This window comes from Hyaena hyaena, unplaced genomic scaffold (assembly GCF_003009895.1).
Source record: "Hyaena hyaena isolate Hyena2069 unplaced genomic scaffold, ASM300989v1 scaffold_66, whole genome shotgun sequence".
Classification (NCBI taxonomy): Eukaryota; Metazoa; Chordata; class Mammalia; order Carnivora; family Hyaenidae; genus Hyaena; species Hyaena hyaena.
The window spans coordinates 2,520,917-2,593,005 of record NW_024080696.1 but is presented as its reverse complement, the minus strand read 5'-3'; the positions used below and the strand labels follow the sequence as shown (position 1 = coordinate 2,593,005).

At 38.5% G+C, this 72,089-nt stretch overlaps 1 protein-coding gene across 3 annotated transcripts; it reads left to right on the top strand.

Annotated features, from left to right (window-relative positions):
* The first annotated feature begins 15,811 nt into the window (after positions 1-15,811).
* CASP8AP2 (caspase 8 associated protein 2) lies at positions 15,812-53,653 on the top strand. Of its 3 annotated transcripts, XM_039232173.1 has the most exons (11): positions 15,812-15,864; positions 28,385-28,467; positions 31,170-31,238; positions 34,931-35,031; positions 35,586-35,660; positions 37,095-37,210; positions 42,211-44,423; positions 45,019-48,130; positions 50,344-50,443; positions 51,443-51,495; positions 53,046-53,653. In XM_039232173.1, the coding sequence occupies exons 2-11, from the start codon at positions 28,413-28,415 to the stop codon at positions 53,047-53,049; spliced, it is 5,898 nt and encodes a 1,965-aa protein (XP_039088104.1). In that variant the 5' UTR covers positions 15,812-15,864; positions 28,385-28,412; the 3' UTR covers positions 53,050-53,653. The 3 variants fall into 3 exon arrangements, with proteins under 3 accessions (XP_039088104.1, XP_039088102.1, XP_039088103.1); XM_039232171.1 differs by having other exon boundaries at positions 51,443-53,653; XM_039232172.1 differs by lacking the exon at positions 15,812-15,864 and adding an exon at positions 23,679-23,708 and having other exon boundaries at positions 51,443-53,653.
* The last annotated feature ends 18,436 nt before the right edge of the window (positions 53,654-72,089 follow it).

Genomic DNA, 72,089 nt, shown 5'->3' with positions numbered 1-72,089 from the left:
CCTACTTTAAAAAAAACAAAAAGAGGAAAAGCTCTAAAAATAATGTTAATAGTCAGCAAGGAATAGAGTATGTGTAGATATAGATAAAACAAGATTGTCAATATACTGATAATGAAACAGTGTCAGGTAAAGGGAGTTAATTATATTCTTTCTACTTTTGCATAGAAAATTTTCAATAACAAAAGGTAAAATATATTTTATTTTTTTTAATTTTTTTTTTCCAATTTATTTTTGAGAGAGAGTCAGTGTGAGGAGGGGAGGGTCAGAGAGAGAGGGAGACACAGAATCTGAAGCAGGCTCCAGGCTCTGAGCTAGCTGTCAGCACAGAGACCGACGCAGGGCTCAAACCCACAAACTGCGAGATCATGACCTGAGCTGAAGCTGGACGCTTAACCGACTGAGCCACCCAGGCGCCCCAAAATAATATATATTTTAAAAAAGACTGCTAGGGTCATGTCAAAAGGACTCAGATACTAAAGACAAGCAGAATATGCCACTTGGGCATGAAGGAGTTTGGGACATACCACCCATAGAAACAGTAGATGCATGAAGGGCTCTCTGACCATGCCTCCCTTTTCTACCTATAGCAGGGCATAACATTTCCCATGGGAAAAGTGCTCCGTCCCACTTTACCAGGAATAAAAGAAGGTACGTATCACCTGAGATTGGTAATTGACACCAAATGGGTCTATACAAACAAATTTATTAAAATAACCCTTATCTTCTACTAGTTTTCCCTCCATATATCTCCTAGTCATTTCTCCAGTTTACTTCCTCTAGCCCAAACTTCTGTTGCCTTGTCATTTCTTTACAAGTTTATTACTTCTTTTTCTAGAAATATATAAGTTTTCTTGAACTGAAGGCAATTGAGGAAAAGCAGATCCAGAAGCTCTCAGCCCTCCTATTTGCCTAAAAGCAGGATATGTTTTTAAGAATGTCCCCCCTTCCCTTCTATACAACTGTAGACCTTTATTAGCACAGAGGCAGCATCAGAAGGAACCACATACTTTTTCTTTTTTTTTTAAATTTATTTCTAGGAGAGAGAGAGACAGCATGAGCAGGGGAAGGTCAGAGAGAGAGGGAGTCACAGACTGAAACAGGCTCCAGGCTCAGAGCTGGCAGTCAGCACAGAGCCCGACCCGGGGCTCGAACCCACCAACCGCGAGATCATGACCTAAGCGAAAGTCGGACGCTTAACCGACTAAGCCACCCAGGCGCCCTCCACATAACATACTTTGCTAAAACTATCTGTTATCCACCATTAGTTTCCCCCCATATTTGCCTTCTCACAATTTGCCACCCCCAGAAATTCAAAGTTCCTTTCCTTTGTTTTGTCACTTCTCTAAAAATTTATTGTTCTTTTTTTAAGATGTTACATAAGCTCAAATTTTAACTACCCTCTTTGAGTTACTGATCTCTGAGTCCTCCTATGTGTATGCATGATGCACATGTTAATAAATTGATGTTTGTTTTTCTCTTGTTAATCTGTCTCTTGCTAATGTATTTTATCAGGCCCAAGCCAGAGAACCCAAAATGGGTGAGAAAAATAATTTCTTTTCCTACTTTACGGTACCAACTTACAGAGACCTCCACTGACCAATGATGGTACAGTTTGAGTTTCAGTAAAGATAACAATTGCAATGAATTGACACATGTTATATATGTTTAAATCTATGACTTACATAATAATATTTTTATTTTAAAAATGTTTTATGTTTATTTATTTTTGAGAGATCATGAGTGGGAGAAGGGCAGAGAGAGAGAGGGAGACACAGAATCAGAAGCAGGCTCCAGGCCCTGAGCTGCCAGCACAGAGTCGGACGCGGGACTCAAACTCGCCAGCTGGAGATCATGACCTGAGCCGAAGTCAGAAGCTTAACCCACTGAGCCACCCAGGCACCCCCATAATAATGTTTTTAAAACTGGTTACCTTTGGGGGCACCTGGGTGGCTCAGTGGGTTAAGCGTCCAACTCTTGATTTCAGGTCAGATGATGATCCCACGGTTTTAAGATTAAGTCCCACCTTTGGTCTGCACTGAGTGCAGAGCCTGTTTGGGATTCCCTCTCCCTCTCTCTCTGCCCCTCTCTACCCTCCTCAAAAATAAACTTTAAAAAATTAAAAAATAGGGGCGTCTGGGTGGCTCAGTCAGTTAAGCGTCCGACTTTCGCTTAGGTCATGATCTCGCGGTTTGTGGGTTCGAGCCCCGCGTCGGGCTCTGTGCTGACTGCCAGCTCAGAGCCTGGAGCCTGTTTCAGTCTGTGACTCCCTCTCTCTCTCTGACCCTCCCCTGCTCACGCTGTCTCTCTCTCTCATAGAAATAAATGAAAATATTTTTAAAAAAATTAAAAAATAAAAAGAACATAATACCACCAGTAGTCTTCTCAAAAGTATCAAAAGTCCAGATCTAGCTGCCAACATGCAGAAAATAAAGAGAGCAGAGAAATATGTTAAACTGTACCATGAATATGTAATCGGCAAAATCCAGACTGTTAGGAGAGTCTACAAGTCAAAACACAATTTTTCAAGATATAAACTTTTTTAAAATTTATTTATTTATTTTGGGAAAAAGAGAGAGTGTACATGTACACACACAGGTGCCCACAGGAGACAGGGGAAGAGAGAGAGGAGAAAGAATTCCAAGCAGGCTCTGCACTATAACTGCAGGGCCTGACTGAGGGCTCAAACTGACAAGCCTCAAGATTATGACAGGAGTGAAAATCAAGTCAGACACAACCGACTGAGCCAGTCAGGTGCCCCTCAAGAGGTGAATTTAAGAAAAAGAAAGGGGGTCACTTGGGTGGTTCAGTTGGTTGAGCGTCCGACTTCAGCTCAGGTCATGATCTCATGGTTCATAAATTCAAGCCCCGCATCAGGCTCTGTGCTGACAGCTCAGAGCCTAGAGCCTGCTTGAGATTCTGTGTCTTCCTCATTCTCTGCCCCTACCCCAGTCACGCTCTGTCTCTCTCTGTCTCTCAAAAATGAATAAATGTTAAAAAAAAAAAAAAAAAAAAAGAGGAAGGGGCTGACTCAGTTGGTAGAGTGCACAGTCCTTGATCTCAGGATTCTGAGTTCAAGCCCCATGTTGAATGTAGAGATTACTTAAAAATAAAATATTAAAACTTAAAAACATTAAAAATTAAATAGAGGGGCGCCTGGGTGGCTTAGTCGGTTAAGTGTCCAACTTTCCCTTAGGTCATGATCTCACGGTTTGTGGGTTCGAGCCCCGCGTCGGGCTCTGTGCTGACTGTCAGCTCAGAGCCTGGAGCCTATTTCAGAGTCTGTATCTCCCTCTCTCTCTCTCCTAGAAATAAATAAAAATATTTTTAAAAAATTAAATAGAAAAGAAAGATATGGGAGCGGAAACTGTGAATTATGAGACTGCTACTGTTTGTGTCCAAAATTAATGGTATTTGGAGGCAAAGGGTTTGGGAAATAATTAGCTTTAGGTAAAGTCTTAAGGGTGGAACACCAATAATGAGATTAGTGCCCTTGCAAGAAGAAACCAGAGCCTAATCTCTCTTTCTGCCATGTGAGCATTCAGTTAGAAGGCAGCTGCCTACAAACCAGGAGGAAAGCTCTCACCAGACACCGAATTTGCCAGCACCTTGACCAGCCTCCAGAACTGTGTAAAATAAATGTTTGTTGTTTAAGTCACCAGTCTGTGGTATTTAATCTAGCAGCCTGAACTAAGACTGAGACTTATGACACTTAGCAAATTTTTATAACACAGGCGAAACTAAATTATAGTTTTTGGGAGGAGAGGGGCTGTGTTTGGGGTAGCTTATAGAAAAGCTTCTAAGTTTGATTGCATGACCTGGGTGGCAGTTACAATGATATTTACCTAATAATATTTAATTAATATATGCTTGTATTGTTCTGCAACATAAATGGTTTTTTTTTAATGAATACAGAAAATGTAAATAAAAACTAAAAAATTGTGGGATCCAGACTTTAGGACACATCAGAGGTAAGAGTTCTCATTTCTCCCAGGTGCTCTTTTTTCTTTTTTTAAGTTTATTTATCTATTTTGAGAGAGGAAGAAAGCGAGTGACAGAGAGAGAGAAAATGAGCAGGAGAGGGACAGAGAGAGAGAGAGTCCCAGGCAGGCTCTGCACAGTGGGGAGCCCCACAGGGGGCTCGAACCCACAAATCATGAGATCAACCCCTGAGCTGAAACAGAGTTGGATGCTACACCGACTGAGCCACCCAGGCACTCTTCTTCAACTTCAAATTACTGCTGTCAAAAAATTATTTGTGCTTCAGGAGCACCTGGCTGTCTCAGTTGCTGAAGCATGCAATTCTTGATATTGGGCTTGTAAGTTTGAGCCCCTCATTGAGTATAGAGATTACTTAAAAGTAAAATATTTCAAAAAATTATTTGTCTTATTAGGATATCAGAAGTGTTATATGAAGTTGAGAGAGCCCTAAAACAGCATCCAAGGAACTCAGCCATTAATTGTACTTTTCCATTAGCTAGCTGTGTGACCTAGGTTAAGTGACTTAACTTTCCAAGGCCTTGGTTTTTCTCTAGAAGTTCTGATTCTGTCTGTCTCCCAGAGTCAATAAATACTCTTGGAACACAGGAAGTGCTATATTCATCTTTGTATCTCACACGGTGCTGACATACTTGTCTCATACATAGTATGCATTTAATCAATGTCCAATCCCTCCAGGTATTTAGATGACTGAGAAAACCACAAAGTAATTAAATCATTTGTGCACATTATAAAAATAACATGTTTAGGGGCACCTGGGTGGCTCAGTCACTTCCGCTCTGGTGATGATCTCCAGATTTGTGGTTTCCAGCCCCACATTGGGCTCTGTGCTGACAGCTCAGAGCCTGGAGCCTGATTCAGATTCTGTGTCTCCCTCTCTCTCTGCCCCTCCCCTGCTCATGCTGTCTCTCTCTGTTTCAAAAATAAATAAAAACATTAAAAATTTTAAAAATTTTTAAATAAATAACACATTTAGAAACTGTTGGCTGGCTCAGTTGGTAGCATATGTGCCTCTTGATCTCTTGGTTGTGAGTTTGAGCCCCCATTGTGGGTAGAAATTATTTAAAATTGAAATCTTTAAGAAAGGAAGGGGGAAAGAAACTGTGGCAATGATTTCTGTATCTACTTATAAACTGTGTAAAAGCATATACAAATTAAGAGGGTTAATTTTCCTTGCTGAAAGTAAAAGAAGAAATGCCTCCTCTCCCCACTTTACCTCATTCTTTTCTTTCAGAATTCTTTTCTCTCCCCCTCTTTTCAAATGCAGGTATATTTTTAAAAAAATAAGCCTGTTGCCTGTTTTACAACTCGGGAATTTTCTTCAAGGACCTGGAAGCCATCTCTCTGGAATGAAATCATCGCCAAGGAAGATAATGCCTAGTTGCCCAATTTCCGGGGAGATAGGTCTAACTTGTTACCTGACTCCCAATTGCAAAACCTACCTAATGCAATGGATTACAGCCACTTGGATATTGTTAAATTAATTAAGCAAACAGGCCATTAGAGTGAGGTGGCTCTAATGCCTTGGTAGTCTTCCTAAGCAAGTCAAAATCTAAGTCTGGTGAATGCCTGAAGGTTAGGTAAATCAAAACACTAAAGGGGGGCCTGGGTGGTTCAGTCGGTTGAGCGTCCATCTTTGGCCCAGGTCATGATCTCATGGTTCATGGGTTTGAGCCCTGTGTCGGGCTCTGTGCCGACAGCCAGCTCAGAGCCTGGAGCCTGTTTTGGATTTTGTGTCTCCCTCTCTCTCTGACCCTCCCCTGCTCACGCTGTCTCTCTCTCTCTCTCAAAAATAAATAAAACATTTAAAAAATTAAAAAAAATAAAAAAGGAAATCGAAACACTAAAGACAGTCACAAGCAGCCCACCCGGTTTTGAGCTATAGCAAATCAAATTCTTTTGTTTGCATCTGTACTTTTTCCTGTATAGGTTTTTCTTTTGGCTTCAGAGTACTACTTCTGGTTTAACATTTCCCAATTTGGATTGATTTTTGTTCAAATAAACCCTTAAAATGTATTTTGTTTTTTCTATTTTTTAAGTAGGCTCTACACTGTGGAGTCCAATGCAGGATTTGAACTCATGACTCTTTGATCAGGGCCTGAGCTAAAATCAAAAGTTGAATGCTTGGGGCACCTGGGTGGCTCAGTTGGTTGAGTGAACAACTTCGGTTCAGGTCATGATCTCACAGCTAATGAGTTAAAGCCCTGCATCAGGCTCTTGTGTGGACAGCTCAGAGCCTAGAACCTGCTTCGGATTCTGTGTCTCCCTCTCTCTCTGCCACTCCCCCACTCATACTCTGTCTCTCTCTCTTTCTCTCTCAAAAATAAAATAAAAACATTTAAAAAAACAACCCATGAACCATAAGATCATGACATGAGCCAAAGTCAGAGGCTCAACCAACTGAGCCACTCAAGTGCCCCATAATGTTTATTCATTTCTGAGAGAGAGGGAGAGAGATAGAGGGAGAGTGCACTAGAGCAAGAAGGGGAGGGGCAGAGAGACGGGGTACAGAGGATCCAAAGTGGGCTCTGTGCTGACAGCAGTGAGCCTGATGCAGGGCTCAAACTCATGAACCACAATATCATGACCTGAGCTAAAGTCAGACGTTCAACCAACTGAGCCACCCAGGTGCCCCAAGGATGAGTATTTTAAACACATGCTGTGGTAAATAATGTTAAACAGTTTTCCAAAATGGTTGCAACAATTTTCACATCATTAGAAAAGTGTGAAAGTTTCAGTTATTCTGTTTCTTTGCTGATACTTGTTATTCTCATATTTCTAATTTTAGCCAGATTGGTTAGTTTGTAGGGGTATTTCATCATTTAAATTTGCATTTCCCTGATGAGCAAGAATGTTAGTATGTTTTCAACTACTTAGTAGTCATATAGGTATGCTTTTGGTGTAGTTTTTTGCCCATGAGAAAAAATTGGGTCATTTTTTGTTATTATTTGTGGGTGTGAGTGTAGCTAGTTTTTTTTTTTTTGTATTCTGGATTTAATTCTTTGTCAGTTATATGTATTATAAATATCTTCCCATGGTTGGTAGTGAAGAAGTCCAGGCCATTCCACCCCAAAATATACTGCTTTGGTATATTGATTATTTTGAGCTGTAGGACACTTGAAAAACAGTAAATGCGGGGAGAGGCTTTCTCTGAGCTCCCTTTATCTGCCTAAAGACAGATCCTCTATGCTTTTTTTTTTCTAGGAGAGAGAGAGAGAGAGAGAGAGAGAGAGAGAGAGAGACAGCGTGAGCAGGGGAGGGTCAGAGAGAGAGGGAGATACAGACTCTGAAATTGGCTCCAGGCTCCGAGCTGGTAGTCAGCACAGAGCCCAATGCGGGCCTCGAACCCACGAACCACGAGATCATGACCTAACCGAAAGTCGGACACTTAACCGACTAAGCCACCCAGGCACCCCTAAAGACAGATCCTCTAAAAGAAACTCAGCTGTCATACATCTCCTTCCTAGGAGTTTCATCAGCCAGTGAAGATTGACTCTTAACACAGAAGAGGAGACTAGAAGTCTACACCATAACGGGACAGATTTTGTCACAAACTATTCTACTTCCTATCTATTCTTCTAAGGGTTTATTCATCTTTCCTAAAAATCATTGATTCTCCCCTAAATAGTTTACATCTGCCTTCAACCTTCCCCTATTAAGATGGTATATAAGCAAGTGAGGAGTGTTGCCACACAGTGTCCCCCTGCTCCCTTGTGAACAGTGGGCAGGCCAGACTGTTCAGTGGCCCTGGCTTCAGGAAGCTCAGATTCTCTGGCTCAAGGTGACACTTTGCCCTCCTTTTGATTTTAGCTTCCACTCCCAGGTAAGAGAGAGAATGACACTGCTCAGGCTTGACCCAGAATTTAAGTTGTTGGAGCAAAGGGGGGAACTGAAGAGACGTGAGGCTCCCTGCAGGGAGGCCTTCAGGCCAGGAACAGAGGTTCTGTTTGCTACAGCTACCTGTGTGTGAAGGGGCAACCGCATCTCCTTTGAGCTATTCCGGGGGGTGGGGGGGGAGGGCTGCCCCTGTGGGTCCCCTCCTCTTCCCTGCTGACATCTGGGGCTTTGACCCTTTCTTTTTTAATCTACTTTTGCTAAGATGCATTTAATAAAAAATAAAAAAGACAAAATGCAAGAAAAAAAAGATGGTATATAAGATTTCATAGGGTGGTTGGGGCACCTGGGTGGCTCAGTCGGTTGAGCCTCTGGCTTCAGCTCAGGTCATGATCTTGCGGTTTGTGGGTTCGAGCCCCGCAGCAGCCTGGAGTCTGTTTTGGATTCTGTGTCTCCCTCTCTCTCTGATCCTCCCCTGCTTGCATGCTCTCTCTCTTAGAAATAAATAAAAAACATTAAAAAATTAAAAAAATATATTTTATAGGGTGGTGCCTGGGTGGATCAGTCAGTTGAGCTACAACTTCAGCTCAGGTCATGATCCCACAGCTTGTGAGTTCGAGCCCTGCGTTGGGCTCTGTGCTGACATGTCAGAGCCTGAAGCCTGCTTCAGATTCTGTGTCTCCTCTCTGCCCCTCCCCTGCTTGCTGTCTCTCTCTCACACAAAAATAATAAACATTAAAAAAAAAAAAAAGATTTCATTCACAGCTTAATGCTTTTTGGGTATACAGCTTTTCCCTCCTGTGATACATATAATATTAAAATCAGTGAGTTTACAACAAATAAACAAATTTGTATTCCTTTTATCCTGTTAATCTCCCTGTTGTCAATTTATTTCATAGATGCAATTATGAACCTATAAGGTAGAGGGGAAGACTTTCTTACAGTAATTTCCCCTTTTCACTATCTTAATTGTATCTGTTGATGAACTAAAATTCTTAACTTTTTTAAAGTTTATTTATTTATTTATTTATTTTTGAGAGAGAGAGAGAGGGAGAGAGAGAGAGAGAGCATGCATGCAAGCAGGAAAGGGGCAAGGAGAGAATCCCACACAGGCTCTGCACTGTCAGCACTGAGCCCAACATGAGGCTTGATCTCATGAACCTTGAGATCATGACCCGAGCCAAGTTCAAGAGTTGGTCACTTAACCAACTGAGCCACCTAGGTACCCTCTAAAGTTCTTAATTTTTTTTTTTACTGAAGCTTTTATTTATTTTTGAGAGAGAAAGAGAAACAGACCATGAGTGGGGGAGGATCAGACAGAAAGGGAGACACAGAATCCGAAGCAGGCTCCAGGCTCTGAGCTGTCAGCACAGAGCCCAGTGCGGGGCTCAAACTCACGAACTGTGAGATCATGACCTGAACCGAAGTCGGACTAAACCGACTGAGTCATCCAGGCGCCCCTAAAGTTCTTAATTTTTAATAAAGTTCATTTAAATAATGTTTTATGGTTAGTGTTTTCTTGCCCTGTTTAAAAAAAATCTTTGGCTGCCTCAAAGTCATTAAATTATAACACTTCTATTTTCTTCTAGAAGCTTTATGGTTTAGCTTTTACATTTATTTATGTACTATATTATTATTATCATTACAAATATTTTTTAGTGTTTATTTTTGAGACAGTGTGTGTGAGTGGGGAAGGGGCAGAGAGAGAGGGAGGCATAGTATCCAAAGCAGGCTCCAGGCTCCCCACTGTCAGCATAGAGCCCAACGCAGGGATTCAACCCATGAACTGTGAGATCATGACCTGAGCCAAAATTGGATGCTCAACTGACTGAGCCACCGAGGTGCCCCTATTTTATTTATATTAAATATTTATTTATTTTGAGAGAGAGAGAGTTGGAGAGAGGCAAAGAGAGAGAGAGAGAATCTCAGGCTGGCCCTGTGCTGTTAGTGCAGAGCCCAATGCAGGCTAGATCTCACAAATGGTGAATCAGTTGTTTAACCGACTGAGCCACTCAGGTGCCCCAAATTTTACATTTAAATCTATAATCTGTCTTAAACTAATTTTTATGTATGGTGTGAAGTACAGCACAGTAAATTTTTAACATTAATTTTTTTTAAGTTATCTAAATGCCAAATGGAACTTAACTATCCCAAGATCAAGAGTCTCATGCTATACTGACTAAGCCATTCAGACACCCCTTTCCTAAAACATTAATTTTTTTAAGTAATCCAGAGTTTATTTCCATATGGATATCCAGTTGCTCTGCATCATTTATTGAAAAGACAATCCCTTTTATTTTTATGTAAAAGAATATTTAAATTCTTGTCCTTAGGAACTATAAAGACTATATACATGATTTGGAAATGAGCCTGCACCAAATAATGACCAAAGAAGAATCATCTATTCTATGGCTTGTCTTTGGTCTGGTCTCTCAGAAATATAATGTTATCAGCTATAATTATTGTTGCTTGTTGCCTTACATTATTTTTATCTGTATATTAACCATAGTGTACTTTCCCCTCCACATAAATTTGGGCCCTCATTTTCACATAGAAACATGCCACATCTCTGAGGCCAGGTCAGAATGCTGATACTCTGTGCCATGGTGTCTTTTGACTGACATTAACCATTTGGTATGTTTCACTTTCCCCTGATTGCCACAACTCATTTGTTGCTAGAGAAACTATTGTGACTCGGGCTTTCTCTTCCACCTGGAAGACAATCCTTTATCCACGGAATTGCAGCGACCCCTTTATCACAAACCAAGTAACCCTATACGTGTGGTTATGTTCCTAGACTCGCCATTCTGTTCCATTAGGCTATTTGTCTTTCCACATTGTCATAAATACTGTAGCTTTATAGTGAGTCTTGAAATCTGGTTGTAGTAGTCAGGATTCTCCAGAGAAACAGAAGCAATACAAGACAAGTATGTATAAACAAATATTTCCTATAATATCCTGTTATATGTATTTTATGTATATGGAATTGACTCATGAACTTATAAGGTATAGGAAGTCCCATGATCTGCCATCTGCAAGCTGGAGACCCAGGAAAGTTAGTGCCGTAGTTCTAGTCTGATTCCAAAGATGTGAAACCCAGGAGCACTAATGGTGTAAGTTCTAGTCCCAGAGCAAGAGAAAAATCAATGTTCTGTTGTGCCCAAATCGTGAGTCCTAGAGACCTCCAAGGAACCGGCACCGATGCAAGTACAAAAGGGTCTTTATTACAAGCTCGAGCAGGGGCTCACCCGCCTACCGGTGTAGTGGCAGCAAGGTGAAGCCTCGAACAATGGCGAGCAGGGTTTTTATGGGGTAAGGGACAGGGATGTTACAGTGCACACGTTGTACGTATAGCATCATCACATATGCTCCATTTATAATTGTATATTACTTTTGTTTATATTTTTGACCATTCAGTATCCGTGAGGCTTCTGTTATTTTTGGCTGGACCCAATCATGACCTTTGAGAATCCTTTGAAAATGACGAATTATAAGGTGAGTTCAAAGGACCTACCTGGGGTTTAGGCAAGCAGTGGGTGATTGGCCAGTTTGTACAGAGTAACTACCTGCAGTTTCCAGCCCTGACTCAGACCACAGGAATGTTACACATTTCTTTTGATTGGCTGATCCGAGGGTGGTCCTGAGGGTGGCTTCAACTGAAACTTTTCCTGGAACTGGGGCTACGTGCAGCCCGAGGTTGCTCTTAATGGAGGACTTAATTTCAGGCTCTTTAGTTCCAGATCTTAGTTCCAGATCTAAATCAGGAAGAGAATAAATTCTCTCTTCCTCTACCTGGTTGTTCCATTCAGAACGCCAATTGATTGGATGATACCCACACTGGTGAGGGCAATCTACTTTATGTGTGTATATATGTATTTAAATGATTTTTTTAAATGTTCATTTATTTCTGAGAAAGAGAGAGAGAGAGAGAGACAAGAGTCCAAGTTGGGGACAGGCAGAACAGAGGGAAACATAGACTCTGAAGCAGTCTCCAGGCTCTGATATGTCAGCATAGAGTCTGATAGGGGCTTGAATCCATGAACCACAAGGTCATGACCTGAGCTGAAGTTGGATGCTTAACCATCTGAACCACCCAGGTGCCCTATTTTTTTTTTATTAAAAAAGGTTTTTTTTTTAGATGTTTTTTACTTGAGAGAGAGAGAGAGAGAGCAGGAGCAGGGGAGGGGCAGAGAGGGAGACAGAATCTGAAGCAGGTTATAGGCTCCAGCTGTCAGCACAGAGCCAGATGCAGGGCTCGAACTCACAAACTCCTGAGATCATGACCTGACCCGAAATTGATTCCTTTACTGACTGAGGCACCAGGCCCCTTTAAGGCAGTCTACTTTATTCAGTCAACTATTTTAGGCAGAAACACCCTTACAGCCATACCTAGAAACAATATGTAACCAAACTTATGGGCACCCTATGACCTAAGTAAGTTGGCACATAAAATTAACCATTTCACTGCTCACTGACAGTGTAAGTTCTCTAACTTTTTCAAAAATATCTTGGTTAGGCACACCTGGGTGGCTCAGTCAGTTACGTGTCTGACTCTGGATTTTGGCTCAGGTCATGATCTCATGGTTCATGAATTTGAACACCACATTAATTTATTATAAAAAAATTAAAAAAATAATAAAAATAAAATCTTAAAAAAATGTTCTGTAGGTCGAGTAGGTCACACTGCATGTGAAGGAGTACCAAGAGATGAGACTTTAAAGCAGAGGGTCAGCAAACTACAGCCCATGGACCAAATCTTGCTCATTGACAGCTTTTGTACATTTTGGTCTATGAGCAAGGAATGGCTTTTACATTTTAAGTGGTTGGGAATACAATCAAAAGAAGGATAATATTTTGTGACAGGTAAAAAATATAAAATTCAAATTTTAGTCTCTATAAATAAAGCTTTATTGCAACACAGCCATAGTAATTTGTTTATATATTATCAGCGGCTGCTTTCACTAAGCATCTTGGTTCCTAAAAATATTAACACATTACATACTTCTTTATCTTACAACATACATGAAATAGTTTCAACATTACAATATTGAGACTAACAGTAAAACTACTGCATAAAGTATAAGATTCCTTTGCAGTTCTTTTTGTGCTTGGAATATATCCCACTAGTGATGTACAGTCAGAGCGCTGTGTTCAAATGTCACTTGAGTTAATTATTGGTTTGAGTGGTTATATTTCTCTTATTTACACAGTTTCATTTATTTCAATTTATTTTCAATTTTTGCATTTTTTCTTTCTGATTTAAGTTTTTGAATATCTAGAACATTTCTGTGATTCAAAAGCAAAAGTTTATAAAAAGGCAAACTCAGCACTTTACAGAGGTGAAATATATGGTATGTGAATGATATGTCAGTAAAGCTTTTATCAAAAAAAATAAAGCTGTTATTAAAAAAGGAAGAAAAGCCACGTACATTTGCATATGAAAATACTAAAATGGAAGTTTTTTTTTTAAAAAAAAAGGCATACTCAAAGGAGTTCCCCTTCCCTTTGTTTCTCCTCCAGCCAGTTTTCTTCCCTGAGGAATTACCCCCCCAAACCCCGCCTTTTTTTTAAGTAGGCTCCACACCCAGCATGGGGCCTGATGTTGGGCTTGAACTCAATCCTGAGATCCACAACTGAGCTGAGATCAAGAGTCCATCTCTCAACCAACCAAGCCACCCAGGCACCCCAAGTTACCTTTTTATTAAGTTACCTTTTTACCCTTCATGTGTTTTTTATGCAAAAACAAGCAAATGTATGTACTGCTTTTCTTTTACTCGTTTTTTTCTTGTATAAAAGCTAGCATAACATAATGTACTTTTCCCTTCCTTAACGCTATACCTAGGAGATTACCCAATATAAGTACATATAGACATCTTCAGGAGTTGCTTTTTCTCTGTTGTTATTTTAGTAAGCTTTATACCCAACGCAGGGCTTGAAATCACTACCCCAAGATCAAGAGGATGGAGTCACATGATCTACTAAGCCAACCAGGTGCCCCTAGAAGTTGCTTTTTTGTTAAGGCAACATTTGCAATTGTGAGTTCAGGCTTAATAAAATATGTAACTGTGTTACATTTCTTTGTTTTCTTAAAAAAAAAAACCAAATAACCTCAGTTGAACAAACTTCCCAATTTGGCATTAGTTGAGGTCTTTCCAAGCAAATACTTTAAAATGTGTTTATACATAAAACAAATGTTTATTTTTGAGAAAGAGGGAGGGAGGGAGGGAGAGAGAGAGAGAGGAGGGAGAGGCAGAGAAAGAAGGAGACAGATTCCAAAGCAGCACTATCAGCACAGAAACACAGAGCGCTACATGGGAAAGAGGGAGACACAGATTCCAAAGCAGAGCTATAAGCACAGAGCCCTACACCGGGCTTGAACTCATAAGCTGTGAGGTCATGATTTGAGTGGGGGAAGCCGGAGGCCTAACCAACTGAGCCACCTAGGTGCTCCAAAGCAAATATTTTTTTAAACCAATCATTATTTTCTATTCAATGTAAAGTTTTAAAGAGGTACCAGTAAAGTGAGAGGTTTTGTAAGTACATCAATAATAAGGCCACTCTTCTCTGGTGGATAATTTTGGGGGAAAACTTCAGTTATTTATTTATTTTTCCCGCTGCCCTCCCAAACTTCAGTTATTTTGGGGATATGTATTTTACATCTCAACTAGTATTTTTTTATGAAAATCATTATGCATTTATGCTGAAAACCAATATTCCATCAATTGCTAAATTAGTTGATTTCATCTCCTAGGTATTCTAAAATCTATCCTGTTATCTATCATTTCCTTCAGATCCTCATTTTCTCTAACCTGATCTCGTAAGAGCATCTCAAAATTCTCCTCAAGGCCAGAGGATTCTAATAATGCAAATCAGATCACCACCACACCAAGCATAAAATCCTTTAGTGGTCCCCAATGCCTCATCATTTAAAGATAAATTCCGAGCTCCTTGGCATGCATATATATATATATATATATATACATGTATATATGTATACACACACACACACACACACACTCAATTTCTGACCCGTCTTCCCCACCAGTCTCATCTTACACTTCATGCTCCAGCAACAATAAACACCCTTTACCCTTTCCGTCTCCACTACCTGGAAATGCTTACCTATCTGACTGACTTCTCAGACACAAAGCGATTGGGGGAGAATCTAGGAAAGCAGTGTTCTCCCAGAACGTATTCTGCCAAATGGAGGTATTTTCGGAAAATTTAAAAATATATAATGAGTCGATATGACAGTTGCAAATTATTAAAATGGACAAACTGGAGGAAACGGTTAGAGATCAAGATGAAGATCCCAATATCAGATAGCAGAGGAAGTTGTCTTTGTTTTACTTCCCCACCAATCAATGACGTGGGCCCCGCCTTTAGACTCTACCCGCACCTCTATTTTCTGTTTGTTCTATAAGACAATTCAGGTATTCTACCCTCTAAAAAAAAGCTCTCCTGTTGCTCTGTTTACCCCAGTTTACCTGGTATCCCCTCTTCAAAGCTCTCAACACCCTGGCTTAAACTCTTTGCTTATTATGCAGGAAAAGTGTCTGAGGGCAGGGAACAGTGCTTATTCACCGTTACCGAGCCAGCGTCCAGCACCACTTCTAGCACGCGGTTCATACTCAAGAGAACTTAGAGAATAAAGACTAAATAAATAACAGGACCTTAGAGTTTACTTTCCCTTTCATTAAAGAGCTTCTCCCAGACTCCACCCTTACCTTCTCCAAGCCACACCCCTTCCGTATTTATGCCCCGCCCCTTCCTCCAATGGCGTAGGGCCCGCCCCTTTCCCTTAAACTCTGCACCAGCTTACGAGAGTTTGGCGCCAACCGTGTTTTTTTTTTTCACCCTCCTAAAGGCGGGAACTAGTTATGTGCGCCGGGACGTGCTTTACGTCTGGTCTGATTGGCCATGGGTGTTCAGTCCCGCCTCCGCGTCTTGAGTGTGCTCTGGCATTGGTGGAGATGCCAGGGAGCCCTCGGTGTCCAGAAAGGAGCTCCGGCTACCTTGGGCTGGGCAGGACGGGTAAGTTGATGTGGGGGTCCCGTCCGCTCGGGGCTGTTAGGGATAAACTGCATGGCGCGGTAGTGCCCCGACCAGAAGCGAGCAGTTTTCGGGGAGCCCAAGAGTCGAAGAGAATCACCGAGTCGGGGAAGCGGGGGGCGCGCCTGATGTCCGGGCCCTCAGGTAGTCGCGTTCCCGCCGCCCTCGGGTGTAGTGTCTGGGCTAGCATTCGCGTTCCTCTGTGGTCCCTCCAGAAGATCCAGGGAGGGCTTGGGATGAGAGCATGTAGGAACTGCCCTTTCAACCGCTTCTCCCGCCCCTCCCCCCCAAAACCAATCTTGTCTTGGAATGTACTTCTTAAGGCTTTCGGATGGGATTCTGGAGGAATGGGTCTTTCCTAAGTGTAAGGTGATCATTGATGTTGGTTGTTTTCGAGACTGTTATACCCAGAGAAGTTATCATGATCTCCACAACGCCTAGGACCATACCTAACACATAGTTGGCCCCAGCTCAGATGTTAATGTAGAATATGCAGAATCTCAGAATTTGTACCTCAGGGATCGAGTTGGCGTTGACTCTGATTTTTCCCGTCTTTCTCAGATTTTTCCCCTGGTCTTTTCCATTCTCCGTAGCTATAGCTCTAAACCTCTTCCCTTTTATATTGCCCCTCCCCCATCTTAGCGCTTCTTTGGTTGGAGGAGGACAGAGACCAGGGCAAAAAAATCTCCCTACCCCCACCCCCCTTATCTTCTAGCGTTTTTTCCCATTTCACAAGAAGTGGCTTTCTTTCAAAGAAAAACATACATACTTTTCTCTCATGAATGTTCTTGATTTTGTCATTAGCTGCAATCTAATCCCAGATATGCCATTTATCAGTTGTTTGACCTTGGGGCAAGTTTCTTAAATCATTTGTTACCTGTTTCCTCACATGTGAAACGGGAAAAAGAATAGTATGTACTTCTTGGGACTTTGGGAAGATTTAAATTAATGTATTTGGAACATTTAAGGTGCTGGCACGTAGTGTTCAGTGTATGTAGTGTTTGTTATTTTCCCTTTACTTTTCTCTAGGGCTTGGTTTATTAGATTTAGCCTTGCCCATGAGCCTTAGGAGACACTCTTTTTCTCCCCTGGCTTTTTCCTGTTTTCCTCTATAAATGTTTATTTCATTCCTATAATGTTTTTTAAGGAAAATTTTCTTTTTAATGTTAAATTTTTTTTTTTTCCTGAGAGGGTGAGAGAGAGAGAGGCAGCGTGAGCAGGGGAGGGTCAAAGAGAGAGGGAGACACAGAATCCAAAGCAGGCTCCAGGGTCTGAGCCAGCTGTCAGCACAGAGCCAGTCGTGGGGCTGGAACCCATGAACCGTGAGATCATGACCTGAGCCGAAGTCCAAAGCCCAACAGACTGGGCCACACAGGCGCTCCGGAAATTCTTCTTTAGACTTTTTAAGACATTGTCCTATCACAAAAGGCTAGATGATCCTCCTCTCATGTGCTTTGTCTTCACATCTGAATGCATTGGAATTATTCCTAAAATGATTATGAGTGATCTTGCCACTCTTTTCCTTGATCACCATGGTTTTAAACATGTAAACCTTTGCCTTTACACTACTTAGCTGCAACACCCCTGTCAGTAGTCTCTCTCACTATATATTGAGGTCTCAATTAGGGAAGGTGAGAGCAAGTGTGAATAAAACCCCTCTTTCCAAGAGATTCTGATACATAATCCTTCCTCTTTTCCCTCCTCCCTTCTATTTTAGGAGAATCACTGGCTTTTGTGATTTCAAGACAGTAATCTCAACTCTACCAATTATGTTTTGTCTTTTGTGCCACATACTCGAGTTTCCAGTTTTCTGTTAGACATTTTCACCTGGATGTCATATTAATTTATCATGTCTTCTTTGGTTCTCTATTTCAATTAAAAGCATGACTACCTTGTTACTAAAGCTAGGAACTTCGTAGTTGTCGTTAATAAATTGGGGATTTCAGTAATTCAACAAATATGTTTTTATTACCCACAAACTTGTAAGGCCCTGTCCTGAGAGCTGGGGATACAATGGTGAACAGAACAGAGCCAGTCCTGGTCTTCATGGCTCTTACATTCCAGTGGGTGAGATGGACATTTCTTAGGAATCTCACAAAGATGTAATTATAAACTGAAAAGAGGCCTTATTGAGAAAGGACACAGTGATAAAAGAGTATGTAACAAGGGGCTGACATAGTGGAGAGAGAGGGTAGCCAGGGAAAGCTCAAACATTACTTAAGCCAAAAGACTAGCAATGAGTTAAGTGATAGTAGAGCGCTGAGGAAAGAGCACTCCCAGCAGAGGCGCTGTGGTGGGAGGGAACAAGTAGCATGGTTGAGGAGCTGAAAGAAGGGCAGTATGATCAACAGTGCTTGCTGGGAAATGGGGAAGAAGAATGCATACTATTTGGAATTGTAGGCAGAGGCCAAGTCTCTTTGGACTTTGCAAGTAGAATTGTGACAAAAATTTTAAATCTTAAATTAGCAGGAAGCACTGAAGGGTTTTAAGTAGAGGAGGGAACATGATCAGATTTGCATTTTGAAAAGACAACTCAGGCTGTGGTTTTGAAGTAGTCAAGAAATGGACATTTGAGGGGCGCCTGGGTGGCTCAGTCGGTTGAGTGTCCAACTGCAGCTCAGGTCATGATCTCATCGTTCGTGGGTTCAAGCCTCGGGTTAGGCTCTGTGCTGACAGCTATCTCAGAGCCTGGAGCCTGTTTCGGATTCTGTATCTCCCTCTGTCTCTGATTCTCCCCTGCTCACGCTGTCTGTCCCTCTCTCTCTCAGAAATAAATAAAACAAACAAAAAACAAACAAACCTTCGGTGGTTTCTCCCATTCTCTCCTGAATGAAGTAGAAGTATCTTAATTGTGTAAAATATCATCTGACTTCTAAAATCTCATTTCTCTCTTGCCGTTTGCAACTACATAGATGGAACTAGAGGATATTATGCTAAGCGAAATTAGAGAAAGACCTATCATATGACTTCACTTATATGAGGATTTTAATATACAAAACAGATGAACATAAGGGAAGGGAAGCAAAAATAATATAAAAACAGGGAGGGGGACAAAACATAAGAGACTCTTAAATATGGAGAACAAACAGGGTTGCTGGAGGGGTTTTGGTGGGGGGGGAGATGGGTTAAATGGGTAAGGGGCATTAAGGAATCTATTCCTGAAATCATTGTTGCACTGTATGGTAACTTGGATGTAAATTAAAAAAATAAATTATTTTAAAAAATAAAACCTCATTTGTCAAATTCTAATCTGTGGGTATTCACACCCATACTTACTTGTGAGCTCACAGATGTAGTGGGGAGATGGTATCAGGAATTGTGTTTGCAAAGAGGAACCCAGTTTCACTGAACCTTGGGATCTTGTAAACCTTGGTATAGTGAATTATGGGGCTAGAAAGGTAGGCAGTAGTGTGTTTAAAGGTAAGGCATTTAGGCTTTATTCAGTAGACATTGGGAAGCAATGGAAAGTTTTTGAGCAAGAAGTAATAATGAGCAGAATTGCTTCAGAAAAACCAATCCAGCAATTGTGTGTAGCATGTATTTGGATAGAGGAGATAATTAGATAGCTATAGTGGAGGCTAAAATGAAATACAGAAGGAAAGAATGAGGATAAATGGGAGAAACATTGCAGACTAGTATCAGTAGGCTATTAGGGAATGAATGCTAGTGCCAGTCAAAGAAGTAGAGATGTCAGGAGGTGACAGATGTTGATGGAAAGATGGTCTCTTTTGGTTTTCATCTTGGTGAGTTGGGACTTACAGGAATGTGTTTATTAACTTCAGCATCTTATTGCTGACTGTTGGCTTGTGTTTTAGCACTAACAGTTCCTAGTTTCAAGGGCTGTGAGGTGGCAGCAGAGGAGTCAATAAATCTGATCTGGTACCCCTACTTTTTGTGGCAGTACTTACTCTTTATCCCTTACCCCCTTGTGTATAACCCAATGTAATAAATTTTGCTTTGTAGGTATAGAAAATAAGATATTGATGTCCAGGAGTTGACTGCCTTAAGACAGCATTCAAATACATTTTTATAAGAGCCCAATAGCATTTAGAGCTAGTTAGGTGTTACTGAAATTGTAATAACCACAGCTCTGTGAAATCCTTTCTGTGAGCTTTTCATGGTCAATGAGATCATGAAATAGTATGTGTTAAGACACTAAGTTTGTGGTAAGTTGTTAGAGCAGCAATAGGAGACTAATGTGCTCAGTCACTCTATGCATATTTTATGTACTCAATAGTCACATGTGGTTAGTATTATATTGGACAGCTCAGATACAAAACATGTTTGTCATTATAGAAAGTTCTCTTGGGCAGCACTGGACTAAAAAAGGTAATTCTTAGGGCATCTGGCTGGCTTAGTTGGTGGAGCATGTGATTTGTGGTCTTGGAGATTGTAAGTTCATTCCCCACGTTGGGTGTGGGGATTTACTTAAAAATAAAATCTTAATTAACAAAATTTAAAAAATTAAAGTAGTTCTCAAAGTGTAGTCCTTGAACTACAGATTTTCATGTCTCAGTCTAGACCTACAGAATCAAGAATTGGGGGAATTGGACCCATCAGTCTTGTGTTCTACCTCCTTTAGATGTTTCTGATGAATGCCAAAGTCTAAGAACAACTTCCTTCCCTTTCCTTCCTTTTCTCCCCTCCTTCCTTCCTTTCTTCCTTCCTTCCTCCCTTCTAGCAAGTGAGCAGAGAAGAGGCAGAGAGAGAATTCCAAGCAGGCTCTGGACTGTCAGTGCAGAGCCTGACGGAAGGCTTAAACCCACGAACGCTGAGATTGTGACCTGAGCCAGAACCAAGAGTTGGACGCTTAACTGACTGAGCTACCCAGGTGCCCCTAAGAACAACTTTAGAAAGCAGATGATTACAATGGAGGTAGCTAAATGTAATGTAATGATGCATGCAGCATGTCAGTACAATAAGGGAATGAAAGTTGACTATCTCCAGAAAAAGGGGTTCTCTTTTATGGTAGCTGGGTTGGGAAGAGGATGAGCAGACCAGGCAGAAAGATAGAGCAAGATATTGTGGAGCTGAGGTTCATGGCATAATTCAGGATCTGTAAGCACAGACATTTCTGCTTTAATGTATGTATTTTTGAAAAACCTTTGTTCTGTAACTCACTAAAACAGGGTTTATAGAGAAAATAGGGGCAGAATAGTCAAAACTTGTCTACTCGTTATTAAAACACCAACAGGAACAATAACAATTTTAATTAAAGCATTGACATAGTTAAGTAAAATTCCTAATGAATATCTCAGTAAATATAGATCTTTTCTTAAGAAAGAAGACAGATGAAAAAGATTGATGGAGGAAAAGGAAGAATTGAAGCTGTTGATTTGTGGGGACAAGAACAGAGGGACATAAACATCACAGGTTGCAGGTTTGAAGTGAAATATCGTGATGCCAGACTAGATGGCTTTGGCTCATTGTCTGGTGTTTGGGTTATTTCTCCCCCAAGAAAGATTGAGGAAAACCATGCTTACACCCTTGCAAGACAGCCTGTTACTGTACTGAGACAAGAGGCAGAAAGGGGAGTGATGGGCACCTAGGGTAAGAGCATCAGCATAAGACTAGATTCCTTCAAGGGTTGCTGCATTTAGCTACTATTAATGGTGCAAAACTAATGATCTGGGGAGAAACCTGTGTGAGCCAGTATAATTTCTGCATTACACTAACATCATTTCTCTATTTCTCAATAATGTGTGTGTTGCCTTGCATTATAGAAATAGGCTACGGTAAAGGGTGCCTGGGTGGCTTAGTTGGTTAAGCCTCTGACTTGATTTTGGCTCAGATCATGATCTCATGGTTCATGAATTTGAGCCCTGTGTTAGGCTCTGTGCTGACAGCACAGAGCTGAAGCCTTCTTGGGGTTCTCTCTCCCCCCACCTCTCCCCTCCCCACCCTTCTCTCTCAAAATAAATAAGCATTAAAAAAAAAAAAAAAAAGGAATATGTTGTAGTACAGAATCTCTCATGTAGCCAAACAGGGTAGGTTAGAAGAGCAGTGGAAGATATAAAAGTAGTGATATTTCTGGAAAGGCCTTGTAGTTCTGTGCTAGGGAAGCTTAATTCAATAATGTTGTTTTGGGTAGCTCTTAAAGGCGTTTTGATCTGGGAGTGAAACACTGGTTACAAGTCAACATGATTTTTGCTTTAGTGTGGAAAGTGGTAGAAGGAAAAAGGTGTTGGTAGTACAGAAACTAGCTAGGAGACTAATAAGTGAGAAAGAATTATATTGGAAACTGGAATGACTGAGTGGAAAGGAGACGTTAAGTTTGAGAGATTTAAAAATAAAATCACTGAGAATTTGTGACCACTTGAAAGTGAGGGGTGCCAGGGTGGCTTAGTCGGTTAAGCGTCCGACTTTCGCTTAGGTCATGATCTCGCAGTTCGTGGGTTCGAGCCCCGCGTCGGGCTCTGTGCTGACTGCCAGCTCAGAGCCTGGAGCCTGTTTCAGTCTGTGACTCCCTCTCTCTCTGACCCTCCCCTGCTCACGCTGTCTCTCTCTCTCTCTCTTAGAAATAAATAAAACATAAAAAAAAAAAAATTAAAAAAAAAAAAAAAGAAAGTGAGCGTGGATGTAAGGAACGAGTCAAAAGATAATGGGAGTTTGTAGCTTGAGAATGAATTCAGACAGGAGATAATTGTTTATATTTCCCATATCCATGCATCTACCATATTTCTCCATCTTGGTTTATAATATTATGTGGATGCTTATAGTAGCCTCCTTCCCAGTTTCTTTTCCTATACTTTGTCTTCTAGTTCATTACACACATTAATCTTTTCATTTCTTTATACCACTGTTTCTAACTCAAAAACCTTCAGTGCTCCTGTCTTCTGAAAGTTCAAGGCCAGATTCCTTAGTCTGACATTTAGTATCTTTTGTTTGACTCTAATGAATTTGACAGTCTCATTTATCTCCCAGTGCTCTTCTGAAATCCATCCATATATGCCTTCCCTCCAAAGTTAATGGTGTTCTCATTTGGAATCTACATATTTCCACAGAAACCTCCCACTACTCCATTGATATACATTCCATACATTCCTTCTTCCACAAAGCAAGTCATCAGCAATATATATGCTTTTATTCTTCACACTTCTTTGCTAACGTTTGGGAGTGTATAGTGGCTAAAGGGGGCATGAGTAATACTTCTAGGGTGCTGGCAATGATCTGTTTCTTGATCTGTGTGGTAGTTAGATGGATGTGTATAGGTTGTCAAAGATCATAGGACTATCTACTTACAATTTGTGGGTTTTTTTTTCTGTATTTATGTGATACTTCAATAAAAGCTTACTTCCTTTCCATCAGAATAAAAAATGTCCTGACTCTCCTTCCTATGCCTTTTACATTTCAATTTAATTTTTATGGTCAACTTGTTAGTTTGACTGGAATTGTATTGAGTTGGGGAGAATTGCCAACTTTGGTATTGAGTTTTTCTAAATACGATTGAATTATATTTAGATCAGAAACAGATTGTTTTTGTAAATAAAGTTTTACTGGAACACAGCCAGACCTGTTTATTCACATGTTGTCTTTGGTTGCTTTTAAGCTTCAGTGGCAAGGGTAGGTGGTTGTGACAGATCAGATGGCTTGCAAGCACAAAATATCTACTTTCTGGCTTTGTAAGAAGAAAAAGGTTTCTATGCCCCTAATTTAAGCCTTTCTTTCTTTCTGAGAATTTATTTATTTATTTATTTATTTATTTATTTATTTATTTATTTTTTCAGAGAGAGAATGAGAATCTTAAGCAGGCTCCACACCCAGCTGTGAGGTCATGACCTGAGCTGAAACCAAGAATTGGAGGCTTAACTGACTGAGCCATGCAGGTGCCCTAGTTTAGATCTTTTATTATTTTCTCCATGAAAGTCTTACACATCTTATATTAACTTCTGTATACCTTATGGTTTTGTTGTAAATATCTTTTTATCAGTTATATTTTAAAACTTTCACGGGGTACCTGGGTGGCTCAGAGTCTCTCACTCCCTCTCTGCCCCTCTTCTGCTCTCTCTTCCTCTTTCTCAAAATAAATAAGTAAACTTAAAAAAAAAAAAAAAAAAAAAAACCTACTCTTAAGGGACCCCTGGCTGGCTCAGTTGATTGGGCATTCAACTTTGGCTTGGGTCATGACCTCTTGCTTTATGAGTTCGAGTCCCGCATTGGGCTCTGTGCTGACAGCTCGGAGCCTGGAACATGCTTCAGATTGTGTCTCCCTCTCTCTCTGCCTCTCCCCTGCTCACACTCTGCCTCTCTCTCTGTCTCAAAAATAAATAAACATTAAAAAAAAACCCATAAACCTTAAAACTGTTTTTGTTGGCATACAGGAAAGCTGTTGTTTTTTTGTGTGTTTATCTTACATTCAGCAACTTTGAAAAACTCTTATTAATTCTAATAATGTGTAGACTTTGTACATAGGTAGCCATAGTGTGAATAATGTCAGCTTTCCTTCTTTCCAGTTCTGTGTCAATTCATGCCTACTCTTTCAAATACAAATAAGCTTGACTTCAGAGAAGATGCTTCTATGGTATCATCATCATGTATGATGTTTAGTATGAGGGTTTTTTTTTTCTTGCAGTAGAAATATATCCTTTATCAGTTTAAAAAAGGTCCCTTAAATTTTCATAAACTCCCAAGTTTGCTAAGAGTTAGTATTGAATTTGTCATATGCTTGTCCTGAGCAGATGTTAAGACGATCTTATTTTCTCTCTAATATGATGAAATATACAAATTATTTTTTTACCAAGAGAGTATTGGTGGGAATGGTTTTGGATTTATGGTAAAATTCAGAAGTACAGGGATGTCTGGCTGGCTTAGATAGAGTGTGAGACTCATCTCAGGGTCATGAATTCAAGTCCCCATCAGGTGTAGAGCTTACTTTAAAAAATTCAGAAGTACAGAGGAATACTGTCTAGCATGCTACATCTCCCTCCCCCAGTTTTCTCTGTTGTTAATGTCTTATTACAGTATATTAGTATGGTACATTTTCTTTTTTCTTTTTTTTTTAATAATTATTGTCAAGTTGGTTTCCATATAACACCCAGTGCTCATCCCCACAAGTGCCCTCCTCTATGCCCATCACTCCCCTTCCCCTACCCCCATTCCCATCAGCCCTCAGTTTCTTCTCGGCATTCAAGAGTCTCTCATGGTTTGCCTCCCTCCCTCTCCCCCACTATTTTTCCTCTTCTTCTCCCCCATGGTCCTCCATTAAGTTCCTTCTAATTCTCCTATACGTGCAAACATATGGTATCTGTCCTTCTCTGCCTGACTTATTTTGCTCAGCATAATACCCTCAAGTTCCATCCATGTTGCTACACATGACCAGATTTCATTCTTTCTCATTGCCATGTAGTATTCCATGGTATAGATAAACCACATCTTCTTGATCCATTCGTCCGTTGATGGACATTTAGGCTCTTTCCATGTTTTGGCTATCGTTGAGAGTGCTGCTATGAACATTGGGGTACATGTGCCCCTATGCATCAGCACTCCTGTATCCCTTGGGTAAATTCCTAGCAGTGCTATTGCTTGGTCATAGGGGAGTTCTATTGTTAATTTTTTGAGGAACCTCCACACTGTTTTCCAGAGGGGCTGCACCTGTTTACATTCCCACCAACAGTGTAGGAGGGTGCCCGTTTCTCCACATCCTCGCCAGTATCTAGAGTCCTCTGATTTGCTCATTTTAGTTTGGTATGTTTTCTGTAATTAATGAACCAACACTACTTTTTAAAGTTTTTTTTTAAGATTTTATTTTATTTTTATTTTATTTTAGAGAGAGAGAAGGTTCATGTGGGGAAGAGCGGCAGAGGGAAAGAGAATCCCAAGCAGGCTTCATGCTCAGTGCAGAGCCCAGTGTGGGCCTCAGTCCCATGACCTTGGGATCATTACCTGAGCCAAAATCAAGAGTCGGGACATTTAACTGGCTGAGCCACCCAGGTGCCCCATCTTTTTTTTTTTTTTTTAAGTAATACCTGCCAGTAGTAAAAACTAAAACTATAAAATGATATGCAATGAAAACTTTGATGTATTAGATTTCTGTTTAACCAAATCATTATCACCATTTTGTAAAAAAAACATTGACTGATTTTCCCTCCTCCATATGACAGTTTATTTTAAATTAATTTTATTTTTTATATTTTCATTAAAAAATTCTTTTAAGTTCATTTTTGAGAGAGAGAGGGAGAGAGGGAGACACAGAATCCGAAGCAGACTCCCAGCTTCAAGCTGTCAGCACAGAGCCTGACGTGGGGCTCAAACCCACAAGCCATGAGATCACGACCTGAGCTGAAGTTGGTTGCTTAACTGACTTAACCACCCAGGCACTCCTTTTATTTTTTTAACGTTCATTTATTTTTGAGAGAGAGAGGGGAGAGAACACGCATGCATGTGAGCGGGGAAGAGGGAGAGAGAGGAAGGCAGAGGATCTGAAGCAGGCTCATTGCTGTGAGCACAGAGCTCCGTGCAGGGATCAGACTCATGAACCTGTGAGATCATGGCCTGAGCTGAAATCAAGAGTTTGCTGCTTAGCCAACTGACCTACCCAGGTACCCCCATATGACAGTTTACAGCTGGTAATCGGTTACTGTTAGAAAGCCTGTGAGTCTCTGCTCCATCAGGAGTTTTGCTTTACCAAAAGTTCTGTTGTTTGTGAAATGTGATTATGTCATTTGTAATTATTGTACAGGCTGTATTATAACAGTTAATCAAATCAGCTAATTGGAAAAAGTGTTGGAATGGGGAATGTGAGTAATGAATAAAAAGATATATACTTTAGGGGTGCCTGGGTGGCTCAGTCGGTTAAGCGTCTGACTTGATTTCTGCTCAGGTCATGATTTCATTGTTCGTGGGATCGAGCCCTGCATCAGGCTCTGTGCTGACAGCATGGAACCTGCTTGAGATTTTCTCTCTCCCTCTCTCTCTGCCCTTGACCCACTCTTACAAGAACGCTGTTTCTCTCTCTCTAAATATAAAATAAATAAACATTAAAAAAAAAGATATATACTTTAATTTTATTTAAAGGTAATAACATAAATTGTATCTCTTGTGATAGAACCATAACCTTTTTGAGAATGAGTCCAGTGATTAGAGTTCTGATTTCTTTGTTTCTTTGTTTCTTTTTTTCTTTCTTTCTTTTGTTCTTTCTATTAAAATGGAGTAAGAATTTAGATACTTTTTTCTTTTTTAAATTTTTAAAAATATTTTTATTTATTTTTGAGAGAGAGAGAAAGAGAGAGAGAAAAAGAGAAACCACAAGCTGGGGAGGGGTCAGAGAGAGAGCAAGACACAAAATCTGAAGCAGGCTCCAGGCCGTGAGCTGTCAGCACAGAGCCTGATGGAGGGCTCAAACTCTTGAATTGCAAGATCATGACCTGGGCTGAAGTCTGACACTCAACCAACTGAGCCGCCCAGGTACCTCTAGATACTTGTTAATCAGTGTGGGTACAGACTAGATTTTCTCTTCCATTATTTTGGATTATCTTCAGTTGATTTGACAAGTTATTGTGTGTGTATATCTTTCTATTCAACTATGAGTCTTTTCAAAGCATTCAGCTTAGTTTTTACTGGAAAAGAACTTCATTTGGCAATGTGATCTTTCATAGTACTGTTATTTAGAAAAATTAGGAAGCCTGCATAATTGGATTTGGTAGTAAATGTGACCTGGCTGTAGATAAGAATGTATCTCAGTTGGTGGAGCAGAAATATATAGGTGCAGGTATCCGTAATGACTCTCCATATCCACAATGGCCTTAGTTCATTGACTACAGTCACCATTCATCAGATTTTACTGGCAGAATGGAAAATGTCAGATAAGTCAGGTGTGTGAGTTTGTGTTTTTAACTGTTTCAGAGTCTTCTGTTGCTTTATTCTTGCCGCTACAAACAGCACTGCATTGAATATTCCTGTGTACATATTTTGTAACCATGTGCTTTTATATCTCTAGAATGCATTACTAGATATGATTTTTTGGGTCAAAGATATGTGCATTTAAAAACTTGATAGCTTTTGTCATATTGCCTCCATGGAGCTTGTACTAGTATACACTTCGGTGATGTATGAGAGTATGTCTTTTGTCATATCTTTACCAACCCTAGTATAGTATCAAATTCTTTGCTGTTTACCTCTCTTACTCTCTTATTTGTGCAAACATGTATGTCTGGGGCTCCCCAGACTGCTTCCAGGTTTGATGATTTGCTGAGTTCTGGGACTCAGAACTCATTATATAGGTGTATTTATTTAGTATGATATTGGCTTATTTTTATATAAAAATTAATTTGTATTTTGGTCTATTTTATAAAATTTGTATCATTTACTTTGTGACATGGTTTAGCCATAATAAGTAAGCTTAAGCTTTTGGAAAAGGTTAGGCACTTTTTTTGAAGTGATGGTAGAGATTGAACTTATTCATTGTGCCAAATTTAAAAATTGCTTTTTAACTGAAAGGTAGGTTAATTCTCTGAATTGTGAGGTTAATTTTAACAATGGAAAATCTTTATATTTAACACTTTAGATGGCGACTGTCAAAAGGAAATAGGATCATGGCAGCAGATGATGACAATGGTGATGGAACAAGTTTATTTGATGTCTTTTCTGGTAAGAGTTCATTTTAACTGTCTTTCTAAATTTATTTCATTATGAAATCATTTATTCTCATTGAAAACACTGTTATCAACTTTTTTTCCCCACACATAAATGAATTAATATAATAAAGTGCCTGGCAAATAGGAAATGTTTAGTAAATGTGAGCTTTCTTATTATTATATGTTTTCAGGGCTCCTAAATTTAATGCAATTAACACTTTCACCAATACAAGTGGTAATAATATTTATTTACCAATCGAAAGAAATATAAAATATGTATTTGTTACTCCTGAGTAAGTTGAATACATTATGTATGGCCCTTTACTCCCAAATACTTCAGTGTGTATTTCATAAGAAAAAATTGGGTTTTTAAATGTAACAATGGAACAATTATCAATTTCAATAAATTTAACATTGATATACATTTATTTAATCTGCTATTTTTGTTCCTATTTTACCTGGTAACCCCAAAATATTTTTATTATTAAATTTTAATCATTTTAATACTTTTAGTTTTTCTCATCAATATTTTACCTTCTGATTTTCTTGCCTTCTTTCAAATGTTGAATTTATTTTATTATATAAAAATTTGTTTGTAATGTTTTTTTATTTTTGAGAGAAAGGGAGACAGTACGAGAAGGGAAGGGGCAGAGAGATTGAGGGAGACACAGAATCCGAAGCAGGCTCCAGGCTCTGAGTTGTTAGCACAGAGCCCAGTGCGGGGCTTGAACTCACAAACTGAGTTCATGACCTGAGCTGAAGTCAGATGCTTAACCAACTGAGTCATTGAGGTGCCCCGTACATATTTTAGAATTCCATTCTAATTTATATATTAGTTTTTTGGGCTACAACACCTATATGATTATTTTTTAGTGGCTGCTTAAGTATAGTATCAAATTCTTTGCTGTTTACCTGTCTTACTCTCTTATTTGTGCAAACATGTATGTCTGGGGTTCCCCAGACTGCTTCCAGGTTTGATGATTTTCTGAGTTCTAGGACTCAGAACTCATCATATAGGTGTATTTACTATCCCTGCTTAAGGGATTGCAGTATACCTCTTTAACATTTTGTAGTCTACTTCCTAGTATGATACCTTTTTTCCTAAGATGTAGAATCTTTTATGTATAGTTGTATTTAACCTTAATCTATCCTTTTATGTTAAAGAAGTCATAAACCTCATGATACACAGCTTCAATTTTTACTTTGAATCATTCTATGTATTTTTAAAAACTTAAGAGGAATTAAAAGAAATTAAGAAAAATTTTTCTTTTATATTTACTCATTTGCCATTTCTAGTCCTAGTACCCTCTAGTATCCTTTTAGTATCATTTTCCTCCCCATTCTCTTTTCTTCTTGGACTGCAGATATATAGTATGTGAGAGCTTTTGATATTACTAAGGTTACTAAGATTTTTGTTGTTTATTTGTTTTAAATCTTTTTCTCTCTGTTCTTGAGATTGGTAATTTATTGATCTATCTTCAAATTCACTGGCTCTCCTGTTAAGCACATACAGTAAATATTTTTTACATTAGATATCGCAGTTTTCAGTTTTAGAATTTTCATTCTTTGCTCGTTGTTTTTAGTTTATTATTATTATTTTAGTAATCTCTACATCCATTGTGGGGCTCAAACTCATGACCCCAAAATCAAGAGTTGTACACTCTTCCAACTGAGCCTGCCAGGCACCCCTCATTCTTTGTTTTAATGGTTTCTATTTCTCTACCAAGATTTCCTATGTAGTAATTTTGGATTGCATTCTGGATGCTGAATTCTGTTATGTTCTAGAGACCCTGGATTATGCTATATTGCTCTGAAGAGTGTTTTTACTTTTAGCAAGTATTTAACTTGGCTGAACTTAAACTACTGTCTTCTCTGTAGTGGACAGCAACTGAAAACTCTTCAGATATTTTACCTTTAACTGGACATTTTGGAGTTCTAACCTTTACTTATGTAGTTTGGGGGTCACTTGGAGATTTGGGCACAAATTGGAGAATACTCTTTCTGGATTTTCTTTTGTAGTTTCTAGTTGCTGTCATCATTCCCCAAGTTTTTTCTCTCATTCTTCGAGCTACTAGGACCAGAGGTTTCCATCTGATTTTCACTGCCCATTGTGGCTCCAACTAGCGCTTATCCTTCTACAACAATTACAATAAAGGGGGATAGGGGATGCATACAAGATTGTTTTCTCCTTTCAGATGTTGTCTCTACTTGAGTTTTTGTCAGCTTTGGTTTGTTTTTTAGATTTTCAGATTGCCTGGCCATTTTTTTCTTATTTAATTGAGGTATAATTATACTTATAATATTCTATTAGTTTCAGGCATACGGCATTATGATTCAATATTTGTATATAATGTGAAATGATCACTACAATGATAGTCTAATGGTAGAGCATTTGATTACAGATAGCTTTTAATAATTTGTTTAGAGTTTATAGTTGTTATCAGCAGGAGATTGATCTGATAGAACCACTCTGCTATTATGGAATTGGAATCTTCTTACAAGTTTGTTTTTGAAAGTGAGTTTTTAAGTCTAAATCTTATGTAATAGAGTCATAAATCAGTGTATTAAGATCTTTCTATGTATAAAGATGTTTAAAAATTATAAACAATTGTCTTTTTTGGTGTAAGACTAATAACGTCTTTGTCTTTTCTTGGATTAGAGAAACTTTACTAACTGTATAAAGTCATTTTTAACTAGTCTTTGGTTTTCTTGCAGCTTCTCCTCTTAAAAATAATGATGAAAGTTCTTTGGACATATATGCTGGGTTGGACAGTGCTGCTTCTGGTATGTAAATCCTAAAATAAAAGTTTCATTTTCTTTGGCCAGTCTGTTGGAAGTATTTATTTTGTTGTTGCCAATTCTTGGAGTAATGCATAGTTCCTGAACAATTGGCCCATTCTTCAAAATGATTATACTTAGGTAATTATTTTCTTGACCAAAGTTTGATCAGTAAAACAAATTAGCACTAAGTTTTGCTACTCATGTGGTTTCAGATTTAACTGGACCTAGAGTAAATATATTTGTACATTGAAATGGAGCTGGTTATGGTGTCTGTACATATATTACTACTCATACTGTCATGGCTTACATATTAGAACTTTTGAAAAGGGTAGTTACTATAAATGTGTTCAAATTTATCAGTAAAGGGCATCTGGGTGACTCATTTGGTTGGGCATCCATCTTTGGCTCAGGTTATGATCTTGTGGTTCGTGTGTTCAAGCCCCGCATCAGGGTGTGTGCTGACTGCTCAGAGCCTGGAGCCTGCTTCAGATTCTGTGTCTCCCTCTCTATCTTCCTTCTGCCATTCGTGCTTTGTCTCTTTTTCTCTCTCTCAAAAATAAACATTAAGAAAAAAACCTTAAAAAAACCAATATATCAATAAAAGCGTGATATGCAGAGAGTCTAATGACCTATCCAAATTAGAAACCTTTCCATAATCAAAATCTCTCAAAGCTTTAAATAATTATGATCCTCACATCTGATTTGTTGCCATAAATATTTTAGGTAAGTTGGGTTTCCAACCAATCAGAATAGATTTGGATGAAATGAAGGAGACGGAGAAATATATAGTCCCTTGATTTGAAGTAGACACAACATCAAAAAGCTTAACACCTATATTTTCTATTTTCCCCACCTTTATTGAGATATAGTTAACATGTAACATTGTGTAAGTTTAACATGTACAAGTACTGATTTGATACACTTATATATTGCAAAATGATTACCACTTTAGCCTTAGATAACACCTGCATCAATTATGTGACATAATTATCATCTCTTTTTTGTAGTGAGGGCATTTAAGATCTATTCTCTAGTAACTTTTAAGTATGTAATACAGTATGATTAACTATATTCCTAGACCTTATTCATCTTATAGCTAGAAGTTTATACTTTATTTTTTTTATTTTTAAAGTTTATTTAATTATTTTGAGGGGGGGGCAGAGAGAGAGAGAGAGAATGAGTGGGGGATGGGCAGAGAGAGAGGGAGAGAAAGAATCTCAAGTAGGCTTTTCACAGTCAGTGCTGAGCCTCACATGGGTCAGATCTCACAAACCATGAGATCATGACCAGAGCTGAAATTAAAGAGTCCCAACGCTCAATTGACTGAGCCACCTAGGGGCCCTAGAAGTTTATACTCTTTGATCAGCGTCTCTTTTCTGTCACCCCCAGCCCCTGGTAACCACTGTTCTAGTCTGTTTCTGTGTATTTGGCATTTTTAGATTTCACGTACAAGTTGTATCATATGCTATTTGTCTTTCTCTTTCTGACTTATTTCATTTAGCATAATGCCTGCAAGGTCTGTCCATGTTAGTGCAAATGGCAGGAGGTCCTTCTTTCTCATGGCTGAATAATATCCCATTGTATACATATGCCACGGCTCTTTTAACCATCTGTTATGAACACTTAGGTTGTTTCTATATCGTGACTATTGTGAATAATGCTGCAGTGAACGTGGGTGTGCAGATATCTCTTTGAGATTGTTTTTTTTTCTTTTTAAGTTTTTATTTATTTTGAGAGAGAGAGAGAATGAGGAGAGGAGGGGTGGAGAGAGAGGGGGACAGAGGATCTGAAGTGGGCTCTGTGTTGACGGCAGAGAGCCCTATGTGGGGCTCAAACCCACAAACTGAAATCATACTTACAACTCTATTATATATTAGTTTCAAGCATACAACATAATAATTCAATATTTATATGTGATGTGAAATGATCACCACAGTAATAGCCTAGTGGTAGAGTATTTGACTACAGATAGCTTTTTGTACAGTACAGAGAGCCTGATAGGGGGCTCAAACCAACTAACCACTTTTACCTGACCCAAAGTTGGACGCTTAGCCACTGAGCCACCCAGGCATCCTGAGATCCTCTTTTTCTTTCCTTTGGATAATACCCAAAGATGGGATTACTGAATCATATTTCTATTTTTAAGTTTTTGAGGAACCTCCATGGTGTTTTCCATAGTAGCTGCACCAGTATACATTTCCACCAATCTTGCACAAGTGTTCCCATTTTCTCCACATCCTCACCAGTACTTGTTATTTCATGGTTGGTTTTTCTGTTTTTTTGTTTTTGTTTGTTTGTTTGTTTTTTAATCGGGGAAATCTCTGATAACAGCAGTCTTTACTGAACATTTATTTACTAAGTTTGGCGAGTGTTTGGTGCATTTTATTTTTTACTTATTTTATTGAAGTATAGTTGACATACAGTGTTATATTAGTTTCAAGTGTACAACATAGTGATTTGACAATTCTGTACCTAATGCAATGCTCCTCATGGTAAGTGTAGTTACTATTTGTCACCTTACAAAGTTATTATAATATTATTGATTATATTACCTATTTATACCTTTTTGTCTCATCTTTTTGATGATAGCCATTCTAGCAGGTGTAAGGCATTATCTCATTGTGATTTTGATTTGCATTTTCCTAATAATTAGTCAGGTTGAGCACTTTTTCATGTTCCTCTTGGCCCATTTGTGTGTCTTTGGGAAAATGTCTATTCAGTTTCTCTGCCCATTTTTCGGTCAGACTTTTTTGTTGCTGTTGAGTGGTATGCGTTCTTTATGTATTTTGGATATTAACCCTATGTCAGACACATAATTTGCAAATATTTTCTCCCGTTTTGTGGGTTGCCATTTCATTTTGTTGATGGTTTTCTTTGCTGTGCTGAAGCTTTGTAATTTGATGAAGTCCTACGTGTTATTTTTGCTTTTATTTCCCTTGTTTTGGTGTCAAATCCAGAAAATCTTTGACAAGATTGATGTCTAGGAGCTTACCCCTATACGTTTTTTTCCCTAAGAGTTTTGGGTCTCACATTTAAGTCTATTTGGAGTTTGTGCCTAGAGCAAGATAGAGGTCCACTTTTCTCAGTACCGCTTATTAAAAAAGAGCTTATCTATTCCTCATTGTATATTCTTGGCTTGTCTGTCATAAATTAATTTACCGTATATATTTCTGGGTTCTTTATTCTGTTCCATTGATCTGTGTATCTGTTTTTATGTTAACAGCATACAGTTTTGATTACTCTAGCTTTGTATTATAATTTTTTTTTTTTTTTTATTTCTAGGAGAGAGAGAGAGACAGCATGAGCAGGGGAGGGTCAGAGAGAGGGAGTCACAGACTGAAACAGGCTCCAGGCTCCAGCTGGCAGTCAGCACAGAGCCCGACGCGGGGCTCAAACCCACGAACCGTGAGATCATGACCTAAGCAAAAGTCGGACGCTCAACCGACTAAGCCACCCAGGCGCCCCTCTAGCTTTGTATTATAATGTGAGATTAGGAAATGTGGTGTCTACAGCTTTGGTCTTCTTTTTCGAGATAGCTTTGTTTATTTGCAGTTTTTTTGTCATTTCATATGAATTTTAGGATTGTTATTTCTATTCCAATGTCTATTTCCAATGACAATGGAATTTTGATAGGGATTGCATCTAATCTGAAAGTACATGTTTTAATTCAAGGGCTTTTTGTATGTTTGTTTTAGACAGTGCTTCCAAATCATGTGTACCATCCAGAAATTGTTTGGATTTATATGAAGAAATCCTGACTGAAGAAGGAACTGCAAAGGAGGCAACATATAATGATGTATGGGTTGCCAGAATTAAGGACACAGTTATTTTACCCTTTTGTAGCTTCTGAAGTGCTGACATCATCGTACTGTTAATCATTCTGTGTTGAAGAAATAGCTCTTAGTCTAAAAGAATATTTAAGTCACTTTCTGACTTCAGATCTTTTAAAAATCTTTTCTGAATGGTTGTCTAAATTTAGTTATAATTTTGCTTGATTAAATTTAAGTGTCTGAATATGTAAAACCTCAACAGGCAATCAGTGTGATAAAACATTTTATCTTTTCATGATTTGTACTAAGTAATAAAATGTCCCAAGATTTAATTCAGACAATTTTCTTTCTACTTTATTTGAATTTTAAGGTCTGGCGATTGAGTGTGAAACTAAACAAAATATGTTTTTGGTTGATACAATTTTAAAAACCAGTAATTTTACTAAATTTCTGTTAATAGAAATAGACCTTGTCTACCCTTCATAGTGGGTTGATTTTCTAAATGTTAAAATATTTTTAAATGGTCATTTAAACTAAGAAAATAATTTAGAACGATGCTTAATCTGTTTATATCTTACAGTTGCAAGTAGAATATGGTAAATGTCAGCTGCAAATGAAAGAGTTGATGAAAAAGTTTAAGGAAATACAGACACAGGTATGATTGTAATGAATATTTTTGCCTTTCACTCTTTTTTTCTAGTCATTGAAGAAAAGTTTTGAGGCCCTAGGGCCTTTTGCATTATTTTAAAATCAAAATGTAATAATTTTTTGTTAGAAATTAAAATGCTTAAGTGTTGGCGATTTATAAGGAAATTCTTTTTAGTGTTAAATGAAATAGCAAATATGGCAAAACATGCGTTTTCTGTGTCAATGAAAATGATATAGGAAAACTGATTGCTTAAGTGGCATTGGCATAAAGATCTGTTACACTAGTTAACAGTTAAGTAATAGAACATTAGTGGAGATGACATCAAGTGGGTTTGTTTTTTGTTCTTTTTAATTAATTTGTTTTGAGAGAGAGAGAGAGAGAGCGAGAGAGCGAGAGCGTGAGTGAGCACAGGTTGGGAGGGGCAGGGAGAGAGGGAAAGTCCCAAGCAGGTCCTGCACTATCAGCGTGGAGCCCAATGTGAAGTTTAAACCCATGAACTATGAGATCATGGCCTGGGCCAAAATCAGGAGTTGGACACTGACTGACTGAGCAGCCCAGGAGCCCTGATACCAGGTGTTTTAAAAGAGAATGGTTTGAAGAGCAAAGATTTAGAATGGCTGTTGGGGGAAGATGGTGATCCCTTTACAATTTTTGCAAGAGTGACTTTTTGTGAGCATGCTGCAGAATACAGGAATGTTATATCTTGGTCTGATTTTTATTTTATTTTTAGTTTAATTTACCTTATTTTGTCTTAGTAAAGTTGTTTCTCTTCGTTTCCGTTTCCTCTAGATAACTAGCCAATCCTAATTTCATTCTTTGTTCATCTGAGAATTAGTACATTGTTGCAAGTTAAACCTAAATTGTTAAATATAATAAAGCTTTATCATTTTTATTTTCAATTTTCAAGGTAATGACCCAGACAGAACTTTTTTCTTATTATTTATTATCTTTTCATTTTGATCCCTTTTTTAAAAAAATGTTTATTTATTTGAGAGAGAGAGTGCAAGCATGTGCATGTATGTGTGTATGGGAGGGACAGTGAGAGGGAGGGAGGGAGGAAGAGAGAGAGAGAGAGAGAGAAAATCCCATGTAGGTTCCATGCTCAGTGTGGTGCCTTATCTCATGACTATGGGATCACAACCAAGAGTTGGGTGCTTAACCGAGACACAGGTGCCCCTTAATCCATGTTTTAAGCAGTTTAACTTGAAATGGCCTTTCTTCGGTGTTCGTTTTCTTTGATTCTCAGCTGTATAATGAACATAATAGTATTTGTTTCTAATAGGACTTTTTGGGGAATTATACAAGATAAAAAATGTGATGCCTGGTGTGCAGTTAGAGCATTCTGTAGTCAGTAGCTATATTGAATAAGCAAAAGTTTATAATCCTGTAGACCTATATTTTATTTATATATGTATTTTAAATATATTTTATGATGTTTAGAATTGCAGCTTAAAAAATGAAAACCAGTCCCTTAAGAAGAATATTTCAGCACTTATCAAAACTGCTAGAGTGGAAATAAACCGCAAGGATGAAGAAATAAATAATCTTCACCAAAGGTATAATTGAAGGCTGTGGATCTGTTTATGAATTACATGGCTGTTGATATGTGGACTATTTTAAACTTTTGAGTGGAAAGATAGGAAAATCAAATATTTTATTAAGTCTTTAAGGTTTTACTATGACTAATATTTTCTCTTTTTAAAATTTTGGTTGGGGGCAGTATCTTCTGGAGAATTTCATATCTTTCCTTCCCTTGTATAGTCAAACTTCCAAAGCAGTTATCTAAACTTGCTGTCCTTGTTTTCTGTTTCTACTCACTCTTGACCCCCTTTCACTCTGGCTTCTGCCTCCATAAGTATACCAAAGTGGCTGTCATTTGGTCAATGGTGACTGCCACTAGCTCTATCAAATAGTTTTGATTTCTCATTTTAACCACCCTCGCACATTATATGACATAATTGACCTTTTCTTGAAATAGTCTCTTGATTTGGCTTTCATGATTCTTAATTTTTTTCCTAACTTGAGGTTTATTTTTCTGTACTTGACTAGGTTGGAATTCTTCAAAGCTCAGACATGTTTTTTCCTTTCTCTATCAGTATATTCATTTGAGGTAATCTCACTCCTACTAGGTGAGTTCTGTTTATATAGCGATAACTACTTCACGTCTATACAGAATTTTCAAAATTACCTCATCCAAAATGGAATTTATGATCAAACTTCTTCAGTTGTTTCCTAGCTCAGTGGATTCTCCATTTATTCAGCTGGTGTAAGCCAGAGACCTGAGGTATGCTGGCCATTTAATTTATTGCCATACCAGGACCCTTTTGAGAGTAGAAGGGAGTGCTATTAATAATTGCACTGAGATTAAATTTCTAGTCTGGGACACGGAGTCACCGTGCCTTGAAGTTATCATTGATGCCTCTCTAATCATGCGTCAGACCTAATTCATTACCATGTCCTGCCGATTTTTATGTCTTTATAATCTCTCAAATTACTCATTTCTCTCCGTTTTTACCATTGTTGTTACCTATCAACTGTCATCTGACAATAGTTTTTGTGCTGGTATTTCTGCATTCATTCTTGCTCTTTTCCACCTCTGGTTCATCTCTTTCAGTATCAAAGCCCCAGACAGGACACTTTTTATTTTCTTATTTTTTTAAATAGTTTATTTTCAAGTTGGTTTCCATATAACACCCAGTGCTCATCCCCACAAGTGCCCTCCTCCATGCCCATCACCCACTTCCCTTCTCCCTCACCCCCATCAGCCCTCAGTTTGTTCTCAGCATTCAAGAGTCTCTCATGGTTTGCCTCCCTCCCTCTCCCCTATATTTTTCCCCTTCTCCTCCCCCATGGTCCTCAGTTAAGTTCCTCCTAATCCTCCTATATGTGCAAACATATGGTATCTGTCCTTCTCTGCCTGACTTATTTTGCTCAGCATAATACCCTCAAGTTCCATCCATGTTGCTACACATGGCCAGATTTCATTCTTTCTCATTGCCATGTAGTATTCCATGGTATAGATAAACCACATCTTCTTGATCCATTCGTCCGTTGATGGACATTTAGGCTCTTTCCATGTTTTGGCTATCGTTGAGAGTGCTGCTGTGAACATTGGCATACATGTGCCCCTATGCATCAGCACTCCTGTATCCCTTGGGTAAATTCCTAGCAGTGCTATTGCTGGGTCATAGGGAAGTTCTATTAATTTTTTTGAAGAACCTCCACACTGTTTTCCAGAGGGGCTGCACCTGTTTACATTCCCACCAACAGCGTAGGAGGGTGCCCGTTTCTCCACATCCTCGCCAGCATCTAGAGTTCTCTGATTTGCTCATTTTAGCCACTCTGGTGTGAGGTGGTATCTCAGTGTGGTTTTGATTTGTATTTCCCTGATGAGGATGGATGTTGAGCATCGTTTCATGTGTCTGTTGGCCATCTGGATGTCCTCTTTGGAGAAGTGTCTGTTCATATCTTCTGCCCATTTCTTCCCTGGGTTGTTTGTTTTTCGGGTGTGAAGTTTGGTGAGTTCCTTATAGATTTTAGATACTAGCCCTTTATCTGAGATGTCATTTGCAACTATCTTTTCCCATTCTGTCAGTTGCCTATTAGTTTTATGGACTGTTTCCTTTGCCGTGCAGAAGCTTTTAATCTTGATGAGGCCCTCATAGTTCATTTTTGCTCTTGATTCCCTTGCCTTTGGAGATGTGTCAAGTAAGAAATGGCTGCGGTTGAGGTCAAGGAGATTGTTTCCTGCTTTCTCCTCTAGGGTTTTGATGGCTTCCTTCCTGTCTCACATTCAAGTCCTTTATCCATTTTGAGTTTATTTTTGTATATGTTCTGAGAAGATGATCTGGTTTCATTCTTCTGCATGTTGCTGGACAGGACACTTTTTAAAGCACAAGTCTGGACGTCTCACTATCATAGAATTACTCCATCCTATCCTCTTTCTTAATTAAAATACATCAATTGGTTCTCATTGTTCTCAGGATAAAAGATCATAAATCTGAACGTGGCCCACAACGCTGTTCACAGTATGGTCCTAAACTACTTTTCAAGCCTTGCCTTTAGTGTTTACCTTTGCCCTAGGCATCATAGCTCTGGAATTTCTGCATTTTTTTGGTTACTTGGATGTACCATGAGCCCTCACTTTGCATAGACTGTTGCTACCTGTTTCCTATCCTCCACCTGCTGAAAACCAACTTATCCTCAGGTTTCAGCATAAACATCCTTTTCACAGGGGTATTAATCTGTTATTCTTCTTATACTTGGAATTTTTAAAATCATTAATGGGATTACTTGTTTAATATCTTTCTCTTTCTTATGTCCCTGTTATTTCTGTTAAGAGCTCTTTGGGCTAGAATTAAACTTTAGTATCTATCTTTTTACTAAACTAAGCTTCATGGGAGCAGGGACCATGTCTTTGTATCTTCACCAGTTTATCAAGCACTTAGCTCAGAGCTTGGTGCATGGCAGATACTCAATAAATGATTGACAGGTGAATGAAGGTAATTTTATATATGGACTAGATGATATCATGAAGCACGTATAGGCCTTTTGAAAATGAAGATGGCTGTGTTTACTAAACTAAATCGCACCAATGCAGCTAGTATGATTGCCTCCTGAAATACTGGGGAAATTTTATACATATTTAAATCTTTTAGGGGATGGGTGTGATTTTTCAACAGTGTGGAGAGAGAAACTGGGTGAATAAATGATGAGAATTAAGTCATTAGATTGATTCACGTGGTTATACCTTATCTAATAAACATTCTGCCTATTATTTTCACTTTTTAATTGTGACCTGTATCTGGTATTCTACTGGTGTTTATCATTTGGTTGAAACCTTACGTTTAATAGGAAAAATATAAGTATTAATGTAAGGTGAAAATTTAAGAGTATAAATTCTAGAAAGTGTAATATAAAGATTTGTTTTAAATAAATCTTTTTTTTAAGTTTATTTAAGTAATCTGTACACCCAATATGGGGCTCAGACTCATTACCCCAAGATGAAGAGTTGCATGCTCTTCCAACTGAGCTAGCCAGGCTCCCCTTAAAATAAAACTTTTGATAGTATTTTATCTATCTAGCATGCATGTGCTGGAGAGGGGTGGAAAGAGAGGGAGAGAGAGAGAATCATAAGCAGGCTCTGTGCTATCAGTGCAGAGTCTGATGTGGGGCTCGATCCCACGAACGGTGAGATCATGACCTGAGCCGATATAGAATTAGATGTTTACCTGACTAAGCCACTGATGCACCCTCAAATTCCCCACCCCCTTTTTTTTTTTTTTATAGGGATACTAGTTATAGTGGATTAGGGCTCACCCTAGTGACCACTCTTTAACTTGATTGCTTCTGTAAAGACCCTCTCCTCAAAGTCACATCATAAAATACTGGGAGTTATGGGGTGCCTGGGTGGCTCAGTCGGTTAAGCATCCGACTTCAGCTCAGGTCATGATCTCGCGGTTTGTGCGTTTGAGCCCCACATCAGGCTCAGGGTCTGTGCCAACAGCCAGCTCAGAGCCTGGAGCCTGTTTCGGATTCTGTGTCTCCCTCTCTCTCTGACCCTTCCCTGCTCATGCTGTCTCTCTCTCTCTCAGATATAAATAAAACATTAAAAATAAAATATAATAAAATACAATACTGGGAGTTAGGACTTCAACATATGAATTTGGAGGAGAACACAACTTAACCCATTATAAGATCCATATAAAATCTATATATTGTTTTAGATTGTCTATCTCCCATGTCCTCTTTTCTTTTATAAAATCTCCCCTTATTCCTGAGTCTCTTTAAGTTTTGGTGTTCTCTGTACATTTAGAACTGATTAGGATTAGATTTATGGAGATTTAGAGAAATGATGGAAGTTCAGAAAGATGGACTTAAAATATTACAAAGAACTAAAATGAGCTATTTGCATTTTATTGTTAGGAAAACTGCCAGTTTTCTGAAACACTAATATACAACCTTAAGACTTAGGCTTTTGCTTGGTCAAATAATAAATATATGCCATTAACCAGAAAAGAATCACAACTCTATATTTCTCTTTATTTTTGCATAGTACGTGTACTTTAATATGGCTGTTGATGCTTTGGTTTACTGTGGGATTGTATGTGAAACAAAAAACCAGGGTAGAGAGCTACATAGAACTCTATGATTGTGTTGTCTGGCAACTTTTTACTTTTCCTTCTGTTTCAGTTGCACTAGAATGAGTGAGGGAAAGAAAATAATAGCACTTGTTCTAAAAGAAATGAATCTGGTTAGTTTGGGAGTTATCACCTTTGGTGAGGGAAGTCTGGAAGACCTTGGTAAGTGTTGGGATAGAACAGAGAGGTCCTCTAGACTTTGTTTGAACAACACATATGAAAGAGAGCTCCTTGTTTTGAAAACAGGCCTATTTAGTTGGAAGCTGGTAAGCATCACTCACATCTTTATATGAAGTAAAACAGTTTTGCCAGTGTGGTGACTCCTGAATTTTAAAGTGTTTTGCATATGATTAAAATCTGATTCATTGAAATGCAATTAACTTTGGTTTTTGTTGTTAATTTCTATCTCTTGACAGATTGTCTGAGTTCTCACATTTTCGAAATAATCACAAAACTCTAAGGACACCAGATATAGTTAAAACAAAAGATCTTAAGTCCAGATCTCCCCATTTGGATGATTGTGCAAAGACTGATCCCCGAGTGAAAAGTGATGTTTCTAAAGATGTACATCATAGCACTTCACTGCCAAATTCCGAAAAGGAAGGAAAATCACATTGTGAAAAAAAGAGCACTTTGTATTTGTCTCCATTTATTGAAAAACACTGCAACAATGGCATTTGGTCACGATCTCATTATCAGGTTGGTGAGAGTATCTCAAATGAGGATAATAGAAGAGGGAGAAAAGATATTAGACATAGCCAGTATAGCAGAGGAACTGATAGAATACGGAAAGACTTAAATACTAGCTGTGGTGATGGTGAATCAAGGAACACAGAGGCTAGTCAAAGGCTACAAGGACGTCCTGAGAAATATGGTAAAGCTGAACCGAAGGCTGAAAGTAAAAATTCAAAGTTTAAAAGTAACACAGATTTGGATTATAAAAATGAACGCGTTAACTCTTGGGATAAAGAGACATTTAGAGAAAGGTCATATATTCGAGTAGAATCTCAAAGTGACAAAAAACTAGAAAGACAAAGTGAAAGATCACAAAATACAAATAGAAAAGAACTTAAGTCACAAGATAAAGAAGAAAGAAAAGTTGATCAGAAACCTAAATCCGTAGGAAAAGACCAGGACCATTGGAGAAGATCTGAACGACCATCACTTCCTCATTCCAAGAATGAAATAAAATCTTCTCATAATTCAAGTAAATACCATCTAGAAGAGAGAAGAGGAAGAGAAGATTGTAAAAGAGATAGAGGTGGAAGTAATCATAGTTTTCAGGAAGGAAGATGTCCATCCTTTTTTTCATCCAGCAGAACTCATAAACACATTGACTCCAAGGAAGTTGATGCTGTGCACCAATGGGAAAATACACCTTTAAGAGCAGAACGGCATAGAACTGAAGATAAGAGGAAAAGAGAACGAGAAAGCAAAGAAGAAAATAGGCATATAAGAAATGAAAAAAGAACACCTATTGAACATTTGCAAACTAGCAAAGAAACGAAGAAAACCACAACTAATTTAAAGAGACAGAATGAGCCCAAAAGTGATAAAGGTGAAGTCTCTAACAATGAGGTTTCTGAAGGAGCAGATAATAAAGAGCCTGGAATTAAAACTGACAGTGGCCCAAATGACACAAAAAACAAAGACTTAAAGTTGAGTTTTATGGAAAAATTGAACTTAACTCTTTCTCCTGCTAAAAAGCAGCCTGTTTCTCAGGATAAACACCCGAAAATAACCGGTATCTCCAAATCCAGTGGCATATGTGATTTGGAGTGCTTGGCGCAGGCGACAACAGTGACGTGTGTTTCCTCTGTCAGTGAACATACCGCAGAGGAAACCAAATCAAAGTTATTGGAACCAATGGATGCTCTTGCAGTTGCATCTGAACCCAGGACCAGTGATCCAGAAAGGAAAATAGAAGGAGAGAGTAGTTTGTTGGTTAAATCTGTTGAGAATATTGTGGGCTGTGATGTGTCCATTTGTGGTACAGAGACTTCCTTCTTAGCACCTATGGAAATGGAACAAACAGAATCCTTGTTTCCATCATCAACAGAGATGGAACAAACCATTAATGGTGCCAGGGAAGCAGTTCCTATGGTAATGGACATATTACAAACAAATGTTTCTCAAAACTTTGGCTTGGAATTGGAAACTAAACAAAATGATGGTTTAAATTCTGGTAGTATTTCTGAAGGTATGGAGATGAAGGAGCCTTTTGCAACAAAAGTAGCTGAATCCAGAGATAGCATTTTGCAGCCTTCAGTTGAAGAAACTGAAATTTTGCCAATAGTCCTTTCAGAAGATGGTAACCCCAAATTTGAGCGTTCTCTTGTAGATACACCACTGGATGAAAGTAAGTCTTGTCCTTTGGAGCCTGGCTCACCTAAAGAGACACAAGAATCTTTACTTCAGCAGTCTGAGTTAGTGGACAACAGAATGGAAATCGGTGAAACAAACTCAGTATATAATGATGATGAGAATTCAGTTTTGAGCATTGACCTCAATCACCTGAGGCCTATTCCAGAAGCCATCAGTCCTCTGAATAGTCCAGCGAGACCTGTAGCAAAAGTTCTTAGATTGGAAAGCCCATCTCAAGTTTCATTATGTAATAACAGTCATAAAGGTAATAGTTTATATTATGTTCTATAACTTTTTGTGAGAATAAAAATATATAAGCAAGAAGAATTAGTGCTTTTTTGATCGCATAATTAACATATTGTTCAGGCCCCTGTTAATTAGAGAGGTACATTGAGCCTTTACATTTAGATAATTCTTATTTTTTACAAACAAGGGAGTGGTAGGACAGGTTGTTGTAAATACTCTTTGCTTGCTTTCAGATAAATTTTTCATTCAAAAGCCATCATCAAATGGTATAGAGTAGGTGATGCTGCTAACATGAAGTAAAGATACCTGACCAGTTGGTTGATGGTTATCCAAATGACCAAACTACACCATCACTGAGTACCAACTGAGGCCAGGAAAAACATGGGGCATGATTAAGTATTAAACATTAACATTCTACTAAGAAAAAAAAGCTATTAAAATAATGACTAAAGACCTATGACATGATTAAATATTAGGCATTAACATTCTACTAAAAAAGCTATTAAAATAATGAATTGCCTCAGTACTTAAGTTTTTGTTATGTTTAGTATGAAAATATCAAATGACTAAAACTCAGTTGTCATGTGACTATAATACAGTTTTCTCTTCCACAGATACATTTCCACCAAATTCAGTCCAGTGTACCTCCAAGAGCAAGTGTGATCTCAATAAGGAAAATCAAAAGCCAGTTTGCAAATCTGACAAGTTTACAGATGCAGACTACCATAAGAATTCATCTTTAGATGAATTGGAAGAAGGAGAAATTATAAGCGACAGTGAAAAATCTAAACCACAAGAAAGTTTTGAAAAAAGTGTCAAACCTAAAACTTCTACTGAAGTCCAAAATGCAAAAAGCAGCCCAGGAAGTAGGAAAAGTACTGTGCACTTGGGTAAGGACAGTAGGAAACCATCTTCTATAAAAATTCATCAGACCAAAAGCAGATGGAATAATAGACAAAGTGAATCGAACAGATCTTCAAAAACAGAGAGGAAAGATAAGACCATGAGTACCTCCAGCCTGGAAAAAATAGTTCCAATTATTGCTGCACCCTCTTCTGTACGAGAGATTATGCACATGTTACGAATGATAAGAAAACATGTAAGGAAAAATTATATGAAATTCAAGGTAAAATTTTCATTAATACAATTTCATAGAATTATCGAGTCAGCAATTTTGAGTTTTACATCACTAATTAAACACCTTGATTTGTCCAAGATCTCAAAGTCAGTGACTACTTTACAGAATAATCTCTGTGATGTTATAGAATCCAAACTGAAGCAAGTTAAAAAGAATGGCATTGTGGATCGTTTGTTTGAACAGCAACTACCAGATATGAAAAAAAAATTATGGAAGTTTGTAGATGAACAGCTGGATTATTTGTTTGCAAAGCTTAAGAAAATCTTAGGAAAGTTTTGTGATTCCATAAACTTTGGCAGTGACAGTGATGAAGGAAAACGTGAAAAGATAAATAAGGAGAAAGCACAATTTTCAAATTGTCAGAAGGGGAATGTGGACAATTCCAGCAAAGAAATGCTGAAAGAGAAATCCCCCAAATCAGAAGATTCTGTTAATCATAAGTCTTCACTTGGATGTAAAAAACCTGAGGAAAAACCTCAAGATAATTTCAGTATTAACACAGTAAAGCGTGACATTAAAAAAAGTTTTAACACTTGCCTTGATAACATTAAGAACTCTCAGTCTGAAGAACACTCCATAGAACTAAAATGTCCCCGCACCCCAAAGCCAGGAAAGATGGAAGGGAGCACTATAGAGGATGCACAGACATCCCAGCATGCAGCTCTGAAGCCGGAACGCAGTTTTGAGATTCTTACTGAACAGCAAGCATCTAGCCTTACTTTTAATTTAGTGAGTGATGCACAGATGGGTGAAATATTTAAAAGTTTGCTACAGGGTTCTGATCTTTTGGATAACAGTGTTAATTGTAATGAAAAAAGTGAATGGGAGTTAAAGACTCCAGAAAAACAGCTGCTGGAGAGTCTTAAGTGTGAATCTATACCAACTTGTACAACTGATGAGCTGGTTTCAGAGGTGGTTTCTCCATGTCCTAAAATGATTAGTGATGACAATTGGTCATTATTGTCATCTGAGAAAGGTCCATCTTTGTCTTCAGGACTTTCTTTGCCAGTTCATCCTGATGTGTTGGATGAAAGCTGTATGTTTGAAGTGTCCACTAATATAGCTTTGAGTAAAGATAATGGATGTAATTCAGAAAAGAGCAAGCCCTGCATTTCCTCCATACTTCTTGAAGATCTCGCAGTCTCTTTAACAGTACCATCACCTCTGAAGTCAGATGGCCATCTCAGTTTCTTAAAGCCTGAAGTTTTGTCTAGTTCAACTCCTGAAGAAGTTATTAGTGCCCATTTTAGTGAGGATGCCTTACTTGAGGAAGAGGATGCATCTGAACAAGATATTCATTTAGCTCTGGAGTCTGATAATTCAAGCAGCAAATCAAGTTGTTCTTCATCATGGACAAGTCGGTCTGTTACTCCAGGCTTTCAGTACCACCCCAACCTACCCATGCATGCTGTCATAATGGAAAAGTCCAATGATCATTTTATTGTGAAAATACGGCGTGCCGCACCATCTACTTCCCCTAGTCTTAAACAGAATATGGTGGCTGATGAGTCATTGTCATCTTTGCCCAGAGTGGAAAAGGAAGCCGATAAAGCAGCAGAGAAAGAATATGTTTCATGTCAGAATGGAGTTTTTAAATCTGTAGAGGAATTAAATTCCAACAACAACATTAATAGCAGTAAATCAGCTCACGTAGAACAGGACTGTATGATACAAACACAGGTTCCTGATATATATGAATTTCTTAAAGATGCTTCAGGTAAAGTGAGTCATAGTAATGAAGTGGCTGATGAGTGTTTCAAGTTGCATCAAGTATGGGAACCAAAAGTACCTGAAAGCATTGAAGAATTACCTCCAATGGAAGAAATTTCACATTCTGTTGAGGATCATCTTCCAAACACATATATAGACCTCACAAAAGATCCAGTCACTGAGACCAAAAACTTGGGGGAATTCATAGAAGTAACAGTTTTAAATATTGATCAGTTGGGATGCTCTGAAGGTACTTTGGATCAGAATGCTCAAATACTAGATAATATACAGCCTGATACTGTAGATGCTTTTATTGATTTGACACAAGAGGTTTCAAGTGAGAGTAAAAATGAGAGTAACCGTCCTGCTTTAGATGTTGAACGCTCGGAGTGTCAGGTGATATGTGTAGATGAAGATAATTCTAAGGAAGAAAAGATGCAAGTGGCAAACGGGCCTTTGGAATGCATTGTTGAGGAAGCCTGTATCGATTTGACCTCAGAACCTTCCAGTTCATGTGAAGTAAAAAAGGATGATTTAAAATCAGAGCCAGCATCAAATTCTGATAGTTCAGTGTTGCCTGGGACTTTGGATAATGCTCCTAAAAAGAGAAAAAACCTTTCTGATCTAAATCATTCTCATAAAAAACAGAGAAAGGAAACAGACTTAACCAATAGGGAAAAGACCAAGAAAATTACCCAAGATTCTGGTGAGAATGGTGAAGCTCACCAAAAGAAAGCCAGTAAGAAAAAAGATCCCTCATCATTGAAGTCAAGCCCAGGGATTGAGGATCTGTCAGCAGCAACTGCCACTTCTCCTACAAGCCTTTCTGCAAAGAATGTTATTAAAAAGAAGGGAGAAATTATAGTTTTATGGACAAGGTAAGAATCGTGAGACTTTTAAGTCACCAGGAAATTTTGAGAGGCCAGGCATCTGTTCTGTCATGTCATCATAGTTTTATCCCTTCCTAAAATAAGGCAGGCTTGACTGGCCAAAAGTAGCCAAAGGTGGGAGAAGATGCATTTTAGAGTGCAGTCCAGCTGTAGTATAGAACAGTCTAGGGCAGGGGCTCTTAACCAGGTATGTGCATTAGCACCACAGACATAACTTTTCACTGTTCTTTATTTTTTAAACTTTTTTCATGAAAAATTTTTTGATTTGGTAAGGAACTGGTCTAATCACATTTTAGAAAGGAAGAGTGATGGTGGTGAAACTGGGGCAAAAAGTACATTTGTAATTTGAGTTTTCCCCCTAAACCAGGAGTTTCAACAAAGTCTCATAATTGGTTGTCCTCTTGACTTTCATGTAAACTTTTTAAGAAATGGAGATTTAAAGGTAACTACATATGTGAACCATTGGACTAGAGGTTCGTGCTCTCTAGACTTAACTAGAGTGCATAACAAGGGAAGCTGAATCTTGTTGAAATTGGTGACCAGTTTAATTTAATTTGTTTTAATCTATCTTAATTACATTTAATTTTAAAAGCTAGATTTCAAGAGGGAGAGCATGCATGTACAAATGGGGGAGGGGCAGAGAGAGAGGGAAAGAGAAAATAGCAGTTTCCATGCTATCAGCATGGAGCCCAACATGGGACTCAATCCCAGGAGCTGTGAGATCATGACCTGGTCCAAAATCACAAGTCAGGCACTTAACCAGGAACCCCTTATTTTACTTTCTAAAAAGTTTTATTTTAACCAAAAGCACTAGCTATCACAGACCACCACCAGTCTCTAAAGTGGAATTTGGGGACATACACATTTCGGGAACAGTTGGTGTTTGGATGCACCTGGAGTGCCTGGCTCCATTTGAGAGTCCCACGTCCTTTCTTTCTTTTTTTTTTTTTTAAGTTTTATTAATTAGTTAATATAGAGAAAGCACAAGTTGGGGAGGGGCAGAGAGAGAGAGAGAGACAGAATTCCAAGCAGGTTCTATTCCATCAGCACAGAGCCCCATCGAACTCAAGAACTGTGAGACCATGTCCAGGGCCAAGATCAAGAGTAGAATACTCAACTGACTCTGCCACCCAGGCACCCTGAGAGTCCCACATTCTTTCTCCCTTGACACTTTGAGCTTAGCTCAAGTCTCTAGAAACTGTCCCTTTGCTTTTGCTCTTAATCTCTGGTCCTGGATGTGCTCAAAGGTCTAGGGCAACTGTATAGCAACCTGCTGGTGACCAGTTCAATACCACAGTCTTCCATGTCTTCATTCCAGATAATTTATAGATGGCAGAATATAATCTCAGAGACTATAACACACACTGGTTCAGATCATGTAGAAAAACAGAAGTCTGGGGATGAGAATACCTGGAATCTATTTTACTTTTGTTTTTTCTGCTTATGAAGACTGATCTTGTTTGGGCTCTAATTTTAAAAGTACTCTACATATTGGGTCACCTGGGTGGCTCAGTTGGTCAAGCATCTGACTTCAGCTCATGCCATGATCTCATGGCTCATGAGTTCAAGCCCCGTTATCTGACACTGCTGTCATTGTAGAGCCCACTTTGGATCCTCTGTGTTCCTCTCTCTCTGCCCCTCCCCTGTGTGAACATGTGAACTTTCTCTAAAAAGTAAACATTAAAAAAAAAGTACACATTAAAGGTAGAATTAAAAAAAATTCTTAATTTTGTCATTAGAATAAATTGGTTTGTTTTAGAAATTTTGGGGGGTGCCTGGGTGCCTCAGTCAATTGAGCATCTGAGTTCAGCTCAGGTCATAATCTTGTAGTATGTGAGTTCTAGCCCCATTTTGGGCTCTGTGCTGATAGCTAAGAGCCTGGAGCCTGCTTCAGATTCTGTGTGTGTGTGTCTCTCTCTCTGCCTCTTCCCCACTCACACTCTGTCTCTCAAAAATAAATGTTAATTTTTTTTTTTTAAATTTTGGGAAATATCTGTGAACTCGAAGATTAAAATCATCCATAATATTTCTCAGAGATAATCCCTGTTTGTATTTTGGTATATGCAGGGGTTTTGTTTGTTTGTTTCTGTGGGCTTTTAATAAAAATGTCACCTTCTATTTGTAGACATTAAGGCAGAGGAATTTTTGTTATCTTTCTACTCTAATCTACAAAAGCTAAAATAACATTTTTCTCTCTTCAGAAATGATGACCGGGAAATTTTATTGGAGTGTCAGAAAAGAGGGCCATCATTGAAAACATTTTCTTATTTAGCAGCCAAGTTGAATAAAAATCCTTATCAGGTAACTACCCAATTTCTACATCTCTATAATTTTACAAATGTTCCTACTATAAATGCTTAGATTTAACCTTTATCACACCTAAAATATGTAGATATTTATTAGCCAGTTTCTTAAAAAAAATTTTTTTTTAACGTTTTTATCTGTTTCTGAGAGAGCAGCATGAGCAGGGGAGGGTCAGAAAGAGAGGGAGACACAGAATCTGAAGCAGGCTCCAGGCTCTGAGCTGTCAGTACAGAGCCTGACGCAGGGCTTGAACCCATGAACCGTGAGATCATGACATGAGCTGAAGACTGACGCTTAACCAACTGAGCCACCCAGACGCCCCTAAAAAAATTTTTTTAATGTTTCTTTATTTTGAGAGAGTGCAAATGGGGGAGGGGCAAAGAGAGAAGGACAGAGAAAATCCCAAGCAGGCTCCACACTGTCCACGCAGAGCTGATGTGGGGCTTGATCTCATGAATCGTGAGATCAGGACCTGAGCTGAAATCCAGAGTTGGACGCTCAACTGACTGAGCCACCCAGGTGCTCCTATTAGTTTCTTTAACAGTATGGCTTTTTATGTAGGACTGTTGAAAAGTTGGTAAGAAGAACCCGGCTCGCTCAGTCAGTGGAGCATGTGACTCTTGATCTCAGGATCTTGAGTTTGAGCTTCACTTTGGTGTAGAGATTACTTAAGGAAATTAAAAAAATAGATAAAATCTTAGTGACTGTGGAAGTAGTTGGAACAATCCTAATTTTTTTCCTATTTTCTTACCATTTAGTTATTTGATCTCAAGCTGCCTTATAATGATGCTTGCTTCTTTAAGAATGTTTAATATTGAAAAATTAAACTAGCAATCACCTGTAGTATGAAGATATTTTATTTTTCCAAACATTACTTCATGTTTTTATTATTGAGGACAACTTTCTTTGTTCTTAGAAGTTTTGTGAAAATATTCATCACAGATAAAAAAATATTATTGAGATGTTTGTAATTAACAGTCATTTAAAATTTTTCAGGTCTCAGAAAGATTCCAGCAGCTAATGAAGCTCTTTGAAAAGTCAAAATGCAGGTAGTTAATGGTTCTGCTACAGGAGACTAGTAAATATCTGACACTGTAACTGTGCAGTTAATGGCCTGTTAGTCATTAAAAATATGAATAGTGGGTGAGAGACATCCAGTTGAGTTTCTGTGTCAGTCAGAGGTTGGAGGATGGTTGCTCGTGCAGGAAGGTCGCCTCATCCATAGGGACGTGCTCAGAGTGAAGCCTGCTGGAGCTCAGACCAGCATGGCGTGTCTCCTCAATGTTTGTTTGTTTGTTTTTTTTCTGAAGTATAATTGACATACCCTATTAGATTTCTCCTCAACCTTCTGATTGCTGATAAGTCTAAGATGTGAGAGGAATCCATCTGATGATTAACAAAAAAATTTTTAGATTTTTTTGATGAAGAAAAATAAAACATTCTTGAATAGCACATATTCCACAAGCAATGAACTCTGTATGTAGTCTTTGAAATTTAGTATTTTTCAAATTTTAATCAGGAGTAGCAAATAATTTAAAATATAAAATCTACATCATTCGTAAACATATCCATTGTCATCTGAATAGATAACATGATTTACCAACGTAAATTATTAATGATGTTCACAGACATGTTTTCTTCGTTTTAGTCATTCCCATACAGGCTTATAATTATTTAAGCCATTCCTGTACAGGCAATAATTATCAGGTTTTTTTCTGTAAGACCTGAACCATTTGTTTAGATATTTTGGACTTTACATAAGGAAAGTTGTAAAAGTACTTTAACCTATCACTATCTTTCAATTTATTTGTAGTCCTAATTACTTGAGTGCAGAACACCCAATTTCAAATTAAATTCAGTTCAAATTAAATCTGAATAGAATCCATATTTGAACATAGATTTTAGTGTGAAGGGTCCTTATATTTTTGAGGTTTAAATCAACTTCTGGACCCAATGTAAATTTTATTGTCTGGATAATCTGTTAATTTCAATATCCTCTTTAAGCAACTAGTTTGCTAATGAGGTCTTCAGAAGATATTTAGCAGTTTACTGTGAAGTTAAAATAATTCAGAATGTAAGATTGAATAATGGAGAATTTAAATAGAATAAGCTTATTCTTTAAGAACCTTTTTAAATTGCCTGATTATTTTTCAGATTTACTGTGCTTTAAAATTTTTTACTGGCTTTAAGAAATAAAGCTGAGTTTTTATTTTACCTGAATTTTATCTTAAAATGTGAGTTCCATTCTCTTATGAAGATAATACTTATATTTATGAAAGAATTACCTTGTATCTGGAAGTGATGCTTATTAGTTTGAAATGTCCAAATTCCATTACAGATCTAAAATCTTTAGTGGATTTGTTACTTGAAATTTTATTTGCTTGCATGAGAGCAAAATTTTTTTCCATCCAAGTGCTATAAAGTCTCATTAGATTCTTGTCAGAGTCAGAATATAGCAATAAAGTTACCAGTCTGATTCTGTAAAAAGCTAGTTCTTTATCACTGATACTATGTGAGTGAACTCATTTAAAGAACAACACCTTATAAAATGGTCATCAGAAAAATAGAATCATAACTTCAGCATTTTCTTACATTACAGATAAATTGCTGAATTCCTTGGAGTCTTGATTGGTATTGCATATTTCACAGAAGTGGGGAATTACTCATGTTTTAAACGGGGAAATAGAGGGCAGTTTTATGGCATTTTTGATTACAAGTAAAAATCTCCATTTGCTCTTGCTGACGCTTTAATCTCAAGTCAGCATGTTTGGCTTGTTCCGGTCATCAGTCTTATTTGCTGACTTGTTATTGGTCAAGATATTTATTTTTGAACAGAACTTGTTATTAAGATAAAAGCAATGACGAAATGGCATTGAAACCTCAAAGAAATGACTTTCTTTTCTAGATTTTTCAAGATAATTTTGTAGCATTTGAAACAATGATTATTTAGTTCATTTACATCCATTTATTTGCTTTTCTAATTGCCTCTCATTTTGGTACATTGTAAAATAATTTAAATAGTGTATATGTAAATATGTATAATTACAATGATGTATAATACTTTGTGTATAGGTGTGTTGGTGTGTACATACACACGTAAATGGCGTTGCCTAGCCAAGGATTTTTTTATCTGTATAAAACTTTTTGTATAAAGTTTGTTTTCAATACCAGTGATGTATAAATAAAGCCTTGTAAAGTTCTGTTATATTTTGATTAGAATATTTCTTTTGGTGTGTTTAGATTATGATTAAAAGGGAAAAAAGTAAAACTCACAAGGGACATGGGGCTGTTTTGAAGTGGTTCTTGGTGGGGGTATGGCTGGCTGAATGTCTGTGAGTAGATACTTAGCGAAAACCAGTTGCCTTTGCCTGCTTTCTCACACCAGGTACTAGTAGTGAACCAGGCCTCTGCTGCAGGTGTCCTCACAGATAGAATCTGGGCAGCACAAAACACTTGGGTGAAGATTTGGGGGAAACAAGTAAGGATTGACTAGTTTGGGCATTATTTATTCACTCCTCCTCCTCCTCCAGACTTATAAGACTAATGGGTTACAATGTAGGCCCTAGACTTTAGGAAATGCCTTAGGAAACTGCCATTTCTCCCCTGGTGTCTGAAGAGGGAGATATGGTTGAAGGGTTACTTCGTAGGTAACAAACAGATAATTTACTGTGGTTTTTGTAGTGTTGGGGCTGTCCACTGTAGGGCTTCATCTTCTTCCTTCTCTTTTGAACTCCCACCATAGCCCAGATTGCTGCTCTCAGCCTTTCCCCAAGGCATTCAGCTACTCAGAAGAGCCCATACCACCAAATTAGTGAGTTCATAAGCCAAAGTAAAGTGATTACCAAGAAATGCCACTGTTTTAAAAGAAAACTCGATTATATAACACCATCAGAATCTAAAATTAAGCCCATAAACAGAAAACAAAGGGAAAAGTTTAGCAGTGTGGTATAAGAATAAGAAATAATGAGCCAAGTTGAAATATAAAGAAACGTCTTTAAAATGACATAATAAAATGGAATAAAAATTGAATGGGTACAGCTGATGAATGAGTAAGTTGGAAAGTCAAACAGAAATTCTCCCAGAAAGAAGCATAAGAGAAAAAAGAAGACATGAATGCAGACTTAGGTGAGATGAAGGGCAAAGTAGATGTGCCACCATTCAAGTAACAAAAGAGATCCAGGATAAGAAAAAATTAAAGATTGAAATGGCCATGAAGTGCCAAACAAGAAGAAAGTACCCACATCTAGACACATAATGATAATGAGAAAAATCTAAAATTATTCTTGTAAAAAATAGAAGTTTTTCTTGTATAAAGGAACAAGAATCAGGTTAATCTGTCTTTTCAAGAGCAAGGCTGGCTGTAAGGAAACCTTTTTTAAAGTATTGGACCTAAAGTTTTACATTCATTTAAATTGTTCTTCAGATGTGAGGGCTTAACAAATATTAACATTTACCAACCAAAAATCCACATCGTAAACATTTTTTTGAGAAAATGCTCAGCAAAAATAAGTCCAGGAGATATTAATAGAGCTAGACAGTAAGAGTGGTTAGATACCTGGGTTCGGTGTGGATAGGACGAGAAAGAAAAAAGAAAATACATCCATAATTAATTTTAGACAATATCAACATGATGGAGAGTCAAGGGACAAAGAGAATGTTAGAATCCTTGCCTTGTTAGGATGAAAGAACAAATATAAAAACGTTGAGCTTTAAAAATGAAAATCTGGTAGGGCACCTGGGTGGCTCAGTTGGTTGAGCCACTAACTTTGGCTCGGGTCCTGATGTCATGGTTCCGCACATTCAAATCCTGCATCGGACTCCCTGTTGTCAGCATTGAGCCTGCTTTGGATTTTCTGTTTCCCTCTCTCTGTCCCTCCCCGCTTGTGCACGCGTGCACTCTCAAATATAAATATTTAAAAAAGACTAAGCTTAAAAAAATAGCCTGGCACTGAGGAAAAAAAGTAGCTCTGTAAATTTGCACAAAGTGAATACTTGTGTAACACCCATCCAGGTCAAGAATGAGAATTTTTGCCAGCCCTCCGGAGAGCCCCACTCCCAATTCCTGCTTATAATCCATCCTCCTAGAGATCAGCACTATTGCTGACATTACTGTAGGATGGTTTTCCCCATGTTTGACCTTTGAAATGGAATCCTACATCATATATACCTTTATTTGTCTTCTTTTGTTCACTGTTAGGTTTGTGAGCTTCTTCCATTTAGGTTGTTTCCAGCTTGGGGTTTTTTTTTTTTTTTTTTTTTTTTTTTTAAATAGTTTATTGTCAAATTAGTTTCCACATAACACTCAGTGCTCATCCCCACAAGTGTCCTTCTCCATGCCCATCCCCCCCTCCCCCCCCAGCTTGTTAACCCCAAGCACTTAATAGTGCTGGTCTGAACATTCTTATACATGTTATATGGACACATTTATGTTGGACATGTACCTATTAGTGGTATGCAGGTGTGAAGCTTTAGTAAACACCGCCAAACAGTTTTCCTACGTCCGTTTATCCATTTATAGTTCTTCAGTAGTGTGAGTTCCAGTTTCTGCAAATGTTCTCTACCACTCAGTATGATAAGTCTTTAATCTTAACCATTCTGGTGGAATGATATCTCCTGAATGTTTGTTGGCCATTTGAATATCCTTTTTTGGTAAAGTCCCTGTTCAAGTCTCTGATCTCTTTTATTAATTTGTAGGAATTGTTTATATATTCTGGATGTGACCTCTTTATTTTGAATGTGGAAATCCTTTTTCCCACTTTGTGGTTTGCCTTTCCTTGGATCACATATTTTTTGATGAGTATACATTCTTAATTTTAATGAAGATTTGTCATTTTTTTAAAAATATTTTTATTTATTTCTAGGAGAGAGAGAGAGAGTGAGCGAGCGTGAGCAGGGGAGGGTCAGAGAGAGAGGGAGATACAGACTCTGAAAGAGGCTCCAGGCTCTGAGCCGGCAGTCAGCACAGAGCCCGACGCGGGGCTCAAACCCACGAACCGCGAGATCATGACCTAAGCGAAAGTTGGACGCTTAACCGACTAAGCCACCCAGGTGCCCCGATGATTTGTCATTCTTTTAATGTTTAGTAGTATCTGTTGAAGATACCTTTATCAACTCCAAGATGATGAAGACATTTTCTTGTGTTAATGTCTGAAACTTTTATTGTTTTACCTCACACATTTACATCTACAGTTTACTAGCAATTGATTTTTTTTTTTTTTCGGTAGGATGTGAGGTAAGGGGTTATTTTAATTTCTATTTAAAACCATTTTTTTGTTTTGTTTTGGGGGGAGGGTCGGCGAGGGGGGGAGAGAGCGAATCCCAAGCAGGCTCTACAATGTCAGCACAGGCCCAATGTAAGGCTCAAACTCACAAATCACAAGATCATGACCTGAGCCAAAATCAAGAGTTGGACACAACTGATAGCCACCCAGGCTCTCCAATTTCTAGTTTTAAAAAACATCCAGTTGACCAAGTCTCATTTGGTATAAAGACTCCGTACCCCACTGCTCTTCATTTCCACCTTGGCAACAAGTCAGGTTCCCATATATGCATGAATTTCATTCTGGAATCTCTGTTTTGTTTCTTGGTCTATTTGTCTAATCTTGCATCCATTTATCTCTCTTTTTACCTCTCTGTTTTTTTAAATTTAAGTTTTAGTTAATATACAGTGCAATATTGGTTTCAGGAGTAGAATTCAGTGATTCATCAGTTACATATAACACCCAGTGCTCATCACAAGTGCCCTCCTTTGTACCCATCACCTGTCTAGCCCATCCCCCACCCACCTCCTTTCTTCAACCCATAGTTTGTTCTCTATCATTAAGAGTATCCTGTGGTCTGTTTCCCTCACTTCTCTTCCTCCACCTTCCCATATGTTCATCTGTTTTTTTCTTAAATTAAACATGAGTGAAATCATATTCTCTGATTGACTCATTTCACTTAGTATAATACATTCTAGCTCCATTCATACCACTGCACATGGCAAGAGATCATTCTTTTCGATGGCTGAGAAATACTGCATTGTGTATATGTGTGTGTGTAATATACATGTACACACATACATAACACCCCTTCTTTATCCATTCATCAGTTGATGGACATTTGGGCTCTTACCATAATTTGGCTATTATTAATAATGCCGCTGTAAACATGTACCTGTTTGAGTACTCCTTTGAGTCTGTATTTATGTATCCTTTGGGTAAATAATAGTGCAATTGCTAGGCCATAGGGTAGTTCTATTTTTAGTTTCTTATCACTCTCTTAATTACTATAACTTCATAATAAGTTGTGATATTAAGTAGACTGGTTGCATCACTTTGTTTTCTTTCCTCACTATTGTAGTAGATATATTTGGCTCTTCACATTTCCACATACTGATTCCACATACGTGTTAGAATCAGTTTATCAAGTTCCACAGATATGAATCAATTTGGGGAGAATTGACATGTTTACAATGTTGAATTTTCCAGCCCTTGAGCATGATATAGTCCACCATTTATTGTAATTATTTAAATAATTATGTGTGTGTGTGTATGTGTGTAATAAGTCTTGAATATTTTACATTAAATTTTTCTTAGTACTTGATAGTATCTGATCCTGTAGTAAATTATTTAGTTTGATTTTTGGTATACAGAAATACACTTGACATTATACTTGCTGAACTATCATATATGTGTCAGAAATTTATCTGTAGATTATTTTGAATTTTCTGTACAAAATCATGGTTTTATTTCTTCCTTTATAATCTGTAAGCCTTCTTACTTTTTTTTTTTGCACTGTCAAAGACCTTTAATACAAGAAAGTTTAGAATTTGATACTAGTGAACGCTATCAGACTAGTGAACTAGTCTTATTCCTGATTTCATAGTGAAAACTTTCAATATTTTATCAATATGAGGTTTCCTATGAATTAAAAACAAAACAAAAAAACTAAAAATCCCACTATAGTTTAAGGCAATTTTCTTCTATTCCTAAGAGCTTTTTTTAAAAAAAATCCTGAATGGGGGTTACTGGGTGGCTCAGTTGGTTAAGCGTCAGATTCTTGATTTTGGCCTGGGTCATGATTTCATGGTTCGTGAGTGTGGCTCAGTTGGTTAAGCGTCAGATTCTTGATTTTGGCCTGGGTCATGATTTCATGGTTCGTGAGTTCAGGCCCTGCATTGGGCTCCATGTGGAGACTGCTTGGGATTCTCTCTCTTCCCTCTCTCTCTGACCCTCCCCCACTCACATGCATGTTCTCTCTAAAAATAAATTTTAAAACATCATGAATGGATGTTTATTTTTATTGAAATGTTCTTTTATTTTGTAAATGTGAATTACACTTATTTTTACATTTTAAACAAACCTTGTAGTCTCAGAATAAGCCTATGTTTGGGGCGCCTGGGTGGCTCAGTGGGTTAAGTGTTCAACTCTTGCTTTTGACTCAGCTCATGATCTCAGTCATGAGAGTGAGCCTGGAGCCTGCTTGGGATCCTCTCTGCCTCTCTCTCTCTGCCCCTGCCCTGCTGCATGCCCTGTTCTCATACACATGCTCTCTCTCAAAATAAATAAACTTAAAAAAAATTAGTCTCACTTTAATGTGATGTATTAGATCCTCTGTATATAATATTAGATTTGGTTTGCTAGTGTTCTGTTTAGGATATTCTGTGGGTTTCTAATTTTTTGTGAGATCTAAAAAATTTTCTTTTCCTGATGTCTTCTCAGGCTTTGGTATTCAGGTTATTACACTGACTTCATAAAATGCATTGGAAAGTGTTCTTTTTTCTGTTGTTTTTTTTTTAAAATACTTTTATTTATTTCTAGGAGAGAGAGAGAGACTTTTTTCTGTTTTCTGTGAGAGGTACATGATGAATTGTGAAAGACATGAGGATAAACCCATTTGGTGAACATAGTTTGCTGTAAAATGAGTTTCTTGGACAGAAAATGTGTGGAATGTGATAATGGTGAGCAGGTATTCTGTAATGTCATTCCAGGAATATTGTTGCCTTCCCCCCGTGGATAGAGTCAGTCTGATGTAATACATCTGCTACTAGGTAGCTGGTAGTCCATATTTGGACTCAACTTTGACTTCATGCTTGATAGGTGAAGCCTTACACAATGGAGGTATCAAGAAGAGCTGTGGGGAGGGGAAGTCCATGTTGTTGAGCCCATACAAAGCTTGCTTTCTTGCCCTATGGCCATTTTTTACATGGGTCCACTAACTAAGCACTGGATTTGCAAGGGGAAGAGACTCATTTCCAGAATGTATTATCCTGTCCATTTCATGGAGATTCTCTTCTCCAGTGAACATTCACCTGGGACACAATCTTCACTCTTTGTGTACAATGTTAGAAGTCCATTCACACTGCTACTTCCCTAGACTCTGTCATATATCGAATTCTGTTCTAAGTCTTTAACCATCCAGTGAAGCTTTTAACCACTGTCCTTGAATAGATTCTAGCTTTGGCCCTCTCTCTAAGTGAAGGAAGGAGATGACTATATATATTGTTATAAGTTTTTCACCCTGGGTTGCCTGGGTGGCCCAGTTGGTTGAGCAACCAACCTCGGCTCACATCCTAATTTCATGAGTTTGAGCCCCATGTCAGGCTCTGCACTGGCAGTGCGGGGCCTGCTTGGGATTCTCTCTCTCTCCCTCTCTCTCTGCCCCTCCCCCATGCATGCTTTTTCTCTCTCTCAAAATAAATGAGCAAACTTAAAAAAAAAAAAAAGTTCTATATTTCTTCCATCCCCATCCTTGGGGAGAGTTTCCCTTTATAATTCTGTTCTGATTGGGGGTGTAATATTATAGCAGTCTACTTCCGGCTTGTGTTAGCATGTAATGCAGAAACACCTGGAAACCAGACCCAAATCTTTTTCTCCTCACCTAACTGGTTATAAGGAGCTGCACATGAGACTATAGATTTGGGTTGAGTGAGAAGCAGATACAGCATTATATACTAGAATCTGAGCTACCTGCTTATGTAACTTGTAATCTCCAGACCTGCCTCTGCCTGCTGTTTTATATAACACTCCCTCTTACTGATGAATGCTGCTTTTAGTACTTTTTGGTTGGGTGGTTCAGATAACACCCAGTTAATTCTGGGCAGCTTGGGTCACCTGGTCATTTATTTGATTTCTTATGGTCAGGTATTCAGTCTCCCACAAGGCATAGCTTTGCTATAAAACCCTGGAGGTATGCACTCTGATTCTTTTATTGAAGCTTACCAGAGACTTCATGCAACATATTTATTAGTTGCTTATTTACAGTCTCTGAGTATCTTCAGATTCACTGGCATTTTGCACTGCTTTTGTACTACAGCCTGAACTTGCTGCAGAGCCTTTTCTTTGGTCCCCGGTGAAAACTGACAGCTTTACAGGTTGATCATTTAGTGGGTCAGATAACACATCAAGTGGCCTCTAGAATTTATAAAGGCTTATCTGCTGGAGGGTGGCTCCAGCCGGTGCAGGGGTCCCTGAAGGATGGACGGTGACGTTGAGAGAGAGTGAAAGAGCCCCGAAACTCTTTCTGATCACCAGGCAGGCATCTCTGTCCTGTCGGTTTTGGTTTCTTATTTAAAGGTCCGGGGCACCTGGGTGGCTTAGTCGGTTAAGCGTCCGACTTTCGCTTAGGTCATGATCTCGCGGTTCATGGGTTCGAGCCCCGCGACGGGCTCTGTGCTGACTGCCAGCTCAGAGCCTGGCGCCTGTTTCGGAGTCTGTCTCCCTCTCTCTCTGACCCTCCCCTGCTCACGCTCTCTCTCTCTCCTAGAAATAAATAAAAAAAAATATTAAGAAAAAAAGATGACTATAAAAATAAGTTTTATAAGAATAAGTTTTATAAGAATTAACTTACGTTCTGGGCCCTTTGTCTCGGGCCCAGGCTCAATTGTAACTTCTGTGTTCTTAACCCCCTTTATTATGTAAGTCTTGGATCTGCAAGGCCCATAGGAAGAACCTTTTGACAGTCATCCACAGTGCTTTCATCTAAAATCTCTTTTGAAAAGGCAGGAATATGCTTTTCCTTCTGAGGAATCTATGTGGGGAATATCGGTCTGATCTGGAATATTGTGAGGCCTGGTCAATATCAGCAGGCTCATTTCCAACATGAGCCAGTAGTAGCAGAAAGAGATACCAGTTTTCGTTTCTCACGGCAGGAGCTGTGCAAACGCTGCCATTTCCTCGCTGTGACTGCCATCCAGCGAGGCCGATGTGGCTCCCAGCACTTATCCAGCATTGTGGGTTTTGTTTTGTTTTTGTGCTTATTTTAGTGCAAAGGACAGCAACTTATCTTTCACTTTGTAATGGACAGACCTCCAGAAACTTCACTGAGGTGGCAGGTCCCTTAATTTGGGGGTGGGGGAGATTTTATATCCTGCCTTGTGGCTTGCATGTCTTATTACTAAAGCACCTACCATATTTGCTACTGCTTTCTCATCAGATCCAATCAGTATAATGTTGTGGCCCAGTCTAATGTTCTGGGAGATGTCAAGACTAGTCTAGACTTCTGTGGCCTTGATTATGGCAGAGGAGGAAAATGGCCTTCAGATAACATGGTGACAAGTGTATTATCTGTGATCCATTTCAAGTTTTTGTGAAGGCTGTAAGCTCTATGTCTAGATTCAAAGAAGCAAAGGGAAGGGGTCGGGAGGAAGCATCTAGAGAAACATAATTTAGTGTCAGTGTTATAGTTCTCAGTTTTGTGTGGATAATGGATTTCATTCTACTATTAAAAAATAAATTTTGGGGATACTTGGGTGGCTTAGTCATTTGAGCATCTGACTCTTGACTTTGGCTTAGGTCATGATCCCCAAGGTCATGGCATCAAGCCCCACATAGGGCTCTGCTGAGTATAGAGCCTGCTTGGGATTCTCTCCTTCTGCCCCTCTTTTTTACTCGTGCACTCCTTTCAAAGAAACAAACAAACAAGTAAGTAAATAAATAAAATTTTAAAAAGATTTCTTGCATGGAAGAATAATGGCAGTATGTGTGCCTTGATACAAAGATTATGACTGATTTGATTCAGTGCACTTGAGGTATATTTTAAAAATTAAGTGCATCTGGAGGTGCCTACGTCCTGACATTGTAATAGGAGCTGGTGACAAAAAGATGAATCATTCTTCCTCTGAAGGAGTTCAGCTTCCCGGGAAAACACACACCCAACAAACGGTGAGAAGTGGTATACTAGTGTCACAAGGAACAAGTTGGGGTGACATAGAGGAAGTGCTGTATGATCTGATCCTTGAAGGACACCAAGGCAGAGAAGATTTGGGGAAGGCACAGATTTAGCTTCTTGTGGGCAAATTACATGTATTTAATCAAAATTTTTGTCTAGGGAATACATTTATGTGGTTTGAAAATCAAGAAACTTTGGGACACACACACACACACACACACACACACACTCATATCAATGGAACAGAATAGAGAACCCAGAAATGGACCCATAAATGTATGGCCAACTAATCTTTGACAAAGCAGGAAAGAATATCCAATGGAATAAAGACAGTCTCTTCAGCAAATGGTGCTGGGAAAAGTGCTGGAAATGGTGCTGGACAGTGACATGCAGGAAAATGAACCTGGATCACTTTCTTACACTGTACACAAAAATAAACTCAAAATGGATAAAAGACCTAAACATAAGACAGGAAGCCAGTAGAGTCTTTGAAGAGAAAGCACCCAAAAACCTCTGACCTCAGCCACAGCAACTTCTTACTCAGCACATCTCCAGAGGCAAGGGAAACAAAAGCAAAAATGAACTATTGAGACCTCATCAAATAAAAATCTTCTGCACAGCAAAGGAAAGAATCAGCCAAACTAAAAGGCAACCAACAGAATTGGAGGAGATATTTGCAAAAGACATCAGATAAAGAGTTAGTATCCAAAATCTATAAAGTACTTATCAAACTCAACACCCAAAAAAACAAATAATCCAGTGAAGAAATGGGCAAAAGACATGAATAGACTCTTCTTCAAAGAAGACCTCCAGATGGCCAACCAACACATGAAAAAATGCTCAACATCACTCATCCTCAGGGAAATACGAATCAAAGCCACTTCACACCTGTCATAGTGGCAAACATTAACAACTCAGGCAACAACATGTTGGCGAGCATGTGGAAAACGAGGAATCCTTTAGCACTGCTGGTGGGAATGCAAACTGGTGCAGCCACTCTGGAATACAGTCTGGAGGTTCCTCAAAAAATTAAAAACAGAACTACCTTATGACCCAGCAATTACACTACTAGGTATTTGTCCAAGGGATGCAGGTGTGCTGTTTCGAAGGGGCACATGCACCCCAATGTTTATAGCAGCGCTATCGACAATAGCCAAAGTATGGAAAGAGCCCAAATGTCCACCAATGGATGAATGGATAAAGAAGATGTAGTATATATATGCAATAGAGTATTACTTGGCAATCAAAAAGAATGAAATCTTTCCATTTGCAACTACGTGGATGGAACCAGAAGGTATTAATGCTAAGTGAAATTTGTCAGAGAAAGACAAATAGCATATGACTTCACTCATATGAGGAATTTAAGATACAAAACAGCTGAACATAAGGGAAGGGAAGCAAAAATAATTTAAAACGGGGAGGGGGACAAAACATAAGAGACTCTTAAATATGGAGAATAAACAGAGGGTTACTGGAGGTGTTGTGGGAGGGGAGACAGGCTAAATGGGTAAGGGGTATTAAGGAATCTACTGAAATCATTGTTGCACTATATGCTAACTAACTTGGATGTAAATTTAAAAATAATTTAAAAAAGTAAAAATCAAGACAGTATAAAATATATCATTGAGTCTTTCTATCTTTTCCTTTGTCTACCCTATTAAAGTAAATCTCGTATTAATTTCTTATGTATACTTTTACCACTTCTTTATGCATTTTCATTTGTCATCTCTTCCATTTTCTTACAAAAAGATAACACACATTTTAGAGTTACGTACCTTGCTATTTTAATTTCATAGTATATGCTGGAGAATATTCCATGTCAGTACATTTCCTTATTCTTTGGTACAACTGAAAATACAGCATTGTGTGAATTTATCATAGTTATTTAACTACTTCCCTATTGATGGACATGCTGGCATTTCCTATCTTCTGCAAATGCAAACAGTACTGTAATGAATCACTTTGTACACATATTTTATACATGTGCATGTAAACCTGTAGACTAAATTCCTGTTTGGGTATAATTGAAGGCCAGAGTCATAGTTTAAATTATGTTCATGAGCACACATCCTGGGACTGGGAGAGGACTGGCTGAATGTGGTGAGAGTGAACTACTATGTTTATTAAGCCATGGTGTCTCCTAAATATGAGATAGTCATCTATGAATTTCACATATTCCTTAATCTGAGGTTGACATTGTCATAGAATGTTCTTACAAGTGGAAGGTGGGATTTAATTTCATGCTCCTAAGAACTACCTTTATTTTATTTCATTTAACATTTTTAAAAAATAATCTCTACACACAATGTAGGACTCAAACCCACAGCTCCAAGATTGAGAGTTGCACACTGTGCCGACTGAGCCAGCCAGGCACCTTTACAATGTTTTGAAAATCACTCATCTCGACCTTTTATTTTGCATTTCTGTTTTTCTGTAATTGGTGTGGTTTTCCTTTGGCATGGTAATACCTTTTATCTAAGGAACACCAAATTCTCTGCTAGGAACCTGATAGGTTAACCCAGTTCCTATCATTTCTCACACTTTCTCCTGGGAATCTCTTATTTTCTCACTGTAGGTCTCTCTGAATCTCAGCAGATGAGTGACTTGATACAAATGAGCTTTCCTCTTCTGGTGCTGCAACCCTCTATGACTCATACTTCCTTTTTTTTAACATTTATTTTTGAGAGAGAGAGTGCGAGCAGGGGAGGGGCAGAGAGAGGGAGACACAGAATCTGAAGCAGGCTCCAGGCTCTGAGCTGTCAGCACAGAGCCTGACGCAAAGTCGGATGCTTAACTGAGCACCCAGGCGCCCCATATGACTCATACTTTCTGTTCATTGGTATTATGTCAGCTCTCCCAGTCCTAATGTTTTACTGTTGCTTACAGAAAACCAACATGTAACACTCCCCCACCCCGCCCCTAGGGAGTGTATATCACCAGCTGTAAATGAGGTGACACGGAAAGTATTGATAGCATTGACTAGCAGAGGCAGTAGCTAGTGGAGCTCTCATTCCCTGTGCGCCTTCCTCCAACCTGATCCGTTTGTTCTTTCTAAACTTCCTGTTCTCTTCTGTTTCTCTGAGTGTGTCTTGGGTCTGCCAGTGACTTCATAGACTCCACATCACTACTGGTGAGAGACAAAGTCGGGACTTTGAAAAAAAACCAAACCAAACCAAAACTTGTTCTCTCTGGCAGTGGTTCTCATCCCTTACTGTGCTAATTCCTGCTGAGCCTTGGGCTGGTTGGCAGTGAGGCAGTGGGTAGAGCGCCTCCTCCCCAGCAGCATACAGGGCAGTGTTACCTCATTAGGACATTTCACATTATTACTGTGAGGATATGGGAGAGTCACCCATTTTGTGCCACTCCTCTGCTTTCTAAACGTCTTCAAGAATGATCAGATTGTTTTATCTGCAGGAACAAGTTTTTTCATTTTTATTTTTTTATTTTTTAATTTATTTTTGGGCGAGCGAGTGGAGGAGGGGCCGAGAGAGTGGAAGAGAAAGAATCCCAAGCAGGCTTTGCGCTGTCAGCACAGAGCCCAGTGTGGGGTTCCAACTCACGAACTGTGAGATCATGACCTGAGTGGAAATCAAGAGTAGGACACTTAACCGACTGAGCCACCCAGGCGCCCCTGCAGGAGACTTTTAAATAAATTGACAAGGTTGTGGGATTTTTTGTTTTGTTTTGTTTTTTACCTCACTTTCTGGTTTAAATATTATTTTTCTTGAGTTAGGTAATACATTTGCTGTTCAGAGGATTCAATGTGAAAATATTCATTCTCCTTCTTCCCCAGTCACTCAATTACCTTCCCTTGAGGCAACTAATAATAGGGGTTTCTTGTATACCCTTCTGAATTACTCAATGCATAATATATGATTTTAATGTTTGACTCTGACAAAATGCATTAAAGGTATTACATTCATTACTCTTCAGGTGAATTTTAGAATTAAATGTCAAGGGCTTTCTGGGACAGTATGCCCAATTCTATACAAAGACACATATTAATACATCATGTGTTTTTGCCTCTAGTTAATTCTGACAATTTCTACTTGAGGCTAGTGTGCCAGATAGTGGAAATTTGACCTCCTCACCTGTTTAGCATTTATTGTCCTTTCTCTAAAACAAAATATATGAAAATAGAATAGGCAGATGATACTTAGTAACTATCAGTAATTTTTAAAAAAAAAATGTTTATTTTTGAGAGAGCAAGCCCACAAGTGGGGAAGGGGCAGAGAGAAGGACAGAATATCTGAAGTGGGCTCTGTGCTGGCAGCAGACGGCCCGATATTGATCTTGAACTCATTAACTGCGAGATCATGAGCTGAGCCGAAGTTGGACGCTTAACCATCTGAGCCACCCAGGCGCCCTAAATAATTTTATATACTTTAAAATTTTAAACAGTAAAGAGCAGGCTCAGAAATGTGCATAGGAGCTGTGATTTGAAGTCATCGCTCGGTTCTAGTAACACTCTTGCTGTCACCCCTTCTAAGACGGCAGTAAGACTGTGTACTTGAGATGTGACTAATGTAGGTGCTACAAGACTGGGAGTTGGGAGACCTAGTCTCTGTACACATTGGGCAAGTTATTTGACCTCTCTGGAATTCAAATACTTTCTCTACAAAAATCTGACAGAGCTTTCTAGGCTTTCAGATTATCCACTGGGAGTTGGGGAGGGGGGATGTCCTGAGCTGCCTGTTTCAGCCTAATAGAGCATTGCTAGCACACATCATCTATACATATGTACAGCCCCCTCTCTGGTCTATTGATCTCTTTTTGAGATGTTTCTACTTTCAGCCTAGCATGATTTGCGAGAACACTTTGGGCTTGATTGTCACTCCATTTTTACTTGTTCATATTTCATGAGGCAAGACTCATCCCGGGCAGCTGTTGAATGAAATCGGACATGACCCATTGATCTGTGACATGGATTCCCAGAGCAATCAGTTGGAAGAAATGCACCCAAAACTTGAACCACTGTAATCATCCACAAATAAGAAAGGAAGATTCTCATTTATTTCGCTTTTCATTTCTAAATATGATATACCAGGAGGGACTCAGGCATGGGGTCAATTACAAGAAATATCACAAGGGAATTGTAAACCCCCAGAGGACATTTTGACCTCCAGAGAGAACTAGGTTAGACTCCATTGATCAAAATTACTGTGCTCATTCTGGATCCTGCCCCACACCCAGCTGATTAAAGCCTTTATATCTGCAACCAACATCAGGTTTTCACTAATTAGCCACTCACGTCCAACCTGAAGTTTCTTTGAGCAGTTGTTATTATTTTTGACCACCTATAAGGTAAGTGGTAAATATGTGGATTTCCTTATTTATGAGAAATATAGGAAATCCCTGTGGGGATAGAAAGATAAGATGTGAAATAAAATTCAGAAAGGGAGCACAAGTTTTTACATAGGAGATGCTAAATTAGTATTTGATGATAAAATTCAAGAATATTTCTAGGACCTATAGTCATTATTGGTAAAAAATAGTTACTTTTGGGAAACAGGAATATTTGTCTAAAGGATTTTGCTTTTGCATGTCAATATGCATGATTATATTTCTGTTTTCCATGTTCAACCAGTTTTCCTTTACTTGCTATTTAAAGATAATAATTCACAAGTTTTAAAGGGATACTAGCAATAGAAGCATTAAATAGTTTAGGACTGCCAAGTAGAGGATAATCTAATGAATTGAGTTAGTGTTCCCATTTCAGTGTTTTTATATAAAACAGAAGCTCTAGATATGTTTTAAGTGCTAAAGGAATTATTTTTTTATTTTTATTTTTGAGAGAGAAGAGAGAGTGCACGAGTGGAGGAGAGGGGTAGAGGGAAAGAGAAAGAGAATCTTAAGCAGGTTCCATGCTCAGTGTAGAGCCTGACATGGGGCTCAATCCTCCGACCCTGGGATTATGACCTGAGCTGAAATCAAGAGGTAGATGCCCAGCTGGCTGAGCCACCCAGGCTCCTCAGGAATTAATTTTTAATAAAGAATAATGTCTAGTGGTGCCTGGGTGGCTCAGTCAGTTGAGCGTCCTACTTCAGCTCAGGTGGTGATCTTGCCGTTGGTGGGTTATTGCCCCATGTTGGGCTCTGTGCTGACAGTGTGGAGCCTGGAGCCTGCTTCAGATTCTGTGTCTCCCTCTCTCTCTGCCCCTCCCACTCCTGCTCTGTCTCAAAAATAAAAAAAAACATTAAAAAAAATTTTTAAAGAATAATGTCCATAAATTTTTAAAGGAATGAGAAAACACCTGAACTCTTTGAGATAACTTAGTAAATTGTTGCTTCAGCTAATAAGGCAGAAGTCCAAAATTTTAAAATCTAATGTTTTATTCATAAGTACTATATGTGACTACATTCTTTTTTAAAAATTCTTTTTAATGTTTATTTTTTAAATTTATTTCTGAGAGAGAGACACAGCATGAACAGGGGAGGGTCAGAGAGAGAAGGAGACACAGATTCTGAAACAGGCACCAGGCTCTGAGCTGTCAGTACAGAGCCCGATGCTGGGCTTGAACCCACTAACCATGAGATCATGACTTGAGCTGAAGTCGGATGCTTAACCGACTGAGCCACACAGGCGCCCTGTGACTACATTCTTAATTTTGAATTTCAAACAATTCACAAGTATATATAGAGTAAAATAAAAGTCTCATTAATACCCCTCCCAAATTCAGAGAGGCATCTACTATTTATATTTTATTAAAAATTATTTATATGTATGTATGCGTATACAGGTAAATTTATATAAATGTTTACATTGGATAAAAAATTAGTCATCCTTGCTTAGAAGAAGAGTCTTTATTCTTTTTCCTTCTTCTTTTTCCCCTTCCCCCCACCCCCACCGTCATCACTTCCTATGGACTGCCAGTAACCTGTATTAACTTCCTGGTGTGTGCCCTGTATTTTTTTTCTCCATGCTCACATAATCTATATATATGTATATCATATACATATACATACATATATATGTACATTTATCGGATTTTATTTTACTCTCATATAAAATCTCACATTGAATCTATGGATCAATTCATTTGGGGAGAATTGACACTTTAAAAATACTGATCTTTCCAATCCCTGAGCATGGTATATCCTACATTTAATTTTTTTTAATGTTTTTATTTCTGAGAGAGAGAGAGAGAGAGAGAGAATCTGAAGCAGGCTCCAGGCTCTAAGCTGTCAGCACAGAGCCCGACATGGGGCTCAAACCCACGAATTGTGAGATCATGACCTGAGCTGAAGTCGGATGCTTAACCAACTGAGCCACCCAGGCGCCTCGGTATATCCCACATTTAATTCATATAAGTAGGAGTATGTGTATGTGTATTTGGCATTGTGTCTCTCCTTAAAACTGTCCTTTGGTTTCAGTGATCGTTCTCTGTTCTCATGGTCTCCCCCTGCCCCCCAACTTTCTTTGGCCATTTCTCACTTTTATTTGTAGACTTATTTTCCTATGTCATTTTTCAGGGTTTTATCATTGGCTCAAGTTTTCTTGTCCCTAAGTGATCTCTCTACCTATTCAGTTATTATTCACAAATGTTTAAATTTTTATATTTCATTTGTACTTTTTTGTTGTTTTTATTATCTTCTAGACCCAAATGCCTTCTGGACAGCTCCACTTTTGCCATTCAGTTTTGCTGGGTAAAATCTAAAAAATTTTTCCAATGATAATTTCTGGCATTGATATGCTTAAAAAAGATTTCCTCTATTTCAAGATTCTAAAACATTCTTTTATATTTTATTATAATACTTCTATGGTTGACTTAAATTTTTTTAAATGTTTATTTTGAGAGAGAGATATGAGAGAGTGGGGTAGGGTAAAAGAGAGGGAGAGAGAATCCCAAGCCGCCTCTGGGCTGTCAGCACAGAGAGTGATGCAGGATTTGATCCCATGAACTGTGAGATCATGACCTGAGCCTAACCAAGAGTTGGGTGCTTAACCAACTGAGCCAACCACACAGGACCCCCTGTGGTTGACTTTTTTACATTTAATACTTTATCCCACCTGGGATTTATTTTGTTTGGAGATAAGTAGGGAAAATGTAATGACTCCATGTTTTTCTTTTTTTTTCTTTTTTCTTTTTTTTTTTTTTGAGAGAGAGACAGCACAAGAATGGGAGGGGCAAAGAGAGAAGGAGAGAGAGAATCTCAATCAGCTCCACACCCAGCACAGAGCTCAGTGATGTGGGGCTTGATCTCATCACTGTGAGAGTATGACCCGAGTTGAAATCAAAAGGTGGATGCTTAGCTGACTGAGACACCCAGATGCCCCATCTCTCGTATTTTTGAGTTGATATTCATCCATTCTTTTCACTATTTGTCCATTTTATGTTAGTGAGAGTCCTTATTGACTAAGTACTGTGAGGGCTGGACCAGTATATCTTGTTCACTGTTGAATTCCCCAGCATCTAGGAAAATGCCTCGGAGACAGTAAGATTTTAGTAAATATTATTGAATGGGTGAATTATGTAAGAGAAAATTCTTTCATTATTGGTTTTTAACTTAATAACACTTCTTGTTTTTTCTCCATCTCTTTCATATCAGGAAATCTTCCACATCTTAGAAGCCTTTAAACTACTAAGTATTTTAATCTCATTGAAGTTTGAAAAACATTTTATTTTTTAGGGAAAACCAAATAACTTATTCATGTCAGCTCTGCTTCGATTCTTTCTTAGATCCCAAGCTTGCTAGAAAAGCAGTTTATATTCACTTTTCTTCTACATTAGCAAAGCTTTCATGAAAACATGCTGTTCCAGATGTGGTGTTGTGGATGTAATCACATAGCTGATACTGTTTCTGTGTCTGCTTAATCTTTACTGCTACCCTGTGCCAGTTCCAGAGGGTTTATTTGGCTGATTTTTTTCCTGCAGTGGGAGCCATGGATGATACATAATAAGGATTTACTTTGTGTGTGTGTGTGTGTGTGCGCCTGTGTGTGTGTGATTATTCCAGTGATAAGGTTGATGAACCAAGTTTTAAGATGGAAAGGCAACGGGGCACCTGAATGGCTCAGCCAGTTGAGCATACTACTTCAGCTCAGGTCATGATCTTGCCGTTTGTGGGTTCGAGCCCTGCGTTGGGCTCTGTGTGGACAGCTCAGAGCCTGGAGCCTGCTTCTGATTCTGTGTCTCTCTCTCTCTCTGCTGCTCCCCTGCTCATTCTCTGTCTCTAAAAAATGTTAAAAAAATGTTTTATTTATTTTTTTATAAAAAGATGTTTTAAAAAACAATAAAATCAATTTTAAAATGGAAAGACAACTCATTCCACTATTATTTATTGATATCTTCTGTGTGCAAAGAACAAAATGCTATAGAATGTGTCCCTGTCTGTGAAGAATGTAGAGGATGATGGATGTCAGACACAGCCATCACAAAACTCATTTTAGGCACAGTGCCAAATGGGTGGTATAAAGAATAGTGTAGGCATTCAGGAATGGGAAAAAGCACTCTGACTTGGGATGGCTAGGGAAAACTTCCTGGGAAAGTTGA

Bases quoted from the DNA above. Each gene is read 5' to 3' on its own strand.
- CASP8AP2 (XM_039232173.1), top strand. From the start codon at position 28,413: ATGGCAGCAGATGATGACAATGGTGATGGAACAAGTTTATTTGATGTC. The intron at 31,239-34,930 runs GTATGTAAATCC...TGTTTGTTTTAG, and splicing joins GTTGGACAGTGCTGCTTCTG to ACAGTGCTTCCAAATCATGT. The intron at 48,131-50,343 runs GTAAGAATCGTG...TTCTCTCTTCAG, and splicing joins ATTATAGTTTTATGGACAAG to AAATGATGACCGGGAAATTT.